The 71717-nt window shown below is 39.5% G+C and overlaps 5 protein-coding genes and 1 pseudogene across 11 annotated transcripts in view; 5 read left to right on the top strand and 1 right to left on the bottom strand.

Annotated features, from left to right (window-relative positions):
• The window catches only part of LOC144535508 (transforming growth factor-beta receptor-associated protein 1), an 8809-nt gene extending 6512 nt beyond the window's left edge, over positions 1-2297 (top strand). For both annotated transcript variants that reach the window (XM_078278031.1, XM_078278030.1), the window contains exon 11: positions 1-2297. This exon is cut by the window's left edge. The gene's annotated coding sequence lies outside the window, so the exon portion shown is untranslated.
• Positions 2298-21998: 19701 nt separating this feature from the next.
• Positions 21999-27051, top strand: col10a1a (collagen, type X, alpha 1a). The gene is made up of 3 exons (XM_078277827.1): positions 21999-22087; positions 22400-22545; positions 24553-27051. The coding sequence occupies exons 2-3, from the start codon at positions 22416-22418 to the stop codon at positions 26385-26387; spliced, it is 1965 nt and encodes a 654-aa protein (XP_078133953.1). The 5' UTR covers positions 21999-22087; positions 22400-22415; the 3' UTR covers positions 26388-27051.
• Positions 27052-30405: 3354 nt separating this feature from the next.
• On the bottom strand, positions 30406-33155 carry marcksb (myristoylated alanine-rich protein kinase C substrate b). The gene is made up of 2 exons (XM_078278127.1): positions 32785-33155; positions 30406-31741 (listed from the first exon to the last, which is right to left on the bottom strand). Exons 1-2 carry the CDS (start codon positions 32878-32880, stop codon positions 31151-31153), a joined length of 687 nt encoding a protein of 228 aa, XP_078134253.1. The 5' UTR covers positions 32881-33155; the 3' UTR covers positions 30406-31150.
• Positions 33156-36407: 3252 nt separating this feature from the next.
• Positions 36408-60838, top strand: fyna (FYN proto-oncogene, Src family tyrosine kinase a). Of its 2 annotated transcripts, XM_078277108.1 has the most exons (14): positions 36408-36586; positions 40155-40296; positions 42703-42810; positions 48763-49019; positions 51359-51455; positions 52406-52504; positions 52698-52801; positions 53159-53308; positions 53457-53621; positions 54586-54765; positions 55160-55236; positions 55838-55991; positions 57949-58080; positions 59252-60838. In XM_078277108.1, the coding sequence occupies exons 4-14, from the start codon at positions 48773-48775 to the stop codon at positions 59458-59460; spliced, it is 1614 nt and encodes a 537-aa protein (XP_078133234.1). In that variant the 5' UTR covers positions 36408-36586; positions 40155-40296; positions 42703-42810; positions 48763-48772; the 3' UTR covers positions 59461-60838. The 2 variants fall into 2 exon arrangements, with proteins under 2 accessions (XP_078133234.1, XP_078133235.1); XM_078277109.1 differs by lacking the exons at positions 40155-40296; positions 42703-42810.
• On the top strand, positions 43918-44818 carry LOC144534952 (cold-inducible RNA-binding protein B pseudogene; annotated as a pseudogene).
• Positions 60839-61253: 415 nt separating the features above from the next.
• Positions 61254-66081, top strand: LOC144535657 (E3 ubiquitin ligase TRAF3IP2-like). 5 transcript variants are annotated; one of them, XM_078278205.1, is made up of 10 exons: positions 61254-61304; positions 61524-61974; positions 62075-62202; positions 63262-63367; positions 63571-63767; positions 64823-64911; positions 65006-65074; positions 65336-65440; positions 65527-65601; positions 65726-66081. In XM_078278205.1, exons 2-10 carry the CDS (start codon positions 61550-61552, stop codon positions 65894-65896), a joined length of 1365 nt encoding a protein of 454 aa, XP_078134331.1. In that variant the 5' UTR covers positions 61254-61304; positions 61524-61549; the 3' UTR covers positions 65897-66081. The 5 variants fall into 5 exon arrangements, with proteins under 5 accessions (XP_078134331.1, XP_078134329.1, XP_078134330.1 ...); XM_078278203.1 differs by having other exon boundaries at positions 63220-63367; XM_078278204.1 differs by having other exon boundaries at positions 61270-61344; positions 63220-63367.
• Positions 66082-71717: the final 5636 nt, after the last annotated feature.

Raw genomic sequence — 71717 nt, 5'->3', positions numbered from 1 at the left:
ATTGCAGTGTAGATAAATAGTGAATTATGAGCATGTTGGAAGGGGTTATGTCTTTGTGATGCCCTTGCCAAGATTTCTGCAGTTTTTCTCGCCGAATGAGGTTTTTGTGGGACTTTTTCATTCTTCTCACTGGGGGTCTGAGAGTTGTGTTCATTTAATGTTTCATAGTGTGGGTGTTAGGCAGCTCTCTGAGAGTGTAACTGGGATTAAGGCTCACAAGAATACACTTGATTTATGCTTTGACTTCAAATTTCTCACTTTGAGTGTATAAATTTAACCTCTGACTCATATAAATAAACTGAATTATATCCCAGAAAACCCAAGAATACCACATTCCTAACATTTCTCTTTTATGTGTTTTCAGGAAAAATTGCCATGTACACTCCTCCATATCGTCTCCTTGTAATTTTGATAATCTATGCATTTAATTGTAATCTACTGTTCAGTCCATTGTAAGCACTCCTGGATAATCAGCAGAAAAGTATCAGTGCAGAGAGAAACACAAAGCATCAACTTCTCTCTGATTGCTTTTGAGATGAGACGGAGCCTCTCACGGTTTATATGGACTGACTGTAGGGGCTGCTGCTCTGTGACTGGCTGATCGTTGGGCCGTGCCTGATGACCAGTGACCACTGGGTGGACCCGAGGCCTCTCCTTCTCTCTCACGGACATCCTTAGGGAGCATTAATGTTGTTTTGAACACTTGCGGTTATGCTGTGCCTTTCTCATCTTTGATGTTGACCAACAGCCAAAGGCAACCAAAAGGTAAAAATATACAGACACAAGTACAAGTACACCTTCTTCTACCTAAATTAAGACCCCAGGTAACATATTTGGTGCATTTAAATTATTTTTCTTTTTACTTTTCTTACCTGATGCACTTACAGCAGATCCCCCCCCCCCCCACCCTCATTTATATGAGAAGTTGATATCAGTAGCTCCTGTTGATGTGAATGTAACACTCTTGCAATCTGGAGTTCAGTGCGTGACTAGGCGGGGCTTTGGGTCACTGCAGGGTGCTCTGGGGTGCTTCCAGCCAGATGGACATTTTACACATGAGGGGGAATGGATTGGATGCAAAAATGGACAGTTATGGAGGAAAGTATGGTAGGCTATACATATATTGGTCTCCCATTATAAATATCCATTCCGCCACAGAAGGAAAACAAGAACATTTTCTTCTTGTGCTTTTCTAAATTTAAGAGAAAAAAAGGCATCTGTCTGAACTGTAGGATGTAACTGTTTACATGTTAACATAGTTTCATTTTGTATGGACTAGGAGGAAAGTAATTTTGAGATGCACAAGACGTTTTTGCCTTATAGAAAATGTTTAACGCTAATGCTCTGTTGAGGGTCCTGGAGAAACATACCCAGAAACACACATTTAACATTGTTTTGTAACTCATGGCTGGCTTTTCCTAATTTTATGAGAGTGAACATGATTTTGAACTACTACAGAAAATTATGCATTATTTGTATTGGGTTCTTAGAGACTCCAACTGTAAAGCATGGTATATACAGTATGTACATATGCTCTATAGCTGTGATTGGTACTGACAGTATTTTTAAGCAGAACTAGCCCTCCTTAATCCCAAATAAGTCTATTTGCACTTCTGTTATTGGAGTTTTATAATAGTTTGTTTATTAAAGGTCTTAAAGGGAAGACCTCTTTGGGGTCTAATTTACCTTAAATAATGTCAAGGTGAAGAATAGCATACTGTACATGTCTTTGTCAATAAATATACTCTTTGGCAAACAAAAAGAATATATATTTGTATATAAATTTCCCACATAATATGAAAAAAAATGATTTCCTTATTTGGAGTAATAATTGTGTTTTATGTTAATTTACGTATGTTATCACCTTCATCAAATGTACAATCTCAGTTTGTGGCAAAGGGGAAAGTATTACTTTAACACTTTACTGGCACGATGTTAGTTTGTTTTCATCTGCTTTTACTTTATCACTAACTCACCTGTCGTTTCAGGTCCTGCCACTTTCACATTCTCTTTCATGCAATCAACTCATCACCTCACCTGGTCTTCCTTGCCCATCTCCTCACCTGTAGCTCATTCCCTCATTAGGCCCTCAGTATATAAACCAGTCCACTTTCACTTCTTCCCAGCCAGATTGTCTTGTGTGTTTCTGCCCAGTGTGCCAGTGTTTCCTGGTCTGTGTTTGCCTGTTTATTTGGTCCTTTAATGTTTTGCCTGCCCTTCTTTGGCTTTATTAGCTTGTGTGACTGATTTCCCAGTGTTGAAGTTTCCTGAACATTGATAAGTAAACTTTACTTTCCTTGCAACTGTTTCATTGTTGTGCTTTTGGGTTCAAGTCTGCCAGTACAAGTAGACATAAAACAACTACACTTGGGTTTTAATAAGATCAGCAGAAAAGAAGATATTCAAAAAAGCTAATGTTTGATTTTGCAATTATGTAGGAGTGGAGTCTGTGGGTTCCTAAAAATGAAGAAAAGCATATGTTTATTAGAAATTGACTTTTTATATATATATATATATAAAAAGTCAATTTCTTTACCAACATAATTTATGAAGATATATATTCTACACTTTGGCACTACATGTCAAAAAAGACTATAAAGCAAATGCTGCCTCAGGATTATGAAAATGTCATCAGGTACCTCACTAAATAAAGCCTATGGGAAAAATGAATACACAATGCTTCTGTGTATCATGCATCATATTTATAGTCAAAGCCACAAATTACTGTATCATGTCCCTCATGACGCATTTTTTAGTCTCAGTGGTTGCTGAGAGACAAGGAGAATCTCAATTTGCAACCCTTTTGGTAGCAATAATGGTAAGGTAGCAGAAAACCTAGAAGATTGAACTTTAATTTCCACTTTCCCCAGCAAAACTAATCCTATAGATATAGCAGAAGTATGGGAATAAATAGCTGGAGAGGATGTTCAAAACATATCTTTTTTTTTTTTTTTAACTCCAAAGGCAACACTCATTTTCATGGCTTGCTACCTTGGGGTTTGGCCACTGGGAGAAATGTGTATGGCCCGCTGGAGACAGAGAGGGCAGAGACGGTGACCACGGACACCCACCCTGCCCTGCTGCATGGAGGTATGGGTTATATACATCATACTGTATTATGGTATAAAGAGTCGTGTCACCATGTCCACAGGGCTGATATTGTTCACTGTTTCTCTTTCAGTGCTCAAAACTGAAAGGGACAAACCAATTGACTGGGCATTTTGAGGAAGATATAATTGTATTAAATGTAATACTATATATATATATATATATATATATATATATATATAGTATTACATTTAATAGCTACGGTGGCCTTCACGCTTCAAAAAGCCAGTCTCTTGCTCTTTTCAATATCCTTTTTCTTTTTCTGGGCGAAGAAGAAGACTCCTGTTCCTGAAATTTGGATTTTGAATACGTGTGGTCCTCCATGTTTCCTTCTTCAAACTTGCCGGGGCCGGGAAGCTACGATACCCATTAGGAGCATTAGCAGCACCTGTGAGTTTATCATGTGACAGCGAAAACGCGAAAGGCGGAGCAGTATGTCCTGTATGTCCCTTACCGGCTAACGTATTTCAAGATGGCGCATGAATATGGAGCGTCAACCCCAGTTCATGCGATTGTAAAATGTCAAGCCAAAAGGAATACGTTTTCAGACCCCCCCCTGACCTCCCCAATACAGTAAAACTGCACATTTTAGAGTGGCCTGCCAATATCCAGCAACTTCTTTTTTTTGTTACTGACTGGTTTTCGGACCCCCCCTGGACTCCTCCAATACAGTAAAACTGCACATTTTAGAGTGGCCTTTTATTGTGGCCAGCCTAAGGCACACCTGTGCAATTATCATGTTGTCTAATCAGCATCTTGATATGCCCCACATGTGAGGTGGATGGATTTTCTCGGCAAAGGAGAAGTGCTCACTAACACAGATTTAGACAATAACAACAATATTTGAGAGAAATTGTTATTTTGTTTTCATAGAAAAAGTCTTAGATCTTTGAGTTCAGCTCGTAAAAAAATGGGGGCAAAAACAAAAGTGTTGGGTTTATAATTTTGTTGAGTGTATATACATATAGCTGGCTATCTTGGCTTAGCATAAAGTCTGGATCACAACTAGCTCTGTCCAAATGTAACAAAATCCACCTCCCTGCACCTCCTAAAGCCAACTAATTAAATAAGAAAAGAAAAGGTGAAACACAAGGTTCACCCCCCTTTCCTACCTCAATAATGTTCATGCAATCCCTTAGGTGATTCCAAACTTTTCCATTTTGCAATGAACTTGCCAGAAATATCACAGATATTTCAAACACAGCTTCAGATGTGCATGGAAACCCTTCTCTCTCCAACCTGAAGTCAACCATAAATAGATATATTCCTAAACAAATTAAAGGGCATTAGTTTAATGATCTGTACTGCGTACAACTAATGACTCAATTTTGGATGAAAGTTTAAGGCTTTCTGGCAGCCTCGTATGTTTACACTGCTCTTTTCTAATGAGTGAATTTCAGGGGGGGATAAGTGCTTGGCCCAAGGGGTCTAGTTGTGGTCGTCCACCTGGGTCTTTTGAATCTGGAAGCTTGTGTCTCATTTCCAGCACCTTTCATCTCTGGACCATTTTGATTTCTGGGAACAGAAATAAACAGACGGGCTGAGTAATCTAAAAGTTGGGCCGGAAACTGCAATCTGGCAGTGTTATTGCTTCATTGTTCTGCACCCATTCATACAAAAATTAACTTCATCATCCATATGGTGAACAGTTTTTAGCAGCACAAAATGCGAGAAAACAAATAAGATTGTATCACCTTTCATTAAGAATGAATTCTTACCACTCAGTGAAAACAAGTAAATGAATCTTACTTACAAGTGGACGTAATTTAGATTTGTACTCTTGTACATCTAAATTCAGAGCACACTGTTGTTGACATTGAAAGAGGGTTATTTAGCAAGCTGCAGGTGATGAATAGCTGGTAGTTCGTCAGGGTTTACCCAGGCTAGGTGATGAATATAGTAGCATAAAATGGTCCCATGTGAAACGAACATAATTAAAGCTCTGACAACAGAGGGGACTGTGCTTTGCACCGCAGGGTCCCCGATAGTTTCTGAGCTTCATTTGCGAGACTCTGCCTCATGTGATGTTTGACATCACTGATTACAGAGCATGTGCCACATTAACTGTTACTGTACCCTGGGAAAGTTAAGAACGTGGGATCACGCATAATTAGACATTTAGCGCCAATCCTCCCCACAGATGAACACACCCTTCACCACAACAGATGGGAGTTAAAAATGTCCCAGCGCCCCCTCAACTGCAGGAGTCAAAACCGCCCTCCCTCTGCTATCTAGGACTGAATTTACTGTAACCTACACAATAAAGGCATTAATTCCAATACTAACCCCAAAAGTACGGTGGCCGAGAATGTTCAACACAAACGCAAAAGCTACAACACAAATACATAAGCGACAACGGAAGTGAGTGTGTTGTTGACAAACGGAGCCGGAGGAGGAAAGTTCTTGTATGTTTGAGAAGTAAGTGAAACATGGTTCCTGGCTAATTATGATTACTGTTGCTACGTGATTGTCAAAAATAAGCAATGTTGTTCAATATCTTTTTTTTTTCATATGTATGTACTCTGCCATTTAGGCTACGAAGCTAGAGCTATAACGTTATCTAAATGGCGCCCAGCGTCTTTTAATGCGAGAGTGCTACGTTTAAAGTCTATAGTTTGTCACGTTTAGTGAAGCTGTTTAAATCACCCAAATATTATATATCACTGTTACGTGCTTGTAACATGTTAACCGTATCTATCTGGTTATTGATCAGCTCCCAGCGGCAAATTCCCTCAATACGGTTGGTTTGAAAAGTGTGTGTGGTATGGTTATGGTAAACAGATGTTTAAAGTGAATGCTAATTGTTTTACCTTCAATATGCTGCCTATTACAGTGTTAGGGGCGTAATATGTCATACATACACACATGGTCTGAATGAAATAAACCCATAATTTTAACCATGACCTTGCTTCATGCTTACTACTGGAAAATAAAATAAGTAAATAAATAGAATTCAGACTGTGGACTCTTGTGTTTACACTGTATTTAAAGCCATGTAAAAGGGTTTATTCATAGACTGTATATTACCATTTGTACAGTTTATGGTTTTGTTGCATGTCCTCAGTCTTACTCTACACACACACACACACACACACACACACACACACACACACACACACACACACACACACACACGCTTTCCTTCGTAGCCTAAATGGCAGAGTACATACATATGAAAATACTAAGATATTGAACAACATTGCTTATTTGTGACAATCACGTAGCGACAGTAATCATAATTAGCAAGAAAGCATGTTTCACTTACTTCTCAAACATACAAGAACTTAACTCCGCTCATCCGCTGGCTCTTTGTCAACAATATGCTCACTTCCGTTGTCACTCACTTCCGTTGTTGCTTATGTATTTGTGTTGTGGCTTTTGTATTTGTGTTGTAGCTTTTGCGTTTGTGTTGTAGCTTTTGCGTTTGTGTTGTAGCTTTTGCGTTTGTGTTGTAGCTTTTGCATTTGTGTTGAACCGTCTCGCCACCGTACAAAAGGCTGCATTCATGCAGTCTTTGAATGGAAGCAACTGCAGCAGGATTCTCAAACAATCGGTATTGTAGGGCAGAAAAAGTCCCTTGAGCTATCATGAACTTATATATAGCAATCAAAGCTCCAATCACAGCTCAGACAAATTAAAGGTATAGTGTTTTAGCATAAAATTACAATTCTATTTCTGCAGATCGAATATCTCTGGAAGCATTGAACGGAGGATATTTCAAGGCTTTCATTAAGTCTTTCATGAGCCCTAACTACATTTTGGAGCGCCGAAGAATAGAACAATTCTCAGCTGACGTGAAGCTGCACGACATACCCATACTTTGTGGTTTAATGCACCAACACATACCCATACTTGAGGGTATTTCAGAAGTGGCCTGAGCATCACTTTGCATCTAAAAATGCAGGGAACAATTCCAAGAGTACAAGATGTTCTCTGACCAAAAGGTACACAAGAAAAGCAAATATTTGTTCATAAATCAAATGAATTTGTCATATCTTCCTTCATTTCTATTTATTTTAGCTATTAAGTTGTTGATGTTTACAGGTCTTAGGGAGTGCTACTATTGCATATGTGAAACAGTTGTATAAAACCTCTTGTGGCTCCGCAGGGAGCTGCGTAACGTTTGATAAATTGCCTCAAGTGATGTCACTTGAGTCAGTGCTGGTTGGGGCTGAAGACTACAAGTTTGCAAATGAAAAGAACTTGGGGCATCGAGATAGAAATAATTACTAGACATCTGTAGCCCGCTCCTCATCTCTGCTTGAGGCTAGCGGCTTGAACTTGCATTGTGAGTAATGTAGGCACCAGGGGTCTCATTTATAAATGCGGCGTATGCACAAAATGGAGCTGAAAATGTGCATACGCCACTTCCCACGCAAAGGTTGTGATTTACAAAAAAACTAACTTGACAGGAGAATGCGCGGTCCTCCGCGCAAACTCTGACCCATGCGTACGCACATTTTGGAGACAATGGGAATTGCTGACGCAGATGGTGAGGTGGTGAACTGCAGAAAGTAAATGTGGGAATAACAATTACTTGTAATGTTTTCAAGTATTGATGCCTCACGCACATTTCTTCACTCCATATGATCCATGTTATCATGAAGATTAAATCCAGCAGTAGAGAAGTTTTTTGCTTTTTCCCCACCAGTTGTCATGACTCGGTGTAACGAAAGAACTGCCAGGGTCATTAACATACTGATCAGCATTCATGAGGTGCTTTGCATTGACTTTTTATGGTTAAAAATGGGCGTGTACAGGGCGAGATAAGAGGCTGATTCACGTACGAACACTTGTGGGTAATCTGTGAATTATAAAGTGAACATTGCTTACAGATGTGCGTACGTACGGTTTTATAAATCTGAATTCTTTTTGGTGCCATTTTTGGCTTTTGGGCGTACGTACACTTTTAGTAAGGATCCTACGCACAGTTTTATAAATGAGACCTTCAGGTCTTGATCAGGACAAAAAGTGCATGGAATAAAAGATTTCTTGTTTTACTGCATAAATGTTGATCTGTTTTAGAAACTGTCCAACTTCTTCAACAATTGACTAAACTACCTCACTGGACACAAAGTATTTAAAACAAGCTTCAGCTCAACAGTAAAATGCTTATGCACTGATGCATCAATATCACCTACTGGATAATGTTATATATAACGATATATCAGTCACAGGTAGTTTTACTGCAGAACAAGCACTTTTACTTTTTATACTAAAGTATATTTTGCAAATAATACTTACGTACAAGGAGTATTTTTCCGATGTACTGGTATTTTTGCTTAAGAAAAAGATCAGAATACTGCTGTTTGGTCCTGCCTGCCTCTGACACACACACTTTCTATGATGGAGGATTTGCTGAATGATGTATTTAGTCAGCTTTCAGCACATGTTCAAACCCTGTAAGTCCAGATACAGCAGTACATCAAAGAGTAGTCATCATTGTGGTGACAGTGAATCACATCATCCTAAATAAAGCTTTCTAGCTTTCCATTGTCTAAACACCAAAACCAACTCCAAGGTCTATAACATAACATTGTGTATGGTTAACATGTTGCTTAATGAAGCAACAAAACCATGGCAACAGCCGCTATTATATGTATGAGTAAACCAGAGTAAGTATGTCCTTTTAAGCCCATAAAAACCAAGGGAAGTACATCTGCACGCTGTGTTCCCATCCTGAGGCAAAAAGTGCTTTGAATGTTTTTTGAATCTTTCTCTTTATGCACAATGAAACTTTAATGAATGTTGTGGTAACAGATACATTATTGAACAGGGATAAATATCTTTATCTCGCTATATTCTGGCATCTAAAATTCCCTATTATAGCAGGATCACTGTCTTTATCATTGTGAGGCTTGTCATTGCAAAGACAATATACCATGCATTCAGAAGGTATTCAGGCCTCATCACTTTTTTCACTTTTTGTTATTCTGCAGCCTTATCCTAAAATAATTTAAATTTATTTGGCCCTCATCAATCTACACTCCATTCCCTATGATGACAAAGTGAAAACAGGAATTTTTGCAAATGTATTAAAGAAAAAACTGTAGTAAAGTATTCAGACCCTTTGCTATGACTTAATTGGACATTATTTGGAATATGTATATATAAGGTCTCAGTGCAAAAACCTCTCCTGCTCAACTCAGAGACAGGATTGTGTGGAGGCATAGATCTTGAAACCCTACATTAAAGATTCCCATGAGCACAGTGTTTATATAAAAACAAAAAAAATCACCTTTTTTATTAAAATCATGAATAAAAGAAAAGCTTAATTATCTGTGATAATTGTGGTTTGAAAAGGCTGAATACAGTACCTTTGGTTATTTTTTATCTTGCTGAGGATGCTAAAACACATTATACAGATGATCAAAGTGTGTGTGTGTGTGTGTGTGTGTGTGTGTGTGTGTGTGTGTGTGTGTGTGTGTGTGTGTGTGTGTGTGTGTGTGTGTGTGTTGCCCAGGTGATTGCTGACATTTACAGTTTATAGCTGCGTTTCATCACAGAGCAGAAATCTTAAATCATCTGAAGGTGCTCACTTCAGCTCTCCTGCTCTCTGTACAGACTGGAGAAGAAGGCTCATTTCCACTCGCTGAAGCTTATGTTAAGCTCTCAGTAGTTGACAAACTGGGACAGACTGACAGACTCGAGAGACTGGGCATCTTTTCACTCCCAAAAAAAAGCTCAATAATGTCAGGTTTTGGCACATTTCCGACCTTTAATTTGAAGAGGGTGTTTCAGAGTCACGAAACCTAAGGGAGATAATAGCGGGGTGAAAGTATAGCTTACAGTAGCTGCATGAGTACAGGCGTGGAATATAATTAGCTTAATTTCAATGAAGAAAACCACTTGTCTGTGAGGTATGGGATCAAACTCTGCAATCAACAGGGGGGCTTCACACTGTGTATAAAGAGAAAGTGAAGGGCTTTGAAATAAGAATACAAACATGAAACTAATCTCATTTAGGTTTTAAATCTCTTATTTCGCATCTGTTAGTAAATGTGTGCAATTTCCACTGACTTAACAACAGAGCAACAGGGTGGGATAACACTCTGTCATCAGAAATGCAATGTAATTTCAGTTCAGCTTTTGTTCAAAATATAGTAAATGTTGATTAAATCAGCATTAGTTCAAAGAAAAGCCTTCATAGGTACAGTATATTATCAGGAAGATTCCTCACTCTTTTAGGAGTACTCCAGCTCGCTGTGACCTTGGGCCTTCATTGTAACAGAATAGTGGAACCAAAAAATAATGTGATATTCACTGGGAGGCACTCACAATCTGAATGATATTTGTTGTAACTCAAATGACAAATGTGTGTTAAAAATAATTACAACTGCTATAATCGATATACTTAGCCATGCTGGTAGCATTGCTGTTGGGATGGCAATGTCAGTCGGCCGGTTGGTTGGTCCAGACTGAAATATCAATAGCTATCATCTTTTCATTTTGTGCTATCATCAGGTCAAAGTTGTAATTTGTCCAATACTTTGGTTAATGAAAAACTGGTGAAAATCCCATCAGCCTAATAAGTGGTAATTAGCAAATGTTAGCATGCTAACACGTTAAACTAAAATAGTGAACATGGTATTATACCTGCTTAACATTAGCATGTTAGCATTGTCAATGTGAGCGTGTTATGACACTAGCTAGCTTAGTCTTATTTTTATAATGTGAAAGTGGGTTTTATTCTCTGTGGTTTCATTGTGACACAACCCACACCTGACTCACCATGGCTCTGCAGTTCAACTCAGCTGTACAACACATTTTAGCTTCTTCTAGCTCATTATTTTGGTTTTATAGACGCCTACTTTACTGTTTTGGGTCACTCTCACAGCTGTCATTAGCATTGTTGCAGATGTAGATGGCAGCTCTGATAACCCCACAGAAAGACAAAGTTAGCAACTGGTAAATGTAGTGGGTCATTTAGCAGTTAAAGAGCCAGATATTTCAGTCAGGAGTTGAAGATCAAAAACAAAGCTAAAAGGAGAGTGGATATTGGACTTCTATTCACCATAGTTCATCGTCAGGGAACACTACATAAATGCTAATGTCACAGATCTTGTGGGTGGGTAAACGGCATCACATATCAATATAAGGTATGTTTTTGGCTTTTTGCACAGCTCTCAGGTGGCAAAAAAATGTATCAATTAATGCAGATTTAAAGCTACCATGTATACAATTAAAAAGAAATCCCACTTTAGCACTCTGAAACAATGCACACTGCCTCCCTCCTACTCCCATTAATTGTACCCGGGGACACTGAAATGAAAAGCTACTGTAAACTGTAGACTGCACCTATTTCCACAAGGTTTGTCTCATTTTATGAAAAGCAAAGACTATTTAAATTATTTGAAACATGCTACAGTCATATAAAATCCACGTATTTGCTTAAAGAAAAAGGAATGGGTGCATCTCTGTATTGTAAAACTAATCATTGGTGGAAATAGAAAGAGATGGCTTTGAATAAAAAATACAATTTTATTCACTCTGACAACCAAAGTGGTTACAGCCTCCTGGAAATAGCTGGTTTGGTTTGTCGGATGAGATGCACACAGCAGCACAGTCTATGAGTGAAGCCTGTTTCCATTTTGGAAAACATGTTTGATCAAATATTCTGTCCCTTCTGTAGACAGCCACTTCAGAAAGCTGCTGGCAGTTAAATGCTACTGCAGGAGTTTCCAGACACAGTCTGAGTCCACCTGTCTGTCTGGCAAAAGATGGCATTCAAGCAGCAACTACAACCACAGTTTTATTCAACCACGAGATGTTGCAATCTGACCAGAATGTGACTAGACCAATGTAAACACTAAAAAAAAAAAAAAAAAAAAAAAAAAACCAGTATTAGGACTGTAATGCTCTCTTCTTTTACCGCAGGACCTCAAACTTCCACATTTGGAGATTTTGTTTGAAATACAGAACTGCAAATAGCTGAAAAAAAGACCAATTGGAAACTCTTCAAAGTCTTATGTACCATTCAGCAGAACTAACAGTTCACCTTGTGCCATCCAGACTCGACTGTCCACCTCCAACTCTGTCACCAGAGAGAGAGACATATACTTACAGGTTTTAGATGTGCCTTAAAAGCAAATCCTATACCCTTGGAAAAATGGTATTTACAGTAGTTGAATTATCCAGGAAAAAAAGATTTGGTACAGGAATTATAGAAGAGATTAACAGAAGCTCTTTGTCGGGAAAGAAGGTCAGAAACCCAAAATAGTCATCAGGCCTGTCCTAGAAAGAGCTTATAACAAGCTGTCATTGTAGTTAAACCTATACATGCTGCAATTTAGGGAGAGAGCTCTGGGAAGTGACATTATAATTATTATGTTAGGAGGAAGGGAAAGTTTTACATGTGGATCACTCGGGTTAACAGGTCTACAGCCGTGGTCACTTAAGACATCTGCAGTGTGTCGTAATTACAGAGCACAATGACTCACACTCTCTGTGTTTAAGACCACTTGGCTCTGCTCGGGATGGGACAGTAAAACAAGCTCTCCCCAGAGAAACTGTTGGCTCATCAAAATAATTAAACTTTTTGTTGTGCTTTGCAACATTGGCCCTGCAGACCACCTCGAAGGATTTATTATTTTTGTCATTAAATGTTGATCAAATTTTAAAAGAATGTGTCCCTTGAATTTTACACAGGAAGAAAAAAAGCCATGCTGGTATATTTATGAAGCCATTAAAAAAAAAAACATCCAGACCCCCCAAGAAGCTACTCTGATTTTCATTTATAAAATTATATTTCTATAGCTTTCACCTATATATTTACAGCTGCTTGCATACATCACTCAACAAAACCCAGCCAGGATTCAGCCCATTAGACACCTCAGCCTTATTCACAAATGCATGTAAATGTTAAAAGCTGGAGGTTTACAAATGTGCATGTTTCCTGTAGCTACATCATTCTAAACACTGGAGTTACCTGCTAAAAAAGAAAGAAAGGGTTTAACAGCTCATTTCATATAAACACAGGTCTAATAGCTCCTCTTAAAGATGTGCTCAATCATGACTTTTCTTTCTGAAAAAGGTTTAAATCATTTGTAATTTCACAGCATCCTGCAGAACTGCGAACACAGAAGTTCATTCACTGTGTTTCTGCTACATTTCTGAGTAAATGTCCACTACACACGACACAGCCAAATTTAGCCTGTGAGCTTTTTTAGCCATTGACTTCAGATTTGTTTTGTCTAAAAGTCAGGGACAGTCTCAGATGACCTGTGGTTAGACTTGTTTAATGCTCTATGGTTTCCCTTATGGTGGGTGTTCAAAAGATACACTGAAGGCAAGAAATACCTGGGACCCATGCTGCGTCAGACGGCTCTCCATGGTCCACAATCACTGGCCACGTGAGGCTCTAGACAAACTCGAAACGCGAGTGTTTTTGCATTCAGGATCCACCCTTGGCATGTCTCTTCAAAATATCCTGCAAATATGAAGTCTGGTCCCCTAAACCCTTTAAACAAACACAACGAGAAGGCAGCTACCAACATGCAAAACACATGGAATAAAACTTCACTTTGTGCATTCTCATCCCAATTTATTCTGGGATGTTCTTGTGTGGATTACCAATAACAAACTCCAAAACATCAGCAGCAAGCCACCCGCCGTTGTTTTTTTAATCTTATTTTCAGATAGAAAGCCAAACTCACTATGTAACATTCTTGGTCGCATCTGATTTCAATTGACAAACCAACTGCATATTTGCCATTTTTATAATACTTTAATTTTGTAGAGATGAGTGAATGTGTGACTTTTATTGGTTTTATTGATGTTTCAAGTACAGTTTAAAAAAGTGGTTTCTATCTTTCTCCAATTTCAAACATAAAAACTAGACATCCACGCATGTGTGCCAGGGCCCAAGCACTCGCCACAACTCGGAACTAGTGTGTGCAGTGTACAGTGGGTTTTTAGATCTTTTTAGCTGAAAACAGCTGCCTGCTGAAAGCGATGAGAGTGAACCAAAACAGTAAAGTTGTGGGCCGGACTGCTAAACAATGAGCTGAAACTTGCTCCAAAAAGACATTTTAAGCTGTTCATTGGTTTGTCTTTTCACTGCTGAACTACCCACAGCAAAATGTAAATTTCAAACTTAAAACAAATGTGAAAAAGAACTTGTTATGCATTATTACTATTGCTGTCAGCTTGGATTGGCTGGCCCCCCGCGACCCTCCAAAAGGATAAGCGGATATAATGGATGGATGAATGGATGAATGGATGGATGTTAGTAGAGAGTAGACACAGGATGATATTGTTTGTGTGTATTATATAATGTGGAATGATTCCCATTTAGACTCAGTAAGGGCCACTGTTTCTGGCTCCAGCCAGAGTATCAGCCCACACAGCGTCCATCAGCCAGCAAAACAAACCTCAAAACCACACCGGATCGAGACTCGACCCCGGCATTGTTATGGACATACTGTACGTCAAACTCCAGTTAACTTCCTGTGGTCTTTATATGCAAACATCATGAGCAAAGATATGTGAATTCTGTGGTCACTAACTAACATTTTAGCTCCAACCCTTTTTTTGAGACAGACATAGCTGGAAGCAAATATAGTGTACAGAAACAACACTTGTCTTGTCTCTCCGCAAGTCATTATGGTGCAGTGCTAACTATCTGCTCCAGAAGGTGAGGTGACATTGTGTTGTATAAACATTGTTCTTTCTTGGTTGACACTCTGCATTTCAGGAACAGAAAGTGCCATTTCCCTCCCACACATTCTTACTGCAGTGTGTGCTTAAGTCAAATGTAATTATGAACTGACAAGTCAAATATAAATCCACCTCTGCTCTGATGCAGTTTACTCAGGGCGTTTTCATCCTCCTGTCTTTCACAAAGACTTCTCCAAACAATACTGACAGGTTTTTTTTTGGCATTTGTTGTGAAATGGCTGATGCTGCCTGATACAGACATGAAACCTGAAATTTTCGCAAGCTTGATGTAGTGGATTATTCATTATCCTTAAGTACAGGACTCCACCACCTACACTTAAGCACTGAAAATCCCATTTAGGTGGTTTAATTTAACTTTAATTTCTTTAAATGATCCCACAATAAGCAGATACTTTGAGCAGTCTGTCTTCTGTTTGACTTCTGATTTTTTTTTTTTTTACTTTTATCAAGATGCAAAATGATCCAGAGAATAGTTGAAAGATATAGTGTCATGAATTACAAGCAAAGGCTGTGTCCTTGCTGGAAAACAAAAGAAGAAGAATGAAAAGAATATTTAGATATGTTGTTCTGACCTTTTTACCTTTGTAGTACATTGGCCCTCATTTATCAACCTAACATAGAAACCAGCGCAGATATGAGCGCAGAAATCCTCTTACGACAGGCTTCACGTGTGATTCATTAAACGTTCGTATCACACCAATCAGAGCGTAACAATGGTCGTACATTGATAAATGCAGCGGCTGGAAACGATTGTAATTTAAGGCCTTGCCCCTACAATTTACGACATGGCGAGATGTAATCCGGCTGAGAAGTGGCACTTTTCAGAGGTGGAGATTTAAACCCTGATATCTCCAAGGGGGTAAGCTTCTCCTCGGACCGCAAACCTCCTATGGCGCCATTTTGATGCTAATAAGCCATCACCTCCCGTCAGCATTCCATTGACTGCCATTCATTTTGGCGCCACTTTGACAGTGAATAACTTTACATCTGAAAGGTTTAAAGACTCTATTTGTCCATTGTTTATTTCTAAAGAAACACGACAATATATAAAAGGCTCCATTACCCTTTACCTCACGTTATGGCTCCGTAGTATACGTTTTTGTAAAAATAGGCTAACGATTGTGTCATAACCACGCGACTTACTGTCACATAGTAGAGGAATTACCGTATAGTACAGGAGAAGCACGCAGGCAGTTTCGTCTCACATTAGCTGTTTAAGTGTAATTACTAATGTTAACTAGCATTTTAGTTAGCAATAATTAGCCTGTGCCTATGTTATCTCCTTACATATACCTACGCTCTTCGTCTCTGCAATATTCGGAATGATTGAGATTTCTCTTGGCACAGCTACCAGAAGACTCAGACACGTTGCTCACGTCACATTTACGTCGTCTCTCTCAGTTGGAGGCTGCGCAGTAACGCTCAGCGCTCACCGGAAAAGTGCTTCTAAAGGCCTTCACTAGTCTCCGTCCAGAGCAACGGGATCTATTGGTCCATTCTTATATACTGTCAATGGATATCTCAGGTTCATTTGCACTTACGTTTGTAGATTTGGCAGCCTGAAAGCTGTTATTAAAGGCTGTAGAAAGAATGCGGAATGGAAAGAGATCACTGATGCAGTGAACAGTACTGCCGTGGTAAATCGGACTCCAGCTGAAGTTTATATATACATCCTTGACATATGTATGCTAGTCCCCATAGTAATATACAGGCTTATATTGCAATATCTTAGGCCTACATGGTTTACGTATATTTAAATAAACACACAGTAGCGGAGTTTATGCAGTGTCTTTTAATTTACTCATGTTTTTTTCATGAGTCAGAACTGTGAGGGAGAGCGAGTGTCCGCCCCCCCCGTGCTGGACCACCACCCCGACCCTGTCTCCTGACAGCAGAGGTGCTGGAAAAACGAGCCGAAATAACTCGGTCAATGGCAGAAATAAATTGTTCACTTGTGGCCATTAACGACACTTTAAAAGAGAAACGAAAACCTGAAGAATAAATAAAAATGTTGTGCATCGTCATGTTTCCTGTATTGAGTATCATTGCCAAACAATATACCTTTTAAAAGCGAGGAATAATATCCTGTCTCATTCGTATAGCCCCAGTTGGGGCTGACACTGCTCTCTGGGCATCGGGTCATCTGCCTCCAGAACCCCACAGGCTAAAAGAATGTTGCAGAATTTTTCTGCCGTGTATAGTAGGGTCCCCCCGCTGATGCAAGACCATGAGCCATCGCTCCACCGTGGCCCGTGCGCGTACGTGTGCACTGTTGTACCGGCGAATAGAGGTCTTTTAAAAGAGGCAGATCTGCCATTGCTGATAAGCGATCAACTGATGACTTCTCCTTCTCCTGTTAAACTTTTTAAATGCTGCACCGCAAGTCCACACTTACTTGAAAACTTGCGTACACGAGTTCAGACCAAACGTGAGATTTTATCGCATCCTACGCTCACGTTGAAATTGATAAATCCCTTGCTTTGCGCAAGAATCAGTGTACGCCCGTCCTAGGCCTGTTTTTGGTTGTACGCATGTTTCATAAATGAGGGCCATCATGTGCACAAGTGCTGTTATGCCGCACCTCATAAACTGTCGGAGTAGTAATATTACTTCTTGGCTACTGCAACTCCGAAACTCTGATTTCCTCAGCTAAAGAAAGACTAAGAACGCTGCTTCAAACCAGCAGCTGAGTCGGACCTTTTCCAGAAATAAAGCAAATGAACTATGGAAACAAAAACAATCAAATCTCACAGTCGAGATAAAGCAGCACTTGACTTGGTTGACTGGCAAAAAGCAAGTTCTTGCTTTCAGATGTGAGTGTGACAAATATTTCAAACTCATGAACCTAATTCCATAGTACATTTCAAATGTTTACACAATAAAACACTCTGAAGTAAGATTTTGAACATTTTAGTGGTTTTTAGCTGTTTGTTGAACCTTGCATGCATGGCAACGCACTGCTTCACATTCGTACAGCTATGCACTCACACCTGGGAGTTGTTGAAGGACATCCAGCTGTTGCTTTCTCATCCATACCCCCGTTTTCCTGCCATTCTGGGGTTTCAAACTGGTGACCTACTAGACATCAGCCCTCATCTTTTATGTTACCACCACTGCCATTTTTCAGTTACTTTTACACTTCCGGCTCCTTTTGGGTCCATGTTTGTTTTCAGGACCCTGTAATTTCCCCACCAATCACTCACAAGGGCCCCCGTCAAGTCTGCCATTCATATAGTTTAAAGTAGCTCTTAGTGGTCCGTGGAGTTTATTGAAACATTAAATTTGTATCCCAGCCGTGATGGTGTATCTTTAGCCTTTGCTTGACTCACGTGCTCAACTGGTTCCTCTTACATCAACCGCCAATTATGTTCTCCTCTTGGGTGTGGGTTGGGCCTCGGTCAGCATGGCGTAGAAACCAGAAACTTCAATTCTTGGGCAGTGGAGCGAACAAAAACAGACAAAATGGGAAAACCTTTCTTTCGAACACTGTTATCATTGTAGAGTACAAGCACAAACATCACTAACATTGCCAGTAACACTTTCCAGCAGTACTCTCTGGGAAATGTACTGAAATCTACAGGCTTTTATTATATGTGGATGAAGGCCTGAACACAAGCAGGTCCTCAGAATGCCAGCTTATGTCCTCTGCAGAAAGGTCAGACAAAGAAAATTTGCCCTGTCAGAACTTCCCAGGCTTGTTTTGAACTTTCAATCTATTTCTGTTAAGGATGATACAATTTGCATTGAGTTATCCTTCTAAACCGGTACAAGTGGTGGAAGTAGTACTCAGATATTTTACAAACAATACCACAGTGTAGAAATACTCTATCACAGAAAGAAAGTACGTAAGTATAGGTGTCAAAATATACCTAAAGTAAAAGTACTCATTGTACAGAATGACCCATTTCAGAATAAACCATTATGTTATTGGATTATAACTATGATGCATCACTCTAATGTGGCAGCTGGTAAAGGTGGGGCTAGTTTTAAGTAGTAATTACTTTATACTGCTGGATAACTTAATCTATATTAAAACAGCATTAATTTGTCAGTTGATTATATTTTGTATTAACAATATGAATCGGCAAATTAACTAAATTACTAACTGAGGCTGTTAGTTAAACGCAGTGGAGTGACAAGTACAACATATTTCCTTCTGAGATGTAGTGGAAATAAGGATAAAGTATTTAAATAATACTCAAGGAAGGTACATGTACCTAAAAATTTTACTTCTACAGTACTTCATTTTGTTACTTTCCACCAAAAGAAAAAAAAACAAATTAATTCAATTTGATCCTGAAACAAGAGACTGTGCAGCTTTGCTGCGCTCTCAGTGACTTTGGGTGTGTCACATTCATAATTAGCCATGTTCTTATTTCTCTAAATGCAGTAAAAGCATTTTATGTCATATAATATATAAGTGTATGAAGTGACATGAAACTGAAAGCATATTTTACAGTGATGGTTCTCCACAATATAAGAGCAAAGCGACGTCACCGCCTCCAGCCTGAATGTTGTTAACCTAATTCCTAATGGTTATTACAATGAAGCCTGCCGACCACATCAAGCTGCTGCGGTACTGTAATGAGCTGAGCAGAGAGAGAGAGAGAGAGAGAGAGAGAGAGAGAGAGAGAGAGAGAGAGAGAGAGAGAAAGAGAGAGAGCGATCTGCCATGCACTTTCACAGCCTTCAATTTTGCCACTATAAGCACAAGGACACCGTGTCCTTTGCAAATGAATGCAGTGGCGTGTTTAAAAAATAAAAAAGATGCTGCCAGGTTATAAACAACATCCAAATTACACTGTTAAATCAAGTCTTCCTCAAGCCAAAGTATACTCTGGTTCGGCAATGTTTCTGTCTCTTCGTAGGCTAACATGCAGGTTATTGTTACATTGTATGCATAAAGAGTTGACTCATTATTTTCAGAAGGTCAGACTAAAACCTCTTCTGCAGTGGTCTAGCCATTTTTGAAAAACATAAACAAACAGAAATTATCTGAACCTATAAAATCCTAACTCCACCCTTTCTTGCTCTGTCATTTCAGCTAAATTTGACTACAACTGGCACAACTAGGCCTCCTCTAGGAGCACAAGCATAATGAGAATTTAAAATAATATAGTATAAATAAAAGATATCAAAACTGGGAGCACGTGGCAACCACAAGCAATTCAGTCAAAATATGAAACTGCTGAATACTTCAAAAGTTTAAAAATGATTTTGCTCAGCTGGTAAACGTGCAATCAAAGTTAAAAAAGATGACTCGCATTCACAATATTGGCACAAAAGTGATTTTTCTTGAGTTGCATGTGTCGCGTGCCCATGTAATTTCACATTCCTCTATCATCACACAGCCTCAAGTAGTTAGTCTGCACCTTTGCTGTGAGCCGTCGCTCCTGTCTCGGTTACGAACAGAATTTCAAATATTTGGAAATAAAGATCACAAATTACATTATGTTTTATTTGACAGGAAGAGCAAACTTAAACAATGATTGCCAGACATGATTAAGTGCTATAAGCCAGTGAAGGTAGCACTTTGGAAAATTGCAGATAATTCGGTCTAATTTACAAAAACAAAAAAAAGAGTTCAAACAAGCTCCATGTGTTACAATCTTTAATTATACCCCTGGTGAAAGACGCCTGTCACAATCACTTGTTGTATAGACGCCACATATAGAAACTTGGTGAAGGCCTCAATCAGGCATCATCCTTTCTGAAAATATATACATGTTGTCAACAATATGTATATACATTATAAGAACACAGAAAGAGCATGTGCCATAAATGGTCCTATGTTGTGTAAGATTCTAGGATGGGATACAGAGTACCCTACACATCGTGTATAGCGACTTGTGTGTTTGAGAACATGTGATTATTTGGGTGTATGCATTTCCTATGTGGCCAGGCTGAAATTGAGAAATTATAGTTGGAGAATCTCAAAGTAAGCAAGGCAAGGTGGAGGGTGAGGGAGGATAATACTGGAGGATCGCGCTGATTAAGGAAATACAACATCATGACAGAAACTAGCTGTAATTGTAGGAATAGGCCTGAAACCTCTGATGATGTACTCAGGGAACCAAAAATAACAAGTGACCACGGGGGCATGGCCCCTTCTATGCAGCAGCAGCTCGCTCCTGGAGCGGTGCTGTACAACAGTAAAACCTGCCCTCTGGTGTCTAAACATCCATACTGCATATGAGGGCACACTGGGTTGCATTCACAAGACTGCACAGAAACAAGCCTAAATGTATTTTCCAGCGGCTCCTTATATAGTTTTATTAGCTGTTTTGAGGGTGACACACTTAAAAAAATACACAAATTAAGAAAAAGTGTTCATCCTGAAATAGAGAATGAAATCAAGGCCACTTTGTCCTCCATTAGCCACAATGATAAGCTGACCAAATAATACCCAGGAAGTGTACAAAACTAAATATATAAATGAAAAACAAAATATCTGAATACCTTATGATACATCAGGAATAAACATTCATATTTGCTTTACATCTAAGGTAACTAAAATCTCCATTACCTTCCATGGCAATCTGGACAACCTTTCCCCACCATTCCCCTTGTTTATCTTATCATGGCAGGCGTGGAGGTGCCCAGACAGTCAGGAAAGGTAAAGGCGAGTCTCTGCCAGCCGGCTGGACAAAATGTATATTTGCAGATGTGTCTGGTACTGTACATCCTCAATGCAAGCTTTGTGAAACAACACAAGTGCCACTGCAAATCTGATGGTTTTTTTTATAGATGTGTTTTTCACTATTTTCAGACGTTGTCATATTTATACAGGGGGTCTTATAAACATTCAGAAACACAAACATGTTCTGAGCATTAAAAAAAAAAAAATGTTTCTGAAAAACTGGTAATATAAGTGTATCAAGAAAATGAAAATGCAAAGGTGTTATAGATTAAGGTTGTTCCTCCCGCAAAGCTTGTTTGTGTTCTTTGTATTTGTTTATCTTTGCTTTGTACATGATTATTTTCTAGTTCAGAAGAAGACTGAAATAAGTGATAATCATGTGTCTGGATATTCAAGACATGGAGGCACCCTGATGTGACATGCCCGCTTTGGGCAGATCTGTCTGCTAATTACAGCCTAGCTCTGAGGAGGGAGGTACTTGCATGGTGGGGGCTTTTTTTTTTTTTTTTTAAATGATGCGAGGGGTAGATATGGTATAAATACCCACATCATTGTACTGTGAGGCAGCATATCCTCAGTTGTGCTCCTACCCTAAGGATATACAGCAGTACCAGGAGCTCACTGGTGCTGAGGAGATTGTTTTTACCCCCTCTGGACCTGGTATGTGTGTTTTCTCTTCCTTTCTAAACAGCTCTATCTCTGGATGAGTGTAGTGATCATTTAGGCTTAGTCTAGGCCTTGAGTTGTTCATATGGCAGGCTGGGAAAGGGTGGCAGCTTTTGGCTGTCTTGGAGCATCCCTTGTGTTATTCAAAGAGTCCTGAAGGATGGCTAAATCAAAAACTGAAATTTGCACATGTATACTTAATCTGAGAAAGTTTTTTAGCTAGAGAGTCTTAGAGAAAAAAAAGCCTGCTGACACTGTGTACCTTAAGAGTGTTTGTCCTGACTGTCTCATTTGTTCCCTTTGCAGATTTAACTTTGACAAGATGGACCTACGAGTAGCATGCATCTTCCTCCTCATGGTGGCCCTGGCAGCAGCCCATGGGAAGGGGTATGTGGTGAAGAAAGTGGTGAAGGCCGCCCCTCAGTACGAGCCCTACTCTGTGAAGAGCCATGGTAAGAAAACACAGCCTCCTACTCTCTATACAATCTGTTTTTACAATAGAACACGCTAGCACTTCTCCGGTTTTTGTTTAGTCTGTCTCACAAAAGTTGTCAGATTTTCTTTAAAGAAGGATCTCTACCTGAGCAGCATTTTGTGACAATATTGCCTTACCTTTGAATCTTCAGCTAGCTAACTAGCATATTTGTTGTGGCAAATTGGAGCAGCATAAGCAGCCAGACGGATGCTGGCCACAGCCAGCTGCACTTTACTCTGAAAACTAAACTCCACCTTGCTCTGGAACTGCCTTGTGCTCTGATTGGCTGCAGCAGAGTGCATGCTTCTCCAATCACATTTAAATCTGTGATTGGCAAAACAAAGCTTATTTACTCAGTGCAGAGCTTTGCAGTTTTCGTTTTCTCAAATTTATAGGATTTAAAACATGTACCTAACTGAAGTGTTTTTTCCTAGTTGTTTGTAGTTTAATTTATTGGTTCTTTTATTCAGCCAAGGCAATCACATTAGCAACATTTTTTATTTTTCATTAAAATGATTTTGGGACTTTCTGATTTTGTGATCATGATGGTTGACATGATAGACACAATATAAATATTTTTTTTAAACTGCCTTTGATAACTATCTGGTACAAAATGTCCATTGCATGAGCAGAAATTCAGAGGAATCACTTGTGTTTTGTTTTCTGGAGCATAAAGTTGTGAGAATGTTGTTTTTAATACTTTTAGTGTATCTCATTTTAGTCCTTTTAGCTGTAAATGTTGCGCGTTCATTCGCTTTCAGTCACTCATGCTAGTCAATTCACATTTCAGTTAATTTCAAACATAAGTTAACTTTGCTTTTTCTAAAGATTCCCCATTCCCCAAAACACGAAAAAGATCATAATTTCTAGTATATTCAGAGATACTGTATACTGCACTTTAAAAATGTTAATTATGGTGTGGTCTTGAGTGTTTGCTAAAATGCAATATACAATATGAAATGTTGCTTTTTGTGTGAATCAACATACTATTTTTATTTGAGAAAGTAGCTATTAGTGAATTATTTTTAGTTTGACACTGACAATTACAGTCCAGTCACCCAGCAATGCGGTTTCTTTGGGTGTGCCTGCTTCACACAGAAGTAGAAACATCTGTTTGGCTTTATCCAAATTGGGCTATACAGTTAGCCAAGGAGCGAGCCTTTTATACTCAAACACATGTGACCACATTAAGGCAGCAAATAAAAAATTGCTCCCTCTCATATAGATCTACTGTTTGACAAACAAGTCACAAACTGTCTCTTAAAGCTATTTGATCTGCACAGTATAAAAAATGCTATTAAACATATTATTTAAAACAAATTATAAAAAAGAAAAAGAAAGCAGAGACAAATGTCTATATTTATTTTAAAGGATTTGCAAGTTCTTTTTTAAACTGTGCCAGTGAATCAGCACAATGCACTCAAACTTCAAAACTACAACATTGGTTCCTGGGGATAAAACTTGCTCTACCTCCAGGAATCAAATATCATTGAATTTGGACCAATCAGTAAATTATTTTATAATGCATCCACCATTTTTATCTTTATGATGAAAGACACAAGAACAATGAATGAGAGCAACATTCATGTGAGCATTTTCCTTAAAATGTGTTCCTCTCACATTTGACTGATGAACAACCATGTTTCTCGTCAACAAGATACTACCATTTGTAGTAGTACTACTCACATCTGACAGCTGTGCAGTTCATCAATGTTCTTGTACTTTTTGTCACTTGAATGGGATGTAATTAGAGGTACAAGAGATACTAGACCCTGTATTTTAAGATTTTGTTGTACTGTATGAATATGATGCACAGACTATAGGTAACATTTCAATTACAATGTCATACAAAAACTAAATAAGAGGTTTTGAAATGTACTATGTATTAGTCCACACTGTAACTCTGAGTAGTTATAATGATTTTAGTACTTTTTAGTTCTTGTTGTGGTGGTACTGATGATGGACTCTGTTTCACTCGTCACAGTGGTGTCAGTGGCAGGTGAGCCTGGTGCTCCAGGTGAGCCTGGCCCTGAGGGACCTGCTGGCCCTCCTGGCCCCCCAGGTGCGGACGGCGTAGGTCTGCCTGGAGCCCAAGGACCTCCTGGAGCTCCTGGAGCTCCTGGACGCTCCATTGCTGGCAAACCTGGATCCCCAGGTGGACCTGGCAAACCTGGCAGCGATGGAGAACCTGGTGCCAAGGGAGACACCGGAGCCACTGGCCCTCAGGGACCAAGGGGAGTCCCTGGATCCGCTGGAAGCCCTGGACCCGCTGGCCTCTCTGCTACTGGCAAGCCTGGACCTTCAGGTCTTCCTGGAGCAATGGGACCTAGAGGAGAGCCTGGTCTGAAAGGACATCCAGGTGTACCTGGTCTGCCAGGTGCTAAGGGTGATAGAGGGGTGGGAGTTCAAGGACCTCAGGGTGAGACAGGACCTGAAGGACCTGTGGGCGCACCTGGACAACCAGGTGAGGCTGGAGTTGGAAAGCCAGGAAAACCAGGTTTGGACGGTGAGCCAGGAGAGTCAGGTAGCCCAGGTAAGGATGGTGCCCAAGGTCCTATGGGACCACAGGGACCTAAGGGACACACTGGTGCCCCAGGTGTAGGTATGCCAGGTAAACCAGGTGAGAATGGTGCCCCAGGTCTGCCTGGTGCAGTTGGCCCTAAAGGCCATCAGGGACCTGCTGGAGCCACTGGTGCCCCTGGAGTCCCCGGATATGGAAAGCCAGGTGCAAATGGAGAGAAGGGAGAGAGGGGAGCTACAGGTAGCACAGGTGCTACAGGCGCAAAGGGTGAGCAAGGTCCAACAGGATATACCGGTGCTACTGGCCCAACTGGCCCCACTGGTCCTGCTGGACCTCAGGGTGCAACAGGATTCCCTGGTGAGCCCGGTGCTGCTGGCTCTAAAGGTGACACAGGTGCAACTGGAGCTCAAGGACCTAAGGGAAACAAGGGAGATCAGGGAGCACAGGGTTTCACAGGCAAGCAGGGTTATCCAGGCGCAGCTGGTCCTCCTGGGCCCAGAGGAGCAACTGGGCCGACAGGTGACAAAGGTAATACAGGTGCCCCAGGTACCCCAGGTGCCCCAGGTATTCCAGGCCCTGCTGGACCCAAAGGTCATCCCGGCCGTGCAGGTGAGCAAGGTGCTTCTGGTTCTGATGGCGCTCCAGGTCCCAGAGGACCTGCTGGGCCTCAAGGTCCCGCAGGTGCTCCCGGCCTTAAGGGACACCCAGGTCTTCCTGGTCCTTCTGGCCCTGCTGGTTTGGCTGCAAAGGGTATCCCTGGACCTCAGGGTCCCCCTGGTGCGCCCGGTCAGGATGGTGCTGATGGACCGATGGGCCCAGCTGGCCCTGCTGGTCCCCCTGGTCCTCCTGGTGAGGTTGTGTTTGAGAAAGGCATGGGAATGGGTGAGGTTATGGTCAAGTCCCCCATGTCTGCTTTCACTGCATCTCTGATCACCCCCTACCCTGCTGCTGGCAGCCCCATTAAGTTTGACCAGATCGTGTATAATGCTGAGAATCACTATGACCCTGAATCTGGCATTTTCACTTGCCAGGTTCCTGGAGTTTACTATTTCTCCTACAGCATCCATGTTAATGGAGCTCATGCCCTGGTGGCTCTGTACAAGAACGGCCAGCCTGTTATGTTCAGTTATGATGAGTATAGCAAGGGCTTCCTGGACCAGATGTCCGGTAGTGCTGTCCTCTTGCTCGATGAGCAGGACACAGTCTACGTCCAGATCCCCGACGATGAGGCCAATGGTGTCTTTGCTGCTGAGAATGTCCACTGCTCTTTCTCTGGGTTCCTCATTGCTTCAACGTGATCAATGATACAGTAGTTCCCAAAAGCCAACCAACTAAATTTGCAATCTATTTCTCAAACTAAAGTAAACTCCCTGTTCATTTTTTCCTCAACCAAGCAGACAGGTAGTTCACCCTTTTTTTTGAAGAATAGTAGCATCTCGACTTGAAAACTACAAGAAATAGGTGCTAAGAAGAAGGAAAACTAATTTATGAAAACAGGTGATCAGGGATGGGGGAAGCAATCCACCAGTGAGCTTTTGTAATGGAGACAGACAGCATGTGAAATTGAGATGTTGTAACTGTGTTGTGTCCTGACTTTTTCTTTTTCCACTCTATTCCTTTAATACTGAGTTCAACTGGTGATTCTTAATTTAGTGTTTGTTTGTTTTTTTGGTTTTTTTTGTACCTGCTTGTTTTTGTCTGGGTGACCAATAATCTTATTAATTAAAAGTACACAAATACTTTCTGTGCAACATGTTGTAACTGTTATCCTTGTATGTGACTTGAATATTGTGAAATGGTAATGGTCAAATTGACCATTATGATGAAATAAGTCACTAGAATACTGACATGCAAACACAAACTACCAGCAACATCATTATATCCCTGAACATGCATTATGTCATGTAAAGCATTATGACCAAAATAAAAGATGTCTAAACAAATGTTTTGTCTCAGAAGAACTTCTTTTTTAAATGAACACAAATAGTTGTGAACATTTTATTAAATATCCTATAGACAAATTACAGTTTGTACTTGAAGGTGCATATAAAATAATACAAAGAGTATTGGATCTTAATTAATCAATTACACGCTAAATATTCTGTCAGAAAAGTCACTCCACTTTCATCTAGTATGACTGTGTATTTCATGTAAGTATTTGGGGTTGCCTGGTTTCCTTGTGTAATAATGATTGTACAACCTCAACCCTGTGATGCCCAATCAAGTTCTAAGTATTGAAATTACACTGGGGACAATACTTTTGACTTTTGAAATTGTTGGCAATCGGGAGAAACAAAAACAATCACTGTAACTAACACAAATAAAAAACGTTTTTTTCCAAGAAAACTCAATACGCCTCTATCCAAAAAGTTAGTTGTGCCATCTCCAATGCATTTCCTGTCTGTTATGAGACATCAGGAGGCCAAATCACACTCATTTACACATCGGGCTGCCTGAATGACCGGCAGGTCTGCCTACATACACCATGGATGTATTATAAGAACATACAAGGCCCTCCTGCTTGTATCAGGTTTTTGTTATCTATTTGCTGATCAAGCTGCCTTTATCCTAACATCACTTCCTGTCAATAATTACATAAAATGTGTCTAAATGCAATCAAAACTATACATTCATGCTCAATGTGCCCTGGGCGCACGCCTTACAATACTATCAAAATGTGCAAATGAGAATATACACGATTTGTTTTACATTTACGCTGTTACATCATTATTTCAACTTCTTCCACGTGTAGTATATGTTACAGCGAAGTAACACATTTCGGGTGGCTATAGATCTGACAGGATATGGATGTACATCAGCAATGGCGCTGGGTTACATCCATGGATGTATTATACTATAATAATACTTATAGGACCCATATGTTATAGATCCCATAGACTATTACTGCTAGTGCATTTGGAGATCTATAGAAATTCTCACTCACTCTACTGCATTCTGGGAGTCAAAATGGCAATGAACAACATCCAATTTCATTCCGAAAAATGTATATATAACCGTTTAAGTTTTGATTTATCATTTTTAATTTATTGTACAAAGGTTCCAAGAAGATGAAGAAGAAGATGCAGCCATTCAAGGCAGTATTAATGAGCTTCTGTAAGGCCTTAGGATCTTAAGGGAGCACTTGTTGGAAAGAGGAAGCTTTCAACTTCCAGGCAAAAAAAAGTAAGCTGCTATGAAGCAAGTTGTTGTGGTTGTTGTTGTGTATGTTGTTTTGCGTAAGGCCTACAATTGCAAGAGAGGCCTCCTTGAAATGCTGCAGATGTTTGGCTCCCGTATGGAAAAAAGATAAGTCTCTACACTGTCTCTACACTGTATATATATATATATATATATATATATATATATATATATATATATATATATATATATATATATGACAAATATAATAATGCCCCTCCTGTAGGCACCCATAAGTGGATGTCGGTATAGTGAAATACAGTTGTAACAATATAATATCTTCACAGAAGCTATAATTCTGAAAAATACTGTCCAGTAATTAACACTAAAACTACATAATACTGTAGTGTGCTATAAACCACCTATTAAATGTGTGTATTCTGCTAATATGAGTAGTATGCATGAATTTATCCCCACATGATGGCCACTGGTTGCCTGCTTAGGAGCCAAAGTTTACAAATGCTACTCTACCGTGCAAGTCTGAATATGGGTGTGCTGAAAATAGTTAGCATGTGGGATAGTGGACAGGGATGGTACTGTGGCAGGGCAGCAGCTGTTTGATCTTCCCTGGGAGAGAGAGCGAGGCGGTGGTTAGGTGAGGGGCCCCAAGGGACAGAAGAGAGAGGAAGCTAGTTGAAGGAAACCGCCGGGGATTGCCATCTGACGGGACCGCCATTCACAGAGGGGGTTGCGGTTGGTGCATGAGGTGGGACAGACAGGAACACAGATGGAGCACTGCCTCTGGTTGACCCCACAAGCCACACTCCAAAATTATCTGTTGCACTCAAAGATATATTTTAGTTTTTTAGCAGGCTCACCTGTCTGTATTTATTTGTAGCCTATGTATCTAAACTCATGTGTATCCATTTGTCTAGGAAGAAGCTAACAAAGGAAAGAAGAACCTGAAGACACTTTGAGGAAGATGGAGAGTGGTGTGTGGCACTATGGGATACTGCATGTGAGGCACACTGGGGGCCAAAATGGGCAGCAAATCCAGACCACTATGGACACACAGACCAGGAAGCAGAAATAGAAATATTATTTGTAAAACACACCCTTCTTGCGGTTGCCAAAGCTGCAGTACTCTGGGTTAAACTGGGTGCTAAGGAAATAGAGGGTTTGAAAATGAGCATGGGTGCAGATGTGGGTGACTAAAAACACCCTGGAGAAGCTTTCAGCAATCGTCTACTCTTAAAAAGATTCTGGTGTTTTTATGGGCTTTGGTAGAAGGAATCCCAACATGTCGATGGTTAGCGCAGGCATCAGTTAGGTATGTGCTACAGTTGTTTGCTGTAGATACTTCAAATCTAGACGCTGAATTTTTTGGGGTTTTAAACACTATGATTTATGGTGCAAAGCCAGCGGCTAAAAACTTCACCCGAATCTCATCACATAATTATGTTGTTGCTGTTAAAGTAAATCAGTAATTTCTTAAAAATACTGCAGGGCAGTGAGCACATCTCAATTTCTCTCTTTGCCAATTAGGCTGGATTAGAGAAAGAAAGATGCTTGTGATGCTCACATGCCGACTGCGGTATCATTGCTTCTGCTTCGATTCAATGACTTAACTTGATTGGAATGAGATTTGTTTTTGTCTGAATGTATTTACTCTACAAAAAGTTGCCTTTTCCATGTTAGAGGATGTGTAGAACGTTATCTTCTGCTGTGATTAATAGGACAACCTGCTGAAGAATTTAACTGTGCTCCAATTGATTGGTTTTCTTCCAAATGTGAGATGCCATCTTAATTGTAAGTATTATGAGATTCCCAATAGATTTAAAAATGCTATACAGTGATAAAACTTCCTCTAATTTTTCCTATAGTGCACCACACGAGGGTGCTGTAAAGCAAAGACTCAATGTGTGCATTCTTTCCTCCAGTAGCTGATCGAAGTCACACAACCTGGGTTAACAGATTGGTATTAAATGCTAAACAATTATAAATAAATGAGCTCAGTGTGCCACTTCATTCCTTTAGTCTTCATCGGTGAAGTTTGTAGGCAATGTTACATTCCACATTGAATAAGGTGAAGCCTCATTTTAAGGATTGCACCCAAAACCCTGAATGTGTGTGCTTTCTTGTGTAGATTTCAAGTAGTCACCACAGCTTGATGCAAAATTTGCTTAAAACATCTCCCAATTTTATTCAATCTTACAAATGGTGAAAAACAAGAAAAACTTCATTTACAATGGGTAATCTGTTAAAAACTTCAGTCATTTAGGTACATCTCAGTCATAAAACCAGTAATATCAAAGTCTATACAACGTGCATTACTACAGAGTTTTGAAATGGTGGAATCTAATGGAAGTGATGAGCACCTAGCATTTTGACAGTTAACTAAATCTACTTCATTCAGGAATGGTTGTGTCCACAGGAGCGTCAAGTTTAAGAGTTGTAAACAACTGTGCACTGCAAAGACAACATTTAAGACTTGGTTCAGGACTTTCCCTTTAAATATCACAATGTGTCAAATCTTGCAGACACAGCTTTAGCTGCTACATCCAATTGCCCAGCACCAAATACTTTGATAAAATATGTCAAATTCAGCAACGTGTCAACACAGTCATGGTTTCATGTAGAGAAAAAACAAAAAACATTCACACTCACATTCGCACTTTCACACTCACCCAACGTCACACATGCAAGCACCAATGAGCAGTGAGGAAGCGGCACACTCTCCAGTACACCACCTGCCCATCACTGCCAAGGACCTTGCAGTCATTATGGATGAGATGGTTGCAGAATAGTAAACAAACACCAAAAAAAAAAATGAACAAAACAAATCCCTGGTTTTAGACAAGTCCTCGCATTCCTTCAGACGGGCTCCGTCGCCTCCTTCATTCCGGTGTCTGGTTCAGCAGGATTACTCAGCCGTTGCCTCTGGACTGGCTGCCGTCTCTGGTTCAGTAGGTGAAGCTTCAGCGGGTTTCTCCTCTGCTCCTTCTGCCGCCGCTGCTGCTGCTGCTGGTTCTTCTGCATTCACCTCTTCCTCAGCCTTTGGCTCCTCAGCTTCAGCCTCCTTGGCTCCCTCTTCAGCAGCCTCAGCTGGTTTGGCCTCCTCAGCGGCTGCTTCCTCTGATGCCGCCTTCTCTCCCTCGGCCGGTTCTGCAGCTGCTCCTTCTTCCTCCTCTACTGCCTCCTCAGACTCTTTCTTGGTCTTCTTAAACGAGAAGCCGCTGAGCTTAAAGGAGGGTTTCTTGAAGGAGAAACGCTTCTTCTTCTGCTGCTTGCCGTCCTCGCTGCTGGATGGAGTGCCTTCCTCCGGCTTGGCAGAAGCCTCTCCGTTTGTGGCAGCGGGGTCCTTCTCGCCAGTGGCCTCAACAACCTCTACTTTCTCGCCTTCTTCTTTTGGCGCCTCCTCAGTGGGAGTGCTGCCATTGGCCTGAACATCAGCTTTGTTGGCCTCCTCTGCAGCTGGAGAGGCATCCCCGTTGGTCTTGGCGTGGCCATTCTCCTGAAAAGAAAAAATGTAATTCTTGAACATGAAAATCCCCATGGTGTTTAAGTGAAAAGCAGTTAAGACTTTGATGATCTGTAATCATGCATCTGCGGCTGACACTAAACATATGAACCTGTTTGCAAAGACTACCTCCTGCAAAATCTGGCGTGCTGTGGAATTTAATCAAATGCAATGACTAGTAGTAACCAGTAGGAAAATTGCCCTAAAACTGCAGCAACATCTGTTACTAGGAGAGTGACGACAGATATGTGGCTTTCAGAGGTAGGCTAGTAGGCTACGTTAGACCGCAGTACCGCTGGGATCCGCTAGGTGTCATTCAGTGTGGAGCCAATGGATACAACATAGGAATTTTGGGATTTTTCCCCCTTCTTTTGATTACCTGTGTAGTCAAACAATGTGTTTTATTTTTAAATTAATACACTGCCCTCATCACACACTGTGCTTTTTTTAAATAATTGGTTGATTTTGTGGGTTGCGTTTGAACAAAAACGTGGCTCCTTTCTTGAAATCTGGCAACAAAGGCGTGGTATCTTTTTTTTTTTTTTTTTTAAAATGGCCATGCCACAGTGAGAGCGGCCACAAAACCCCCGCTACACACATTTCAACCAAATGAATTCAAAACAGCCGCAATTTTAAAAGGAAGCTGAAGCCTCAAAGTAATGCATAGCCTATAATAAATCAAAAATGCCAAATGTTGAATTAATTGTTAATTATTTAACAAACTAAATATGAAGCCGATTAGTTGTGCAGCCTGATATTCATATTCAAAAAAAGATTAAAATACGCCTGTATCAAATTAAAAGCATTTTAAAATAAAATGCATCAATTATGAACAATGTTGCGTTGTAAAAAAGATACAATTGTAACAATGCACTCGCCGGTGAAAATGGATACATGTGGCCACTTTCCCTGAATGCCGGTGAGCGTGGGGATGCGCTACAGGGAACATGGAGCACGCCATTGACGCAACACATTGCTAAAACGAGACAAATACCGCTTGAGCAATTAAGACTTACAATAACTAAAATGGAATTTACCTGTCCGTTTGCCTTTGCTGCAACAGCTGCACCTTCTGCTGGCGTTTCTACCGCAGCTTCCTCTTTTCCAGCGGTTTTGGAAATTTGTGCTCCCATGCTTTTGGTGCAACAAAGGAACCCAACCGATCAAATGAATGAACAAAGACCGCAAGCTTCCTTCCCAAAAATTCAAGTCAAGCGCCGACACCTCCTTTTCCAACCGAAGCCGATGAATTAGGCCGAAACCGAAATGACCGCAAAGGGACGTGTGATACCTTGCAAAACTGTTGCAAAGATGCAAAAGAAAAGCGAATTCTTTCAATTTTTTTTCTCGAGCAGAGTTTGTAAACGGAGAAATTGGCCCAGCCGCAAATGAGATGCGGAGTACAACGCCCAAGTCCACCGATGAATGGGCAATGAGGCTATGACGACAAAGCCAACCCATCTCCACCAATCACAAGTCCGAAATCCAACGAATGGAGGGGGGGATGGGGGGGTGGGATCATGGAGAGGGGGCCATGGACAATAGCAGAGAGACAACAACATGGCCAATAACTTGTTTTATATCCATTTTAGAGTGAAAAAACGTGATTTTATTTGACTGAAACAACGATTGAGATTGTATAGAGCTTTACAGTGTCTAGCAGATTTAACTAGACGCTGATTCCAAGGAGGGAATGTCCCAGAAACATTTGATAATCCCATACTAAAATAAACAAAAAGGGCCAAGATTAGTTTTAACAGGTAGGTCGACATTCAATTTAGAAATATGAATTGTCTCCACTGGCAAATATTTTCAAATATCTTTCATTTCTTAATATGGCATCATCTACAAGAGCTTTTTTTTTTTTTTTAAAGGCCTACTTATACAATAATGTACAGTATAATATGCAATAATATAGCCTACAACATTATTTTATATGTTTTGTGTTGTAAAACATCGCTCATATTTTTAACGTAATTTAGAGTTATTTCTGGATATACAAAGCTGCAACAAATATGGCCTTGTATGGACTTTTAAATTGATATGCAAGTGCCAAAACAACAGCATGTTTTGGACAGCTGAGCTGAGAAAGCACTGCCCAGCTGGTCTCGTGTTATATCACCCTCCTGACATATGCCTCACTCAGTAAACAGACGTCTCCTGTAACTATAAGCTCACAACGGTATCCACAACTTCCCTCATCCCTCTTCTTGCATAACAGGGTCTTGTCTGCTTGCTGCAGCTGGAGCATCCCAGTGACCCAGATATAATGAGAGTTTATGGCCCTCTCTGCTCCAGCAGCCTGCAGTGCTCTGACTCCACCACCAGCCACAAGTCTCCTCTCTCTCTGCCATCCCTGCATGACCCACATCTCCATGGTTACCAGTCCAAAATGGCTCCAAGGAAAAGGCTGCACGTCGATGGCTTTAGCGATCATGACTCCTGGTTATGGAGAAGTAGGGTGAGAGTGAGTTCAAAACAGAGCAGACACCAGTTTGAGGATTAATGTGACTTCTTTCACCCACCCTCCCTTCATCAGGCTAACTGGGCCACGCTCATTGTTGTGATATTCTGATTACATGCAAAGCTGTAATTATTATGGTGAGTTGCCATGAATATGTAAACCAGGCGACAAAGCCAGAAGGGCATGAAGTGGTCTTAACACCACCATGCAGCCCAGACATTCAGACATAATAATTTCACCTGTCAGGAAGAAACTGTGTCGCGTCTGTGTGTGTGTGTGTGTGTGTGTGTGTGTGTGTGTGTGTGTGTGTGTGTGTGTGTGTGTGTGTGTGTTTGTGTGTCTCAGCAAGATGAAAAAGGCACAAATCAACACAAAATCTTAAATAAAGGTTCCATTAAACTGTATATCATGTCAAATTTAACCATTTTAATAGTCCCATCCAGAAAAAAAAACATTGAAACAATGGAAAAGAAATCTGCATTTTTTAGTTTCTTTGGGTACTAACAACAAAAATCAATTATTGATTTTTTTTAATTTACCACACCTTTTTAATTGTGAGCCTCTACCAAACAGTTGTGATATCCACTGACATAATAGCCTAACTTTGTTATAAAATGGTTAACATGTCCATTTACAGTATAGTATAGTACATTTTTAACAACAGATATTTTTAATTACACATCTCTTTTCATGGACAAGAGCCATGTCTAAAACCCATAAATAAAAGATTTGACATTTGACATGAACATAAAAACAAATTCTGATCATTTACAGTGAGATTTTTAATAAAGACTTTGGAACTGTATTAGAAGCACCACCCAAGATACAGAATAATAACATCTCACTCATATATTTCACGTTACACAAAAAAAGACCAAACTGTTGATAAAAAGCTTTTGTCTTGAGCTGGAACAGTCAAATGGTCGATTGACAGAAAGTGAATAACCAACAAGTTTAAGTCGTCAAGTAAAAGTGAGAATGTACTTTTGTCGTTTTTTTCTCCATGTTTTATATCAATGAATATTGTGTTTTGGTAATTGACTGTTGGTCGGACATGACATGACCTTATACTCTAGGAAACTGTGACGGACATGTTTTAACTATTTTCTGACATTTTATTTTAAATGAATGAGGTTCAGGGGTCAGCATTGTGATTCATAATTGCATTCCTGAGCAGGTTTAATTCGCTGTTCATCCTTGTAAAGTATTCAAAAGTGACATATTTTAATCTGGGTGAGGGTTGTTTGCCATAATTGTTGCAATACATGTTGCATTTTGCACCCAACATGTTCTCTCAGTGGCTGAATGTTGCTGATGTTTTCATTAATACACAAAGATACACTGTTTTCCAGTTTAAGTTGCTTGGGAAGATTCCAGTGTGAAACGTGTATCACCTGAATATTACCTGAAATAAGAAGCTACCAAGTGATGTTTTTGCCTATTGATTGTTAGGGTGGGACTTTTAGCCTACTCTGCTGTGCTATTATTCATGTGCCATGGAGGGCCAGTTGTGTATTTGGGATTTTAGTTGGAGTAAAAACAAATCCACACAGACTTGTTGAATACAACAGGATAAACCAAAACATTAGACCCATAGATTCATGAATTTCTTTTGATAAAACAATAAAAAATAAAATAATAATAATAATATATATATATATATATATATAATGGGTTTCTATAAGATCTTTGATATTCTGTGTGCACTCTGTTTTTACTCACATGAAATGAAATACTTAAAATGAGAGTGTAAAGAGAGCTCTCTTCACTCGAACAAAAACAGAATATTTGCCAATCATGCTCTGTTTTTACTTTTCTCATAAACGAGGAGGTGTCCCACTATGCATTGTAATTGGAGGAAAGTGGTGTCAATCACAGCTCAGCATCAGCTGCACGCAATCACAGCTGCGTCAAGACGTCAAGAGATAAACCGGGGCAGGAAAAACGTATTTGCAGGTCAAAATAAAAGCACGAAGGTTAGTAATTTGGAATTCGGGTATTGGGCGTGCTCAGTAAAATCCTACTGATACAGTATTAGTATAATTACTATCTAATGCATTCAGTTTTGCTTAATTTTTTAAAAGAAAACTCTTTATTCCTGTTTTCACCTTGAAATGACATGAGAAAAACGGTTTTACTGTGACGGGATTAACAGGGAGCTGTATATGTTATTGTTGTGAACTTGACTCTGGTCGCCATCGTCATCATCTGTACGTACGGCGGCCACAGCAGCAGCTCCTGAACGGCAGGGTATCCCAGCGCTGTTCTCTCTCTCACTGCGAAGAGAAAACACTCACAGAGCGTAGAACAACATCGGCGATTTCCCGCACGAAAGTCCCTCTGGAAACTCCGATGGATTAATCTGATTTTCTGCGGTAAGCACGCTTTTTTTTTTCTTCTCTTTCCGTGTTGCATTTCAATCGCTGCACCCGCCTGGTCCCTTATTTTGCGCTGTGGACTGCGAGATGAATTCATCTCGGGGAAGAGAGAGCAGAGGAGATGAATAACACATTGTGGCTCGCTGCAATCAAGCCAGTATTCCCTCCAGTCTTTCTGCAGATGTGGGTGCGTGTAGGCAATTTGACGGGTTACTTTGCCCTTAGAGGGGGTAAAACCGGAGAGGGTGGTAGTGGTCTCGTATTGTGGATGATGGTTTGCAGTGCTGTGATTGTGGAGAGGGGGCTCTTGTGTTGTTGCAGCAGCAGCAGCAGCAGCAGCAGCAGCAGCAACAGCAGGGATGGATGCGCTGCAGAGCAGAGCTGACCACTGAGGCAATTCACACACAAACGCCACAATGGCCTGCAGACAGCCTCGTATTGAGTCACCCCAAAATAATTGTCATATGATTTCAGCTAATTGCATTACCACGCTGTTAAATATCCAATTAGAGCTGTCCTAATCGGGTTATCTGATGTCTCTGGAGGTGCAGCCATCCATCTTGCTGGCAAACACCGGGGATGATATGGGCTACAGTGTGTGTAGCTGGCAGCTAGAGCCTCGGTTTTATCCATGTACAATAAGTTAGGCAGCAGTTGTGTGTTGGTTTGCACCCTGGAGCTCTGAGTATTCAGCCCTTCCCTGGTCCATGAATGACTATATCTGGCGTGCGTGATGTGTATGAATTTTGAATGAAAGGAGTTGCATATTATGGTTCATGGATCATGTAGATCCCCCTCAGGCCCTCTCTGCCCATACAGTTTAGCTTATTAAACACACTGGCACATAAGCTGATACTTGTGACTTTAGGATTTTAGTGTGTCATCACAAAGTTGAAATATTTAGTCCGGTACGGGGTTAATTGATTACTTTGGTGAAAGCTAAATGTGTTTATTTACAACATATCTATAGTTGTTTGACTGTTTTTCTTTCCGTCAACAAATGTCACACACGCAGCCACAGTAGGGCTGCATTGAATGATTTTTTTTCATTTAGAGCTGCAACGATTAGTTGATTAATCAATAAGTTGATCAACACGAAATAAATGGACAGCTGTTTTGATAATTGAGAAATCATTTAAGTCATTTTGAAACAAAATTGCTAAAATTCTATTGTTTGTGAATGTCTTTAGGTCATGGACTGTTGATCAGACAAAACAACTCATTTGAAGAGAAGAGAAGACATCACCTTGGGCTCTAGAAAGTTTTGATGTGCATGTTTTATTTTATGACATTTTACAGATGAATCGATAATCACATAATCGTTTGGTTCCAAATATCCATCCTGGTGTCCCAGAGTCCTAGCTGACATAATTAAATGTCTTGTTTTGTGTGAGCGACAATCCAAAACCCAAATATATTACGTTTCTAATGCTATAAAACAGAGACAAGCAACAAGTCCTCACATTGGAGAGACTGACCCCAGAAAATTGTTGGCATTTTTTACTAAAAATAACTTTTTTTAATAGTTGCCAGTTAACTTTTTGTTGATACTAATTATCAACTAATCATTGCTTCTCTACATACAGCAGTTCTACACCTTAAGCTTGTGCCCAAGTATTATCAACTCAAGTGTTATTCAGTTCCACCAGAAAACCTGCAACCTCCATTGGTGTAGACCCACCATATCATTATTTCCAGTTGATTCTTACATCGACCACTGCCCTCCACTGGCACGAGATCTGGAAAGAACCGTTTAAACTGACAGGCAGAAGCAGCGAGAATCTGCTCCTGTTTGTGGAAGAAGAAAAAAAGAGAGAAAAAGTTCCTGTTTTTTTTAATTTGCCCTTTTCTCCAATTTGGAAAATATTCATCTACTAGGCACAAATGTCACTGACTGAATTGGCATTTACAATGGGCTCAGTGATTTAACAATGTGACTCAACATACTCAACTGTGAACATTGTGACACCAAAACATAGTTAAGGTTTAAACCCACACGTACTGTACATAGTGTATGAAGCTCAGCTGTGGGTTTTTATAACCAGCTCTTTTCATTCAGTACGAGAAGAATGCTTTGAAAGCCTTAACACTGCATTTTATTGTGCTGTTAATCTTGTTGCAGAGTAAAATGTGTCCATTGTCTTGTTGTTGATACACTGAATGAACTCAGTTGTTCAACACAAGCAAATGTTGTAACTATTCAGAGAATGGCAGCCATAAGGGGGAGATTGTCAGTGTTGTACCAAATCCAGCAAACGCAGGAGTGAGTTTCATACGTATTCAAATGGCACACAACAGAAAATGATCCTCTTTTACATAATTTCTTTGTTGAATGAACAGAAAGTTGTGTTTCGGAGTTGAATAAGCCAGTATGGAGTGTGGCTTCAGTAGGCGGGTATGTGAGCTTTGACCTTGTTGTGCCATGTCAATGATCTGAATGTAAAGGGACCAAACACTTCAAATGAAACAGATTTTCTTGTTCAAGGCTGTGTTGAATTGGTTGTATTCAGCCTGGAGAGATTTGAAAGTTCATCAGGGTTAAATTAATGAAGGCTTTCTCTGATGTAAGGCCCAGTTGAGCAGCGTTTGTAAGTCAAATATCAAAGGTTTAAAGAATGACTAATCTAGAAAAGAGCCGTTATCTTGAACCATTTTTCAAGAAAACTAAACAAACTACTATTTTTCTATATTTTATGGGCAAAAAGATTAATTGATTAATCTTGACACCGGGTGATTTGATTCCTAAAGACTTTATTGATCATCAGAGGGATAACTATTTGAAATAATAAATCGGTTATCAAATTGTTACTCAGTTCTCTGTAGATTAGCTAATTGATTAATCAAGTGACTACTTCAGTTCCATAATGAATCAACACCAGTGCTCTTTATTATTTCAGTCCACATGTATCGGTTTTTCAGGCAGCACATGTCTGTTTCTCAGACCTGACCGTCTCTGTGTAATCCATCAATCCCGCTGTGTGACCCTGACATGCCTGTCCTTAATTTAGTGTATTGATCTTGCAGCTTGTTATGTTCTTTGCATGATCAACATTTTTTTCTTTGTCAGTTTGCCTTCATGGAGCACATTAAACAGATTGTGAAAGAAAAAGAAGAGAACACGATGCAATAATGTAGTCTCCTGAGAAGTCTACTTTAAACCTCAACAATTGAATCAACCAACCTTTTAGAAGTGTTATTGCTACCTTTTTCTGTCTCTCTTGACAACCACATTACTATGTAAAACATAGTTAGCTTAGGGTCAAAAGTGGTGAAACAGAATTCCATTATAGGCCTATATAATTTCATAATGTGTGGCCCTGATTTTGGATTCTGGCCAAACTCACTTACCTTGCTCAGCAGCTGGATTCTTATAATATAACACGAGAATCACATTCTGTGTTAAACAATCCAGCGCATCAAGTTCCAATTTTCCTGCAGTTTGCTTGGAACAACTTATTAAGATCAATCAAAGGAGAAAGGATGGTGTGTGTAGCCTATTTTTAATGTTCAACAACCTTCTGTCACATATTAAAACCATGGTCAAACCCATGGAAATGTTTTTCAGGTGACGTTTCACATGAAAATTGCAGAGCTGGGGTAGGAGTATCTACTGCTTCCCTCACTGACACTGAGCAAGCTCCAGCAGACATGACTGTCCTGGACTGAGGTTCAACTTGTTGAATATGTTACCGTGCTGACATTTTCAGGTGACCTTTTCATATTCTTTGGTGTCCAGGTGCAAATTCATGTTTTGAAAACTCCCAAGTTATGAAGTTGATGTGAACCCTCAAACACAGCCCGGTATTCACTCATTACCTCAATAATATTTCAAGTCTTTACTCCCTACTTTGACAGACATCTCATTGTCTTTGCAGACAGACCGCCTCAAGATATGTCAAATAGTATTCAATATACAATGCATTTGAAAGTCTTTACAGATTGGATAGATACATTATTTGTGGAGACAAACTTGATCTATTTTTTTGAAAGCATTCATTAATTGTAATGTCATGTTTTTTTGCCATGCAGCAAAGGGAATCATTTGTATCTTATAGTGTTTCATACAAAATAAGTAAATGTAAGAAATAAAACAGCAGCACTACCAAAACCAACATATAGGAAAGTCTCTTAATAGTTTGTTGGTCCACCACAAGCCTCGAGAACAGCTTAAGTCTCTGAAACTCTATTGAAAGGGTGAACACCTTTTATTCCGAAACGTATTCCCTCATTTGGTGTTTTGATGATCGTGGTGGGTCAGTAGTACAAGTAGTAAAGTCACAGTTTAATCGACATCCAACAGGGCACATGTTTGATCAGTTCCTGTTAGTATAAAATGGTACAATTAAAAAAAGCAGCATACAGATAATAATGGATACATTAATGTAAAAGTAATGTATACAATTAGTGTGGAGCATATAATAGTGACACAACAGATGAGTTTAAAATGACACATTCCTTTGAAACCGGCTCTCTGGGGTCCTGGCGCGGTCCAGCATATTTTTGCGGTGGCTAACATAACAGCAGGACCAACAGTAATGGACAACAGTACTGGAACAGCAGAGTCCTAAAGACAAACACAGAGAATATTACGAGACTATTCATCTAGAAAACGCCTCAGTTATTTACATTGAAATTATTTTTTTTAAACTTCTTTTTAGAATATGACATCCAGAAATAAGCATTTGCCTCCAGAAAACTAGGAAGAGTAAATCAGTTTTCCCTGAAAGAATGATTCTGTTGCAAACACATACATGACCCAGGGATTACAGACAAATGTACAAACCTCCACCGTAGTGGAAGTTCAGATGCCATTAGAAATTTTTGTTTTCAGGTCATAATAATGACGATAAAAGGAAAATTATTATTAATATACATTTTCTAGCCTTATTTAAGCCTCTGTGAACATTGTTGGTTGTACTGATGTAGATAGTTCTTCTGTTTCACTGCATCACCTGTACTTGGACTGGTGCTTGTAAATAGCTAGGTGCTTTGTTTTTCTTTTTAGCCACAAGTGTAACATTGGCACTTGGACTCTCCAATGCAGGCAAAGATTCTTAAACATCCTGTTGTGGATGACCTTGAGGCTCAATAGTTCACCATTTGTGAAGCTGAAAGACATCTTTCAATTTATGTATAAAGACAATTTCTGTGTTTTTTATTTTTTATTTATTTTTTTTTTTTAAAAGTGCTGAAATATATTTAAGATGATGGGCAACCATCATTATGTTCCAGTAAATTCAATTTATCAAACATTTATCAGTAACACTAGCTTCTTTTAGGGCAAAATATTAAGGAAATTAGGTTGTGTGATAAATCTAAACATTTCATTTTGCAGAGGTTCTAGTTCTAGGAATTGTGTGGATTTTTCTATAAAAAGATGTGGAATAGAATAAAGGTTCAAGCATTAGCTCTCGAATCATGTATTAAAGGACAATTCCGGCGCAAATTGAACATAGGGGTTAATAACATATGTGTACCGAGTTGAACGTTCTCTGGGATCTGTTTTCATGTTAATCGAATGTGTCTCTAGCTTGAAACAAGCTACTGCAAACTGGGGGTTAGCTGCTAACGCTAGCTTTCGTGGCACAGGGTAAATCACTATTTGATACCACTAACAAGGCTCAAAATAGCACCACACTTAAACTGTAGCATAATGATGGTCCCTACATGCAAACCGAAGCATTGAGAAATTTGTAAGTGTACAGACAGTTTATTACAAACATAGATTATAAAGACAGTAGCGTTAATGTTTACATGCGGCCGCCATCTTGGATAACAGTCATGACCAGTCGAACGACAAACGCCGTGCAACCAGTAACATAGCTCAAACACAGCATTTGCGGTAGCTTGTTTCAAGCTAGAGACACATTTGATTAGCATGAAAACAGATCCCAGAGAACGTTTGACTCAGTACACATATGTTATTAACCCCTAGGTTCATTTTGCACCGGAATTGTCCTTTTAAGAAAAGACCTTGGTCAGTGAGCCAAAATCAGCACAATGTATGGATTGACAAAGAGTGGTCCAACACTGATTTACAATGACAGTTTAAACTGTGACACCAACATTTCATGTAATTTTGCCTCTACTCACTTTCTTGTTCTTCAACACAGGGTTGCTTTCATCATTAAAGGCTGGATACAACTCCCCATCCCAATGCACGCCATCGTCGTAACATCTGGACGTCATTTCACCAAAAATAAGCCACATAAAGAGATCAAGTAATGATTAACAACATCATCTTTATAACAATACAATCAAAAAATATATAATTGTTGAAGTTAAAGAAGTACACAACTGTGTTATTCTTACCTGCATACCAAGATCACAGAGACGAGCCTCGCATCACTTTTCTTCGCTTTCCTCCATGTAGCCGGGTGACCGTTATCGAAGACTACGTGTGTGACTTGTTTATTGAATGTTAAGAGAAAAGGCATTTAGGTTTTTGCAAAGTATACATATATTTATTGTCTGTGAATACAGTCAATGGTATACAATATAGTGCAAATGTGTATATGTGCGCTGCAGTCTCATATGAGCTCCCATTGGCTGCAGCTGCTGAACGAATGGTTTCAAATAGTTTGCTGTTTTGTCTGATGATCACACATCAACATAGGCAACAACATCTGCAGACACAGTGAACAGAGTCATGAATGTACTAACTTAGCAAACTAACTTGGTAATTCTTAGCATAGGCTGGTTAATACCCAAATACTTCTGAAATATGCTGACTTATTACACATATTTTCGACTATTAGCAGTACAACATCATGATTACAGATAACCAGTATTTTAACAATTGTCGTTTACTTACTTTATACTGCAGTGAGGTTTAAATTATGCAGTTTCCTGACTACAGTCAAGGGAAATAGATCAGCCTAGAAATGGCATGATTTGTTGCAAAAAGCTGAACTTTTGAGTGTGACACTTGGTTTTTGTAAGCACTCACCCCACAAGAAAATATCCCACCAAACCTGTGCAATTATAAATAACACATATTGATATGTTTGAGCCTCAGTGAGATCACTGACATAACCTTTATGTGGATATGATGCTGTTGAAATATTATTTAAACTCAACCTTGTCTGTTGGTTTTATGCTGTAATGCTGACACCCACAATGCTTGCCAGTCTGAGGCTGTGATAGGATTTAGAGCAAGAGAAAGCTCTGGTATTAAATCTATTTTCCTTGGCTACAAAGTTACTAATAGCTTGAGTCTTATAATACATCCACGGCGTGCAGTGTGTGATGCAATGCATTCTGGGACAAGCGCAGTCATTGGCTGATTTGTAACAGACGTCACTTCCGACCCAGAAGCGATGGCAAAGGGAACACGATGCGGAAGGAAACACAATGCGGAAGCTAAGCGCTACTGTGTGCACCTAAATTTGGTATTGCAGCCCGCCAAAAAAACACAAAGAAGAAGCGAAGCGCTCCTTTTCCTTTCTCTCATTCGACCTGCAGCTCCTCTCATCAGCTTCTCGACTCCTGCTTGTGAAAAGCTACACTAAAAATGTCGGAAGATGGTAAATTGTTCATCGGTGGACTGAGCTACGACACCAACGAGGACTCTCTGGCTGAGGCCTTCGGCAAATATGGCAACATCGAGAAAGTAGATGTGATCCTAGACCGAGAGACGGGGAGATCCCGCGGTTTTGGCTTTGTGACATTCGATAATTCAGAAGATGCCAAAGATGCGATGGAGGGCATGAACGGCAAGACTCTAGATGGTCGGACTATTCGCGTCGATGAAGCAGGAAAGGGCGGCGGGCGCTCCAGAGGAGGAGGCTTCGGATCGGGCCGAGGAGGACGAGGCGGTGGTGGATTCGGCGGCCGTGACCGAGGAGGCGGAGGATACGGTGGCGGAGGAGGATATGGAGACAGGAGCGACAGAAGCTACGGCGACAGAAGCTCCAGTAACGAGGGGAGATATGGCGGCGGCGGCGGCGGCCGTGGTGGCGGAGGCGGCTACAGGAGTCGCGGATCATACTCAAGCGGAGGATATGGCGAGCGCTCTGGAGGATACCGCGATCAACACGACTAGTAAACCTTCTCTGATTCAACATCATCCATTGACTGGCTGATTTCAAAGATGCGCTCCTGAAGAAAAATGTCCGTGTTATTGCTGACCAATACGTTTTTGTAGTTCTGTTGTAAGTCAAGAATCTTCTCATCGAAAAATGTACTCATGAGTTTGTCATTTCTTAATAAACCATGTTACAAATTGCAGTTAAAGTCTCTACCTTGCTTGATTGGGCATCATATTTATTCATCAAAGGTCGGTTTTAACTAAAAGGCATCTATGTAATCTGATTACTAGCTAGGCTAATAAGACCAGAACAACGGCTCCTCTCCACGTGGCTTTTCATTGAACAGCCACCATCGCTGTAGACCTTTTGTCCAGCAGGTTTAAGGGTTTCCTTCATAACCTTATTTATATAACGTTATATACATGTGTGGTATTTTTGCTAAATTTCTTTACTATTAAAAACGTGGTCTAGCTGAAGCTCCTTTCTTACAATTTCCCAAAAGAGTGAATCCCTTACATACTGCTGGATCTACACATCCGAAATGGCCGGCTGTTCATGAAGTTGCAAATTGCAGCATAAAGGTATCTTCTGTGTTCTGCTTAGCTGCATTTTTTTTAAAGTGCTGTAAACCTAGACTGATATGGTTTAGGTGCTCGAAATCTCAACCGGGAAAAGTTTTGTAATTTACTATATTGTATAAATGGCCGAGTAGGCTCTCATCATGGCTTAGCTCTCTTGTTATATAATTAACACGTGCGCCCGTAACGTTACCGCTTCAAAATAAAAGCAGCCGTATGGGGAAATTAATTTCCAGTTGAGCCCAGCAGCTGTGACTAGTGTAGTATAACTAACCCTTTCACGTTGTGTTTAGACAATGTTGGCGGTTTCATTTCAGCAATCTCGCAGCAGATTTAACGACTAGGCCTACTATAATTCAACAGATTTGGCCAGACACCAAAGTCTGATTTCAGACTGCATCTTGATCTAATCAAGATGACGAGTTTTAATATGATGGCTCTGTCTGGTTCGTGTGAAAGGCCAGTCCTCCCACTTTTCCACGTCTCTGCCTTTTTATTTTTATAATCATTTCTGTAATAGCGTGATGAGTTTACGCAGGCTGAGGTGGTCATGCGATTCGCAGGCCGTGCCACTGAAAGGAACAACCCCCCCACACCCACGGCTGCGATGCCATCATCTGCTTTTTGGGGGGGAGGGGAATTTGTGCCGCAAGCCAGCCGTGCAGCAGTCTAGTATGTGTGTGTCCCTTAAACGCAACTAAAATCAGTGCGTTGCACAGCTTTTTATTGACATTTTGATATGATCCATATATGCATGTCATTTAAAACAGAGTAGTCGTCCTTCGGATCTGAAAAACAACTCTTGCTCTTTATTATATAATTGAGAAAATGTGATATAGCCTACATCTGCTGTCGAATGCGCTCATACACTTGATGAATATAAAAAATATATATATTTCTTATGTCAAAAGATGGGGGATTTTTATCATCCGGCATCTTAAATCACACCACAGTGCACACAGATATGATTCATGTGTGAATGTTTACTAACAAACGCTGCAACATTTCAAAGGGAACATATAGGCCTATGTGAACAATATAAGATGGCTATGGATAGTTTCTGTGCAGCAGAATGGTTACATATATGTTAAAGCTATGGTAGATCCCTGGTCTTTTTTACTTTAAGGGCAGGAAGAATTTCATAATCTTAAGCTGTAATGCTACTGCTGGCTTGTTTCTTCTTCTGGGTATTTTTATGGGTTTTTATTGGCAGTAATGAATCAGAGTGTTCTCCTCTTGGGAGTGCTTTTGTTCTTCTGTTCTTTAAAGTAGTGTGGAGAAAATATAGGACTGGAGACACTGAAAATGATGTGCACAATAGGTGCATTCTGCATTTGGTAGGCATGTGTATTTTATACTTCCATGTACCTGTGAGCAGCAGGTAAAAAAGAGATATAGCTACTGTATACTTGTCTGCATCACAAAGTAGTTATTTCTTATTGCTGCAGCCACAAGCATCAAGTCCACAGATAATAACAAAGCATCACAGACTTTCTGACATGTTACATTTTTATGAAAACAATTTTAATTTTCCACTCTTTAAATATTAGATGGTTTTAAAAAAGTGAAATAGTGATGCAAGATTTAAGTCTTTAACTACATACTGTATGTTGGCTGTACCCTGTTGCAGTGCACAGTTTTTTTTTTTTTAGATTAGATTCAACTTTGTCATTGTGCAGTGTACAAGTACAAAGACAACGAAATGCAGTTTGCGTCCAACCAGAAGTGCAAAAAAAGCAGAAAAGTGCAGATGGTACATAGGCAGGACAAGAAATATATTGCAGTGTTATAAGAGCAGAATAAATATGGCTATGAACAGTGACATGAAAGTGTGCAGCAAGAGACACATCTCTTTGCACTGCACAGCTTTCCTTGTAACCATTAAACTCTGGTGTCATCAGGACATGCTTCCGATTCCAGCTTATTCATGGCTGCAAACTAGTTTCCCAAGAAAAGATCATTTTTAGATTATTTTCTTGGTTTGCTACACTGTCACAGTCTATAAAATATCAGCAAATAGCAAACAATGCCCATCACAAGTTCCCAGAGCCCATGGTGACTGTTATTTACACACTTGTTATATGAACTAAGGTAACTTTAATAACATCATGTGACAAGAGCTGTATGACAGGATCAACAACTATCTGCAAGGACCTCATATATGGGCAGTAGGTGCCCATACAGATGCCTGATGTAAACACCTTGTGTACCTATAAATAGCTGATGTAATATCTAGAAATGTCTTGTTTTGTCCGACCAATAGTCCAAAACCGATAAATATTTAGGTCACTATCATAGAAGACTAAGAAAACCAGCAAATGTTCACATTTAAGAAGCAAAAAAAAAATGTTGATCAAAACAATTGTGTTCTTCTATCAATTGACTGACTAATTGTTTAACCTCTAAATAAAGTGATGAGACTTCAAAAATATCTTCCGGTTGAAACGGTTACCTCCAAAATCATCTTAACTCTCTGTGTGATGTTATTTTTATATTAGGCCTACATATGGGGTATTTTCTCTTACCATGACCTAATGATTTGTCTATATCAATGGCAAAAACATTTTTCACAAGATTATGATCATTTTTCTTGGTTTATAAATTACTCCTGACCGAAAAGAACCTGTGAGTGAACCAACTGTAGGCCTACTGTTAATGTGGATCGGAATCTTTTAGCCGAGGTGAAGAGTGGTGCAATGGTTTCCCCTCCTCCTCCGTCTCCTGCAGCACTGGCTTTTGCTCTTAGCACCCACTCTCTCCATCCACAGTGACTGTAAACAAGTGTGTTTCCAATTAGCCGTCTCCGAAGTCAGCTGGACACCAGTGCTGATGAAAGACAACAGTGCTGTCAGCGGGCTCTTCCTAGCCTTCATGAGCTTGCAGGGCTTAAAGGGGTGCACGGTGAGCCCAAATGTGCATTAGTAAACTGGGTCTTTAAAGACGTTAAGGCTCGTTTTAATTGGCAAAGAAGATTGCCTCACTCATTACAGAATCTGGTATAGCTTTACTTTAGTGAGGTCAGTCCCCCTCATGAGACTCAGAGTACTCTGCGTGTACAGCCAGGGAGTGGTTTGCTGTTAAGGGCCTCTGTGCATTTTAACTGAATCTATAGATGGGTGTGCGGCTCCTTGTAAAGAAAACAAAAATAAAGTGCATACCAACTTGTAAATGCAGTGGCTGGGTGTAAATTCTTCTTACAAGTGTGGTCGTGCAATAAGGTGGAAAAGTAAACCATGATGAGTAGTGCTGTTAAATTCTTTTATAGTGTAGCATTAATTAAGATGGATATCCTCAGCATAAAGCATCTGTATTTGTACACATACAGAACAGTGAAATTGTTCATACACTGCAGCTCTTTCACATTATGTTCCTATAATTAGTAATGGAGTTTAGAGTACCGTGTTTCATTTCAGCCTAATTGAAATATTTTTCACAAGGCTCTCTGTAACTCTCAGAGGAAGCTCTGAAATAATGAAATATTGAATCGTAATTTCCCCAACGGAGACGGCTATTATTTCACTCGCGTACTCATTTTCTCTCTGTCTCTTTCTCCCTCCACCCACAGAAAGTAGAGAATGGGCTGTGTCCAATGTAAGGATAAAGAAGCAGCAAAACTCACTGATGACCGGGAGACCAGCCTCTCACACAACTCGGGGTACCGCTATGGGTCCGACCCCACGCCACAGCACTACCCTAGCTTTGGGGTCACCACTATCCCCAACTACAACAACTTCCACAGCGGCGCCACACAGGGGGTGACCGTGTTCGGAGGAGTCCACTCGTCCTCGCAGTCTGGGACACTTCGGTCTCGGGGCGGAACAGGTGAGGTTGAAGGAACTCTTTTAAATAAGTCTGTGTGTAAGGCAGCAGTTTATTAACTATAAGATTTGGCTGGTTCAGGTTTTTTTTTATTTTTTTTATATATTTTGGGATACTTTTTTCCCATGTCAAACTATACCTATACGTGTTTAGCATTATGGCCACAATTTAAAATAGTCTGTCAATGTGTTTAGACCACAATGTAGTTTAACACTAAAACTCTCCACTTATAATACAAATTAATTTGCTAGCTGTAGCTGCATATTTATCTTACACACATTAGACGGGTATTGAACTTCTACTCTGAATCTCTGCAAGAAAGCAAATAAGCGTTACTCCCAAAATGTTGAACTGTTCCTTTAAGACAGGGTGACCGTGTAATTCTGAAATATGTTGCTGTGATTAAATGGGGGTCAAATTTCAAACAGAGCAATTAAAAGGGAAATAAAATGTCAGTCTAAGTAGTAAAGCTGTAAACTTCTCCGAAGACCACTCACTGTCTGGCCCTCCTCCAATATTCAATAACAAAGGCTAATGTCTGCGATGTTAACTGACCAGCATTACATACATGACTAGTAGGAAGTTTTCACTCTCAAATAAGGTTCAACAAGGTTGGAATTTCAGATCTAAGATTATTTTTAAACTTTTTTCCTCCTGTATTCCAAGTAAATATGTGTGCTGATACTGTGGGCTTGTGATAAATGAATGTGTCTGCAGAAGATGAATGTCCATTGGCTGAGAGTTAACAGAAATTGACCTAAATTATCGCTGTTGTTCTGTGAAGCACATTTCACAACCAGAAAGATCAGAAATTGTGCTGATTAGTGGCGAAATGGACTTTACGGTCTCTCACTCAGGATTTTAAAGATACATATGATGTGCAATGCATAAATTAACAGCATGTTTTGCTTTGATGTTCACTACTTAGAGCTTTTTTTTCTCCCTAGCACAGATAAACACTATGCATCTGTGGAATTAGCACCACCAGCTTGTATGAATAAGAAATTACTCAAGGAGGGCAGCACTACACAACATTCACATCTGAGATTCTGAAGAGAAGGAAAACAACACATCCTCCAAACAACTGTCAACTAGGACAGAGTAGAACAGAAACCTCATTCGACCCATCCTGTGAAGACAGTGAGCCGTTTTGGTCAGTGTAAGGTGTGTTTCGGAGGCCACTACATTGACTGGGAAACACGCAGGGCTTTATTGCAACAGTGTAGCTCTGACTGTCCAGGAATGATTCAGATCAAATCAGAAAATGAAATCATTTTACAATTCCAGGCTTATTAAGAGATACAGGGACTCCAGGGCCGTTCCAAATCACATCAGATAAATTTGATTGGCCTTCCTAATCTAGACCTTGGCAGCATTAACTGTTCCTAGAGGATGCTCTGTCTGATGAGGCTTAAAGTCAGACTTCTGTTTTTTTTTTCTCTGCAAAACAAGGAGTTCTTTATTTATTTGCATGTCTGTAATAATTACATTTTTTTGTTTGATGTTTACCATTGGCATTTTATTAGCTTATTAACTTGTTACGGTGAACGTCTTAGCTAACAGTTGCTAATTTACACATCCAGCAGATAAAGGCCACATGACAACATTTAACATTTGCTCTTCTTTTACCTAAAAGAAGAGTGATATCAGTCTCTTTAGATGCTAAATGCTCCAGTATGTTAACCAGCTAGTCGCTAACTGTGTTTGTCTGCAATTTGGTGTTGAGCAGGTAGCGTACAGAGGGTTTATCAGAGCTTTTTCGTTGAAAACAGTTGCTTGCTGCAACTGAAAACAATGCTTGCAAGAGTGGTGAGAGTAAAGCTAAAACATAAGTTTCAGGCTCTATGCATTGTTGATATAAAAATATTGATGAGTGCCGCTTTAAAATCGAACAAATAGCATAAAAAATAACAATAAGCATGTCATGTAATGCACAGGAGGGGGGAAAAAAGCCCCAAAATGCCTTACTCACCAACTAAATAATGTGAAATAATAATGTACAATGTCACAGATATAAGTCATGAAATATATGTTATTAAGCCTTTTTTAGGCATGTTCTGTAGGACGTTAAGTGAATTAGTTTGAAAATAAGACTGGAAGATTTCTCTTTCTGAATTGTATCTTGTATATAATGTACATGTTTAGAAACTAAAATAAATTCAAGTTAAAAAGAGGAGGGGCAGTGCTTCTTATTGATATTACATAACAAGCAGCCCATGTGTGAGACAGATGAACAAACCCAACAATAAAACCACAGTGGAAATCCCAACATAATACTTCCATCCATACAATTCACCTCTACTAACTCTAACCACCACTCGTCCCTTTTTGTTTCCCTGCAGGGGTGACTCTGTTTGTGGCTCTTTACGATTACGAAGCCAGGACCGAGGATGACCTCAGCTTCAGAAAGGGGGAGAGGTTCCAGATCCTCAACAGCACGTAAGTGTGGAAACATCTGCATGACAGCATGAAGGGTGGTGGGTGTGTTTTCCCCACTTTCTTTTTCTTTTTTTGTCTGTCAGGAATGTCTGAATGCTGCATTTTGACTGAAATGTTGTTTCACAGGCACAGACAGAGGAAACGGGTCTCTCCTCTCTCTCTGTTGTAGACCTGACCCGGCTTATGAGGGTTATGTTGCATGGAAAGCCCGACAGATTTTTCATGTTTTAATGATAGCTTTCTGACAGTTGTCATCGTAAGAAATAACATGTCATTGTTAGAATTGTGATGTAGAAATAGTAACAGGATTGCTCTGCTTTTACACCATACATACAGTATGTGGTGTGTCATGAATGAAGTGCATGTTTTAGACCATTGGTATTGATCCTATCCTAAGTCAAACTGAAATTGGAATTCTCTGCACTTTTTTTGTAAGTATAAACTGCAATGGTTCTGCAGCTATTGTAAAGTAAATTGTATATTTTTAAAAGAGGATAAAACAGGTTGGAGGCATATTTGTGGAAACTGCTTTTAAGCTTCAGGTTCCTAGATGGGCATCTGTTGTGTTGTGTTAAAGATATTCATGCTGATGTGTGTTTCCCCTTACATCCATCTGAACCAAACTATATCCCATTCTTAACCCGAGCAACCGTTTTCCTTCCCTTTTTTAACAATAAAAAACAACTAACAATACATTTTTGACTAACATAAGGGATGACTACATGTGATTTCAGTTGGAGAAGCTTCAGGGGACCACACACTAGAAAAGCAATTTGTTTTGTATCTTGTTTTTATGTGCTCTCTACCCAGCTTTCAGATACAAGACAGTCAGTAAATCTGATCCACTACTGAGTGTTTATTTGTGCCTGTCTGCATAATGTGTAAATGGTTGATCTGTTTATTCCAACCTGCCTCCATCCTCCCATCTCTCTCTATCCTTCTCTCCTCAGCGAGGGCGACTGGTGGGAGGCTCGTTCTCTCACTACAGGTGGAACTGGTTACATTCCCAGCAATTACGTTGCTCCGGTGGACTCAATCCAAGCTGAGGAGTGAGTAAAACTTTTTATATGAGCACACACAGCAGCTGCATCAGCAGAGAGCATATCATAAATATTTGAGAGCTCATCTCATCACCTTTTGTTAACTGAGGCATAGCGGCACGTACAGATACAACAATATTTAAAAAAATGTTTAAACCAAATATTACCCCCCATAGTTTGATTCCTTCTTTTTTTTCTGCAGCTGGTATTTTGGTAAATTAGGCCGAAAGGACGCCGAGAGGCAACTGCTCTCCAACGGCAACGCCAGAGGCACTTTCCTCATCCGTGAGAGTGAAACAACCAAAGGTACTCTGACAGAGCTGCAACTAACATGCTGACATGTTGAATGCTTTTAAAGTTTAGGAAACAGACAGAAGTGTTTGTGAATAAATAAAGATTTAGGACAGCTTTACTTAACTGTGCAAGATAGCAGTAGAAGCAGTTTATTTATAGACAAACACAGGAAAATTAGACCAACATCGCAGCTTAAATTCAGTTTTATATCATGTCATTAGCTGTGCAGTTGCTCCATATTCATTGCCCGAAATCTTTTGCACAATGTGCTTCATATACACCCATTTAAACTTACCAGAGACTTTGCTCTGGTAAGTCTACTTTAATCCATCAGTTTCTTTCTTAATCGTTGTGTTGTCTCTGTTCCAGGGGCCTACTCTCTCTCCATCCAGGACTGGGATGATGTCAAGGGAGACCACGTCAAACACTATAAGATTCGTAAGCTGGACAGTGGGGGCTACTACATCACCACCAGGGCCCAGTTTGAGACACTCCAGCAGCTAGTGCAGCACTACTCGGGTGAGATTCTGATACAGTTATGGGGGAAGTACAAAAGCTTCCTGTCATGATGTATCTGTGTCTGCTTTCCCTCCCTTAAACTTACAATGTCATGTGGTTTTCTACTGCATTAACATCATTTAAAATTCAAACTGCATGGTTGATCCAGCCAGGGCTGCAGGGCTGTGCTGCCGACTGATCATACCATGCCACAAAGGCATGCCTCGTCTGACTGACCTGTCCGTCAAAACCAAAGACGTGTGGGAGATCCCGCGGGAGTCGCTGCAGCTAATCAAACGCCTCGGCAACGGCCAGTTTGGAGAGGTCTGGATGGGTGTGTATCTTTTTGGCATCCTTTTTAGGCAGAAATTAAGATTTGGACAGCTGTAAGCAGTTTTGGGAAACGTACTACTTGTGTTGGATCATTTAAAACTAACACCCAGCTAATGTTACCCACAGGGAGGAGTGATTGCTTTCAGTGATATCATTCAGGAATTATGATCTCTGTTGAATCTCAGTGTCCATTTGGACTGGAATAGGATTTTTGAACTGTCCAAGATTTCTGCTTGGATTCATGATCTGTATAGGTCTTTAGACCAGTTAAAACTTGGTGTATATGATTATTTATGACATTACTTTTGTCTCATTGGGTTTCTGTGACATGGCTTATCTAAACTCAATCCAGTCACGTGCTGTTTTTGTTCAGATGGGTTCAGTAAAGCTTAATTTGTCCCACATTGCGTAGTAAAATGCTCCATGTGTGTCTGAACATGTTAGTACCACAAACATGGATTAAGTAAATCCTAGTCTTGCTTAAAGATACATTTAAGTCAAGAAAACTAGTCCAGCACGTTAGATGTACATCTATTTATCTATTTTCATTACTACTCATGTAGATTTTTTTTGGCATATGACTGTAAAATGTTGTTAAAAAAAGTTGGATAAACTGGAATCATAGCCAGTCTTCATTTCTATGTTATTATGTTATTTTTATAGATTTTAATTGTATTTTTTTTTATCCTCCTGCTGTTGCACAACACTTTGCCTTACAAAGTTGTGTACTTGCTCTACACTTTTTTAAACTTGGGGGAATACAATCTCAAGGTAAATCTTAATGGTAATTTCAGTAGGTTTCAGTCACACATTACTTTCGTGTACTTTTATGTCCTTCCATACCATTTTGTCAGAATATGTGTCACATTTTTTAAATGGTGAATAACTCCCATTGAAAATAAAATCCTTTTGAAGTACCAGTCCGAGCAGTAGCCTTGAACAGCCCCCTTATTTTGTATTGTCAGGCACGTGGAATGGCACCACCAAGGTGGCAGTCAAGACTCTGAAGCCCGGCACCATGTCCCCCGAGTCCTTCCTGGAGGAGGCTCAGATCATGAAGAAGCTCCGACACGACAAGCTGGTGCAGCTCTATGCCGTGGTGTCCGAAGAACCCATCTATATCGTCACTGAGTACATGTGCAAAGGTAGATACTATTTTAAACTGACACTTAAAAAGACACTATGAATATTACATGCATGCATTTGTGCACACACCTACATAGTGTGTACATAATTTATGCATCTGCATGGACCGTACAGTATATGTCCTAGTTCATAGCATATCCCCATTACGATACGGTAACAAATACTCGTGGTTGTACGGGAGTAATTTTGTTAAAAAAAAAAGACAGAGCTCATCAGTTACCACAGCAATAACAGACAGTCTGAACCAAGTGTAACGTGTGGCGGGAATCCCGGAGTTGATGTCACATTAGATGCAATGTCTTACTTCAGTTTTGATCCAAATCTGAGTTAAGATCTGGCAGCTGAAGACAATACGAGACAACAGATCCTAACTCCTTTTTGTCTGTTTTTTAGGTAGTTTGCTTGACTTCCTTAAAGATGGAGAAGGACGAGGCCTCAAGCTGCCAAATCTAGTGGACATGGCAGCTCAGGTACGCTGCTGAAAATTATTTGAAATCTTGATGCTGGACACTGTGGATTTGTTACCAGAGCTTTATTCACTTAAATCATCTCCAGCTGTTACCAATGTATTCATTTACGCTCTGTGTTGCACATTTACGGCCATTTCCATGGTGATGTTATGCCAGTGTTTACAGTTTCATTAGGCAGCCTCTCATTTTAGCAGGCCTAAATGGCAGTATTTCAAAAGTTTGAACTTAGCACAGTGTTACCTACCAGTCTGGCTGGTGTGTGATAACTTTATATATACATATCTAAAGTTAGTAATTCAGCATTACTGTTACTGTTACGGAGCACTCAGTTGCTGCAGTTATTCTATTCTGAAGCTATAATTCATCACTTCCTGTGAGTCGATAAGTAATCATACCTGACACTGGAGTTTATTTAGCAAATAAGGCAAATCTATAGGTTTTCAGTTAAAAGATTATCCTCTATTGCAGCCCCATTTTTTTAAGACTCAGAAATTGGCTATAAATCTACAGTACGTACAAATCGTGCTTAGCACAGATTCAATCACCCTGAAATTGTTCAGTGATATGATGTTCACTGGAAAAAAATAACTCCATTTCCCAGGTGGCAGCAGGCATGGCATATATTGAGAGGATGAACTACATCCACAGAGACCTGCGCTCTGCCAACATCCTAGTCGGAGAAAGTCTGGTGTGTAAGATCGCTGACTTTGGTCTGGCCAGACTCATTGAGGACAATGAATACACAGCAAGACAAGGTAGGACTACTGGGATGCGTTGCACCAGCTTTTTAATAAAGCCTTCCTAAGTTCTTCCTAAACAGCTACTTGCCAGTTTCAGACTAGTCTTTTAATAAATTGGGTTGCACCATTAAAACGTAAGGAATGTTTTAGCTTGTAAAGACTTAAATACTGTGTAAATCAGTTGCTAGGAAACATCTGAGCACGGCCCAATCAAATGCAATCAACTATGTAAACAGGAAGTCATTGTAGCATCATAAGCGGTAACATAGCTTCCAACAATAAAAGTTTTAGAAGGCCAAACAATATATTGTAGTTAACTGCCAACTCTTTGTAAATGTAGGTTTGACTTTTTTTGTTATTTATACATGCATTCATGTATAAATATGTGTCTCAGGGAGAGCAGTATTCATACTGGACCGTTCAGACCACAGGCAGTGGTAAACAGCTCATGGAGGCAATTAATATACGCAATTTGCATCAAATTCCAACTCCTTCTTACAGTCTAAGTCTGAAAACACAGACATAACGCACATGTTTTTAGATTCAGTGTGACTTAAACTTCCTGAAGATATCATTATCCCTGATGTCCATTGTGAATAAAAGTCCTTAAATTAGCTTAGAAATCATAGGATAAAGATGCTCCATATAACTCCAGAACTTTGGAGTTTTCTTCAGTATTAAAGTAATCCAGTGATAGTTGTCTGTACAACCATGGGTACATTTCAAACAAGAACAGCTAATAGCTATTTCGGCTTTTATTGGTGCCGAAATGTAAACAAATGTAGGCTGATGCCAGTGCACATAACTGATGTTATTTGGACATTTAGTCTGATTCTGTTAAACTAATCAAGTGTTCAGTCAAATGTGTTGACCATATTACGTATAACATCTTTTACTTATATATTAGCAAGTTAACAGCAAACATTAGTCCTGCCAGTAGCTTAATTTAGAACCTGGTGTTAAATTAAAGTTCAATATTTAGTAACAACTAATCTCTACTTAAGAGCTAGTAGTGTAGCGTTTCAAATTTGTATTTTAATTCTGTGATGTGTAAATGTTCCCTCAGTAAGCACTTGTTTCTATAACTAGGCTAAGTTTGAACTTCCAAACAGCTGCAGCCACCATTTTAAGGAGAACACATTTAATCTATTGGTCGCCGTCTGGAAATGTATGTTGTACAAGGAATTAGTTGTAATAGAGATCAATTTGTGACTTGTTTATCTGTTCTGTAGCATTCTATTCGTCCCCAACCACAGCATCTTCTGAAAACCTAAACGTCAGAGGAAAAAGTTGGCGCGCTGGCAGATTACTTATTCCATTTAGTTGATTCCAAGATGCATTTTACACGCAGACACACACACACTACTTTTCCAGGAATTTGTCTTGGTGATACGAGTGGAAAACAGACGCACATGTGGTTGTAGCAAAGCAACAGCATATCACACTTATACAAGGGCACAGTGCAGGATTTAAGACAGACTGCTATACCCATATAACCCATCTGTTACTGTGTATCTCATTGGAATGATGAGGAATAAGTGGCACTACCCCTGAACACTCAAACGTTTTCCCCTGATTATTTTGGCAGAATTGAACTACACCCGGAGGACTTGCTGACTCCATTAGTCACTCTGTCAACATGTTCCGTCACTCATTTGTTTGCAATTTTAAATATTTACTTGTTTATCTTGGGCCATGTGTAAACTGAGACAGAGAGAGATAATGGAATTGTTCCATTTTTTTCCCTGGTGGGATGTTATCACGTCCTCATGTCCCTGCACTAATGACATCACAGATGAAGGAAAATATTCTCACAGGAGACTGACCTACTTACTCCTTAGGTTTTGGTAAAAGTTGTTGCTTTATTTCTCTCTGTATTTCTGCTGGAATTGCAACAGTGAAATAACAAAAATGTTGCAGGAGTTTGAGAAGGTCTTGAAAATTAAAAAACACAAATCTGAATTTCTTTTAGGTGCAAAGTTTCCAATAAAGTGGACTGCTCCTGAGGCTGCTCTCTACGGGAAATTCACCATCAAGTCGGACGTGTGGTCGTTTGGCATCCTGCTGACAGAGCTGGTGACTAAGGGCAGAGTGCCCTATCCAGGTGGGAGTGTGCCGCTCTGTGGATTATGTAATCTCTTTTCAACTCCATATGATTGCTTATGCGTATTTGATTAATGCAGTGTGTGAGAGCGTTTGAGTCTGCTGAGATACAAGCCATGGTTCTGTATGCTAAAAAAGAGCAGCATGTTGCATAATGTACATTACATTATGCATTATGCAGAGCAACGTTCACAGAAGATTGTGTGAATATGTGAAATGAATTTGTTGTTGTTTATCTGCTATACACATTTTTGACATTATATCTTAGGCATTTTAATGAGTTATAGAATAACCGAAAAGAAAAATAAGCTAAATTTCTTAATCTAATTAAATTATTAGAAACCTAATAACATGGGTGGAAAATAACTATTAGTACAGTTGTTGCTGTATGTGAGTAGTTTTTTCATATACTTCTACTGTTTCAAGCACCTAACATCTGGCCCTGCACACCCACGCGCTTTTCAAATTCTCTGGATGATTAAACCTCTCGTTAGGTGGACGTCGGGTGGAGCGAGGCTGGGAAATTTTACCAAACTCTAACTCTTAAACAAGCTCTGACAAAAGAAACAACACAAAACTCAAATCAAATCCTGTTTTTTTTTTGTCACATACACAGTCATACACAGTACAACGTGCAGTTAAATGCTCTAGAAAACAACTGACAATAAAAAAAAAAATACTATATATATATATATATATATATATATATATATATATATATGCACTGATGGCAGGTGGAGTCAGGGGAGTCACTGAGAATTTTTTGTTTACAGTATGTGCTTATGTAAAAAACACTTATATCACCATATTGCCAGCAGGGCTTTTAAACTCTGAAATATTAATATTGATATCTTTCTCCCAGTGTTAGTCAGCTCTACTTAATTCTAATTAGTGTAATTTTTGAGTCCATTCTAGTATACACAGTATACTACTAGAATAATCTCAGCTCAAAGGTCCACTTACTAGCTTTTAGAGATTTCAACAGCATTTTTTAGTCTACATTCTGCATTTACTCTATATTTGAGCTGGAATTGTTTTGGTTACATGCATTCAGTCATTCTTTCCGCTGTTGAATGTTTTGACATTGTTTCTGTGAATGCAGAAACATAATACAACTTGAGTGTGAGTTTTCAGCAACATTTGCTTTCATTTCTCTGTTTTCCTCTCTCCAGGCATGAACAACCGCGAGGTGCTGGAGCAGGTGGAGCGGGGCTACCGGATGCCGTGCCCGCAGGACTGCCCCTCTTCCCTGCACGAGCTGATGGTGCAATGCTGGAAGAAAGACCCAGAGGAGAGGCCCACCTTCGAGTACCTGCAGGCCTTTTTGGAGGACTACTTCACTGCCACTGAGCCTCAGTACCAGCCGGGGGATAATCTCTGAGCGCCGCTGCCCTCATCTGATGTCATTTCACCGGTTTTCCTACAGAGGGAGCCAGACTTCACCTATTCTCTCTCTCATGCTGTGGCTGTAACAATACAAAGCTCATCGACTGACTTCTTGACTTCCAATCTTCATACCAACGGGGACGGCTGCTTCTCTGACAGCTTACTGACTATCAAATCCAAGGATGTTTTTGGAGGTGGGAGGGGGCGCTGAGATGACGGAGGAGTTAAAAATGACATGGATGAACGAGATGAGTCGTGTTGTGTAACTTGTATGTAGTGTAAATATAAATTGCTTGTTTACTTATCTCTTTTTTGTTTCATTTTATATTACTTTTGATATTTTGGAAATGTGTGTATTTTATTTTTTTTTTTATCCGGGGTCAAAGTTATTTCAGATTTATGGCTTGTAGAAAAAATGTGTGAGGCTCACAGTTGGTAACAAATAGTGACATAATAATTGTAAGAATGATAATAGTTAGACATCGTGGACAGAAGCATCTCAGAATTTTTTCTGGGAGTCCACTGACCTTTTTTACAAGGTGAATATAACGATACTGCTCTCCTCTTCTCAAGGAAACTTAGATGTACTATAACACCTGTTCTTGCCTTTTCATGTTTAGTAATATTCTTATAATGTAAGGGAATGTCTTCATGCTTTCTACACACTAACTTAGTGCATCATGGACTCTTCCACCCAAACTTGTATGGCATCTGCACTAATATTAAGTGCATTCATCGCATTTCAGCTTCAGCCAATGATTTCTAGATCGGCTTAAAGTGACTTTTAGTTCAGCTTCTTGTAGTTGAAAGGAGGCTGACTTCCTCTCCAACTGCAGTCTTTGTTCCGCTGACTGCTTATTATACTGGCAAGATTTTAAAATATATGTTGCATTATTGTATGGCAGCAGGCTGTGTAGGAATTCTTGTCTTTTCGCTTCAGCAGCCAAACAAACTTCCCCTTACATGACGCGAATGAAGGAAGTGTTTTGTGTTTGTCCCCCACATAATGTGTATGTGGGAATAACCTGTTGTTTACGAGACCAAACGTGTTAATTTCACTGTATTATTTTTGCTTAACATTTCAGCCAGTCTTATGTGTCCTTAAGATTATATAATTCTATGATTCTTTCCAGTGAAATCTGCAGCTCTGGTGTCAAACTTCTCTCTGTGTGCATTCCAGAACAATACACAATTTCTGTGTGTATTTAAATTGCTTTTCACAGGTGGAAAAGTGAGCAAAAACTCGTTTTTGCATCACTTTGTTTGCCCTAATTCAGTAGATATACAGAACATGTTTTTGGTCTCTGCATTATTTATTGTCTCTGTCTGTTACTTGTACACCTCTGGTTTTGAAATAAATAATCTTGCCACCATTGTATTGTGGACTCTGCACTTTAAAACAATAAGCACTGTGTCAGTGACTGCCAAATTTCGTTAAAGAACATGCAGCAACAGGGGCAAATTGACAGCAGAAATCCATCACTGCTGTGTAACTAAACAGCTGTTTTTGTGGAATTTTGTTTGACTATAGCCTTGTTATTCATTTGACACAGCAAAGTAAATCTTTAAAATATCATAGTTCCTGTTTCAATGCTACCTCTATAACTGAAAACAAATCGTTTTGACAAAAACTTTTTGAATAGTAAATTCAAAGAATAAGACTTTTGAATGTTGTCCTCCTCGACCAACCTTTTATGGCAAATCTGGCTGAGCAACCCATACACTTCATTCTCGTCTCTGATTGGACGCGGCTAAAGCATGAAGAATTTGCATATAGCAGGCTGAAGCACACACAAGCCTTTGTGCCCACAGCAGTGAAAAGAATCCAGCAAAAAACAGGTATGTCATTGTTCCTTCTTTTCAGAGTCCTTGTGGCCTGGTATGTAGAAAAGACATTTTATCTGAGAATATGTTTTTACGTGGTATGTACTGTATATGTTAATAACTGCATGTAAAAAAAAAATACTCTATTTAACTATACTGCCAACTTCCATGTAATTCTGTGTTTTTTATTCTCACTGTATGGAGATAACTAACTGTTCTGCTTCTGTCTTGCAGGAATATGCTGAAGTAACCTGTTTAAGATGGAGACATCTCAAAATGTACCAGAGGTAAAAGTTTTGCCCACTACAAATAAGTCAGAAAATTCCCTTCAACCGTTAAGGCCTGAAGTTACAGTATACCAAATCTTTCATGCTAATCCACACCATGATAGATTCTTACCATCCTGTTGCACGGCTGCAGAATATTTCTGCCAAAAAACGTCACGTAAAGTTGGACAAGTGAACCAAGAGTTTAGGAGTCAGCCAGCTCGTGATGGGCAGCATTTTGAGCTGACAGAACACAGAGAGCCAGAAGATAGAGGAGCGTCTCCCGCCAGGATGACTCTCCATCATATACCTCATCCTGCAGAGACCAGGGAGGGTGACACCAGTGGAGAGTGCTTCTGTTGGGTCTGTGGACCTAACCGATGTGGAACAACAGAGCCTGCAAAGAGAGACACAACTAGGTGCCTGAGTGTTAGGAAATCAGTCAAAGAATGGAATATAATTTGTATTCGCCTCGAGGTTCATTTGGGATTATATATTATATCTATTTTTTATTTTCAGGGGTGAAAACGATTCTGAGCTTCAGAGTGATGAGGAGGATCTTGAACCTCCCTTGCCGCTAAGATCTGATGATGAGTGGCCACACTACAGACCCCTTCCACCTCCTTACCACTACATGCACAACTACGGTAATAAATGCTCTATTAAGTTTATTTAATTCATTTTTCAATGAGGGACAAAAATAGTAAATATGCAGTGTGCTTGAAGAAGATGATGCCATTAGCAAGTATTCCAAACTTTTACTTAAATAAAGTAGCAATACAACAATATACAAATACAAAGTACTTCATTACATATAAAAGTCCTGAATTCAAAATCCTACAAGTAAAAGAAGTATTATCTGCAAAACTGCACTTGTAGTAGCCTATTAAAAGTAAAAGTAGTCATTACGCATCAGAATTCTCCCTCTCAGAACTGCACTGGATTATTATTATAAGAGGAAAAAATGTACGTGTATGCAGCACTTTAATTTTGTAGATGGTCGAGGTAAAATGTATTCTAACTACTTGATATAGTGTTGGCTACTTTAATCTATAACTATTTTGGTTTAGATTTACTATTGTGGGCTGGATCCTTGATTTCATAACTAACAGAACTCTGAGAGTGAGGTTGAATGGATGCATGTCAGGAGAATTGTGTTCATCCACAGGGTCCCCTCAGGGCTGTCCTTTCTCCGCTCCTCTATATTCTGTATACTAATGAGTGCCGCAGCCGTTGCGACAACAGATTCATTTTAAAGTTTGCTCACGACTCTGTTATGTCTCCTCCGTGCCTATTGAAACAGCCATGGTCCTGTTGTTGATGTGTTTGTACAGTGGTGTGACAGTACATTCCTTCAACTTAATGTAACAAAAACTAAGGACGTGAGTATTGGTTTTAGTCATAACAAGCCTTCTACCCCTCGGAGTACTATCATCAAGGGACAGGTGGTCAGTCTTGTATAAAGTACTTGGAAGTATGTTACCAGAAAATGACTTTGGTAGAAGTTAAAGTCCCCTTTTAGAATATTACTTGAATCAGCAGGTGTATTTTTATTAATATGTAGTCTATATGTACAGTATTTGAGTTCAAGCTGTCAACCTCTTTCTCTATAGCCTTATTCAGTAATTTTCTGCCTTTATCGTGTACTTAAACTATATCCACAGACCTTTATCATACAATTGATGTCAGGCATTATCACTCTGCAGGGCAAGGGCATTGTAATCTCAATCCCATCAACACACTCCCTCCTCAGTCATGTCACCACTCTGCTCCCTGCCAGTACAGAGGACCCTGGGATGACTCCCAAAACTGGTAAAAATATTTTGAAATACAGACTACTCCCTTACTAACCAGTAAATAAATCCACAAAGTTCTTTCAAGCTCATTGTTAATGTTTGTGAAAAAATGCAGTGAACATGGTGGTGCAACTACTTTGCATATTACACGGACCTGACACATGTCAGCACTATTCAACTGAAGAGCCTTTTGTGTATTTTTCTTTCTCCCTGCTTCAGGCTCCGGTGCCACAGTAACTTTATGAATGACAGCATGGCTCAGGGAAGTGTCTCAGTTAACATGCCTCAGTTCTCCGTGCCCCCTGTGGAGGGCGTGTCGCAGGTCAGTGTGATGAACCTGAGCTCTGCAAGAGCAGAGGAGTCTGTCTCACATCCACGTGAGAAAAGAAGAACAATCAGTCTGCCTGATGAGTGCCGTGAGTCACTTTCATTCTCTTATTTGAAAAGGAATGTGCTCATGTTTAAAGGACTGGGAAGAAATAATTTCTGAAGTTACAACGGGAAGCAGGGTGTGTGATCTATTGCATGCTGTCTTTATAAACCTGCCAGGTCTGTTTAGGGGAAATAAAAATACATTTTAAATAAAGGATACACTAAATTCTTACCTCTGTTGTTTATGCAGGAGGTGAGTTTGTCCACTAAAGACTAACGTTTATTTTCTATATTTTGATTTATAGTGTGCTTCACTCATCATGAGGACAGAACTTTTGCATTATTTCCACAAGACAGAACACAATAGAAGTAGAGTAAAATAAAAAAGAATGCCTTTTGATATTAATCAAAGTTATTAATAATAATAGATCATAATAATGTTGGGTAAGATAACCAGTGAGACAAACACCAGTCAATGCAATGCTTTAAAGTGCTCATATTATGCTTTTTGGCTTTTCCCCTTTTTTGTGTTATATATCTTTTTGTGCACGTTATAGGTTTACAAACTGAAAAAGCCCAAAGTCCACCCCAAAGGGACTTACCATCTTCCAGAGAAAACACTGTTCACAAACTGCTCCAAACAGCTCTATTGTAGTCCAGCCTTTACTTCTGTGACGAACGTGTGTCACTTTGTAAAACACATTATAATGCTCGCCTAGCTGCTAGCGTGGCACTCCCTCATGCTCTGCAACTGACTAGCTAGCAGTACTTACTGCGCATGTGCGAGTCCCAACAAAGATGGAACAGAAGTGAGATGTCTCACTCTGTAGCTAAAACAGAGAGCTCAACACACAGGGTGAAAAGAGGAGCTGCAGCAATGTGCAGTACAACAAAAATATGGTGTTTTCTGAAAATTAAACTACATAAACCTATTCTGGTACAACCTGTAAATACAATTATAAACCTGAAAATGAGCATAATATGAGCACTTTAAACATCCATTGCATGGCTTTACATACATGTCTTTCTATTTGACTAACTACAATATGATACATTTTGAGATTAATATGAATGTTATTATCTTTTTTCTTCTTCTCAGGAAACGTTTTTATAACTTATTCTTCAGACATTTCTTCAGAGATAGGTACCTTTGTAGACTTTCTCACAAAGCAAGGTTTTCGACCAGCTGTAAGCTATACAACCTCTTCACTCAAAAGTCAGATTTAAAACAAAAAACAAAGAACGTGACCGTTCACTTACAGCACTGAATTCAATTTTACAGATTGACGTATTTGATAACCCCATCAGACGCCGGGATATCAACAAGTGGAAGGACGGTTGCCTGAAAGATGTAACAACCAGATTTTGTCAGATTCATTCATTCATGTACATTTTTGTATTTCTTCTGTTATATTGTCACATAAAATCTGTGTTAGCAGTAGTACCAGATAATCAGTAATGACGTAGAAGACAAAATTAGACTAAATGTGACTTTATACTTAAATATTTCATGTTTTATGTCCATTTTAACTTTTAAAAAATTCAAACATTTGTGTTAAATTTGTGTTTTCAGGCAGTGAATGTGTCTAAAATGTCTGTTTTTTTTATACAGCAATCAGCCCTGATTGTCATCGCCATCAGTCCAAAGTACAAGGCAGACATTGAAGGATGTGTAGTGGATAGCCATGATCTACACACTAAATATATTCACTCCATGGTGAGAACATATTTGTTTAAATGAGACATCATTCTGAGAAGAATTGTTAATAGTAGGTACTTAAATGTTAAATCTAATTTTGCCAGATGCAGAATGAATTCATCCAGCAAGGCAGCTTGAATTTTAGATTCATACCGCTTCTCTTCTTTAATGCATCCCAGGTCAGAAAGAATTTTTGTTTAATAACTTAATGTTTTGCAGATACTCAAATGCTTCCATCATGTCTCTCCTTAAGCCATTCTCTACTACAAAACAAAAAAACATGTCTATGAACTCTCCTTACAGAAACACGTCCCAAGTTGGCTTCAGAACACACCTGTTTACCGCTGGCCGCAGGACGCTGAGGATGTGTTACTGCGGCTTCTCAGGGAGGAGAGATACGTTCCTCCTCCTGTTTCTCGGGAGCTCTCTCTCATCATCAGGCCTGTGGCCCTCAGTGCTGCAGCTACACTGTAAAGACACACAGTGTTTATGCATTTCTTTAAACCTTTGTTTTTGGCTTTTTGGCGTTTATTAGGAGTATTGTGCAGCTTGTGTGTTTTAAAATATCTGAATTGATCCAGTGATGAAGTGAATAAGAGCATGTATGATATAAATGTTGTTTTTCAGAGATTTCAATAAAGTTTAACACAACATGTTCACCACTTTATTCCAAAATGAAATATCTTAACAACTATTGGATGAATTTCCGTGGAATTTTGACATTCATGTTCCCAAGAAGAAGGAAACCCAATGACTTGTGATCCTCTGACATGTCTCTAGCTAATGTATGGATTGTCATACAATTTGGTTTTGACATTAATGTCCTCCTCAGGATTCATTGCAATAACTTTGGGAATCCCTTAACTTTCCACTTGGCACCATCATCAGGTAAAAAAAAAAGTAGCTGTCCAATAGATACTTTGATCTCTGCAAAACTAATAGCATTGCCATTTGCCTTACCTGTACTTTTTGTTTAGTGCTAATTAGCTAATGTTAGCATGCTAATACGCTAAACTAAGATGGACAGCATTGTAAACATTATGTTTACATAATTGATAATGTTATTATTGTTGTTGAACGCTTTCGAAGCAAAATACGATTATTTCCTTTATTAACTTTGTACATATTTACCTTGTAAACCGTTTCCAGAGCTTATTGTACTCAAAGTATACACACCGCACTAATGAAGCTGTTGCTAAGGATCACAAGATGGATGCACATGCTAGACCTTTCTTTTTAGTTCATTGGTAAATTAGTTCATAATTTTGGAAACATGCTTATTTAGAAGCTGCCACATACACACACACACACACACACAGTGAGGAGTAATGAAAAAACAAAACCTAAACAAAGTAAAATAATTTGTAGTTGCCCACATTAATGGCAGCAGGAGGAAGAGGCCACAAATGTTGCTACCACGGAGTTTGCTGCTGCTTTAAGGTTTTCACCGGTGTTGTTGTCCATTCCTCATCTTGAGCACCTGATTTTTTTTCCAGTTCAGTGGGCAGATTAAAGTACCCCACCGGTAGGGGACGGGGTGCCCAATTCAGCCAGTTGATCTTCACACACCCCTTCAACCGCCAAAAAAGGCCTGCTAGAGCGGCTGGTGTGCAGAGCTCCAGCTAAGAATAACCCAGACCTTCTGGGGGATAAAGTTACCTTGAAGCCTCTCTGTGCTCTACTCTGACCTATACCCATGTGAGGCACCAATAACACTGGGTGGTATATTCTGTCAGCTCCCCCTCAGCCTACCCAGCCCTCTGCTTAGCTTGGCTCTTTCCTTCCCCTGCGTTGCTTTCCTTTACCCCACCGTCCCAATGCTGCCATACTGGCAGGTCCAAATTCTGCAACACCTGTAAATCTTTCAATTTATGCTTGATTTTATTTTTTTCTTGAAGAAATTTCACCTGTGGATTACACGAGTAAGGAAACAAGACTGTGATCACCGAGTGGAAATGGAATAATTTAATAACTTGGACACTTTTTATAGATAAGTGGATGCTGATTGGATTCCTACTGAAGCTGTGATATTTCCATTCACTTCTACATGAGGAGGCTTTGCCCCCAACTCAAAGGATTATAGCTAAAGTTGTCTCCATATCACCATGGCTGAAGGTAGGACTATTAACACCTGCATCAGCACTGAAAATGACAACATTTACTATTTGCCAAAGCACATAAAGCCTAAGAGATATATGCTATGTAAAAAATTAATGGCAGTGTTTTGATAGGGTACTTTCTCATAGGAAAGTGTTGAAAGTTGGTTGCTATAAATACTGGATATCATGTAGCCAAAGTATTAGCGTTGCTCTCCTGTGACAGACACGACTGCTGCTGGGGCTGACCTCTGAACCTCTGAACTTTCTTTTTGCCATTTAAAATAAAAAGCCTGCTTCTTATGTAATCTGCTCAAACAAGTTTCCCAAGCAAATCTTTTGTTTGATTAAGCTTCTGACCTTTGATGAATTGAGCAATAACAGGCAGATTTCCTTGTACAGTTCTGTGTACATTTGTGGTGAAATACTGACACCATCTGTCCAACCTAATTCTGAAGGGACTGTTTTGAGTTTTGGCATAACTCAGCATTTGTAGTATAATGAGGAAGGGAATCATAAGTCAGGCATGCTCAGAGTTCATAAACACCTTGGCACCAGGTCCAAGTGGGAAAGTACGTCAGTGTTGATGATGGCGAGGATGTCATTAAAATCCATCACAATAATTTTCCACTGGACTAAACAGGTTGGAATCATGTATTTAGATAACCTAATGAAATGAGAATGACAGATGATTCCTGTGTTGTCTGATATTTAATGTGACAAGATCAATCAGTTTAATCAAATTCACATAATCCCCTCAACATCAGGAAATGATCTTACATGTTGATGCAACGCACAGGCAGAGGTTGTCAGATCAGACATACTGTCTCCACTGTGTTAAGGTTAAATCTTTTGACCACAAAGGAAATATCCTTCACCTGTCATGGTTTAGCTGCAGTGTGTAGATGGTGAGACTGGAAGGGTGGCTATTGAAGGACATTGTTATCCCAAACATGCCACAGGAACTTCCTAGTCAGAGATTTAACTAAACCCTGTTAATGTGTTTGTGGGCTAAAGTTAAACTTGTAGGATATTTGGTTATTTAGTCATGCATATTTAATTTAATTTTAGAGAAAGAGAAAAGCAAAGAGAATTGTTTGTCAGAGTGTCTTTTAACCCTTGTGTGGTGTTCGGGTCTATGGGACCCATTTTCAATGTTTACCAAAAGAAAAATTATGCTATTTATTATTTATTCTAACTCAAACTCATTGGCCTTGGCTCATTTTCTGTGAACAACATAAAAAATAACTCATTTTCAATGACTGCACATGGTACACCCCCTACACATAACTATTACATATGAGGTGTTCGGGTCCACTGGACCCGAGTGTATTTAAATGTAGGTGCTATGAAACTATGTTGTATTTCTGCACCTGCTATTCCCACACAAAGTTACAAAATTCTTACATTTCAAGCACTTTCACCTTAAGTTCTAAGAAATAAGCACCAATAATGATCAAAAATCTTGTTTCTATTTTTTTTTACCTTTTTTATAATTGAATTTCCTTATTTTCTCACAAAAAAAACCGGCAAATATGAACCATAAATTATGTATATATCATTGGTAAGTAAACATCTATTAAGTATTTTTACATAAATTGTTATGGCTGTATTGATTTAAAAGTCTAATAATGTGGTGGGTCCACTAGACCCAGGAACATTGGCTGTGTAATAAAAATATGAACACCACACAAGGGTTAAGGAGTCTGACTAATAATAATCTTTAGACTTTAGATATTTAAGGTCAATAATGGTATCAATTTTTTTTTTTTTTTTTATATTTTATATTATAGTTCTTTTATTTTTAGGTACACATAACAAACAAACATTTCTCATAAGGAGCCCTTTAATATAATTGTGACCAAGATATGTACTGAGTGGGACATTTTACAGTAAAAAAAATAACTATGTCAGCACTCTCTGACAAAGGCCATTTTGACACGTATCTTTGGCATTTCTGTGCCGCCATACGTGCAGATGCTGATATATTTGCAATATGGCCGATATATCAGGCCTGCTGATATATTGATCTGGGTATAGCATTTTCAAAAAGGTATACATCCATACATGCAATGAAGGAGCAAAAAATACCTGCATACAACACTTTCCCAATGCTATTATGAATGTAGCCTCCATGAAATTGTGATTATTGTTAACCTGCATGCAACTCTTAGTTTGTTTGTTTGTTGGTTAATAATTGGGTCTGACTGTAAAAGGACAAACCAAATATGTAAGGATACTTCAAAGACTAAAAAAACAAACAACCTGTTTACAGTCAGACCAAGCAGCGAAAGTTGAACCATAACAGGGCCGTCTTGATGATGTGGGAGTTCTCAGAGTGACTTTAGTATCTTTTTGTGGGGGGTTTTCCACATAAAGGAGTCAAATTCACCTCTTCCTCTGCAGCCAGTGGATCCAATAGAGCAGCTGCACCACAGACGAGCTCCCTTAAGTCCACCAAAGGTCTGGGGCTCCTCGGGAAGCTGAAAATGTCTGCGGAGCTGCTGATTGCCCTGGCTGCTCTCCTGTCCTGGGTGGTGGTGGGAGTGGTGATGTTTGACTTTGTGGAGTACAAGGCAGTCCCTGGTAAGTCACAAATACCCCAAAATGTATCTTATTAGAATTTCAATCATCAAACATGCATAATTATCAATAAATCCATTATTATTCCCAGACATTCAGCAAATAGTTTCAGACCCTGTGCAAGCTGTAAACGACGCTGTTGATGAAGTATCCAGTCTGTTCAATAAGTTTCAAGGTACATAGGAGTGACAGCATGCATGCCACACCTTTTTAGTAGTGCTGAAGCAAGTATATGACTCTTATCTCTGGGCCCCTAGAATGTGCTCCTGATTTAAGTGACCCCATGTCCGCTGCCACTTATGCAGCTGAGGAAATAGCGGAAGCAAAAGATGGATTTGTTCGCTATTTTTCAGATGACGAAGGTATAAAAACACACTCATGCTCAACCAGAAAAAAAAAACACTTCAACATTTTTATAATACATGTGATGTAACCATGACTCTAATAATCTACCTCCAAACCCACAGGGAACTTCTACCTCAGCTATGTTGACCCTGTGGTCATCGGGAGACAAGCTTTCCATTCAACCAATGATTTCATGTGTGGATGTGCGAGCACCTTCAGGGACACACTGTGTGCTATTGTGGACACTGTATATGACGTATTATTGGATATAAATAAAGGTATGTATTCCATTATTAATGCTTTTTTCTGACTAAGGAATTTGTCAGCCTTCCCTTTTTCATTCACAAGCAAATAACATGATAATGATCCTAATCCTAATTAACTGAGTAAAAAAAGACTAGTTCCAGTTAAACTGTAATCATTTTTGGCGTGTTTGTTTGGTCATTAATAAATTAATTTTTCATCACTTGTTTTTCACAGGAAAAATTGACCTTAGCTACACTGACCCTGTGGTTTTAGGCAGAGGTGTCTTCAGTGTTACTAATGACTTTGTGTGTGGAGTGGGGGGCTACATCCAGGGTGTGCTCTGTGCCATTTTGGACACAATTCTGGATGTAGTGAAAGGTATTTACTCTCTTCGTTTAACGTCTCTCTAATCTGTAAACTTACAATATTAAAATGACAATGTAACACAGCATAGAGTATTTTTTTTCGCATTTACATATTTGTTCTTCTCAGGAACCATGGATATAAGCTTTATGGACCCTGTGGTAGTTGGCAGAAATGTCTTCAGTGCTACTGATGACACCATGAGTGGAATAGTGGGCTACATCCAGGATGTGCTCTGTGCCATCGTAGACAGTATACTGGATATAACAAAAGGTACCTGCGTCATATTTTAAGCTTTGTATTGTTTGTGGTGCAATATTTACATTAAATATTTTTGTTTCTGTATTGTTGAATCTTATTTTAGTGTTACTCATTACTAAATCAACATTATTACTCAATAACTTAGATTGTGTTTGTCGTGGGTGTATAATAGTACTTTAGTTTTTTATTGAAAATGATTGATTCCATAATACATAATATCTTTTCAAATGTTTGTATAACAGAAAAATGTTTTAGAATTTTTTTGAATGAAGTAACTCACTGGAGCTTTGGCTTGAATGTGTTTGTTCTTCTCAGGAACCACTGACGTTAGCTTCATTGACCCTGTGGTTGTTGGCAGAAATGTCTTCAGTGTTACTAACGACTTTCTGGGTCGAATAACA

This window comes from Sander vitreus, chromosome 20, assembly GCF_031162955.1.
Source record: "Sander vitreus isolate 19-12246 chromosome 20, sanVit1, whole genome shotgun sequence".
NCBI lineage: Eukaryota > Metazoa > Chordata > Actinopteri > Perciformes > Percidae > Sander > Sander vitreus.
The sequence above is the reverse complement of the archived record's forward strand: the minus strand, read 5'-3'. Positions and strand labels throughout refer to the sequence as shown.

Bases quoted from the DNA above. Each gene is read 5' to 3' on its own strand.
- col10a1a (XM_078277827.1), top strand. From the start codon at position 22,416: ATGGACCTACGAGTAGCATGCATCTTCCTCCTCATGGTGGCCCTGGCA. The intron at 22,546-24,552 runs GTAAGAAAACAC...CACTCGTCACAG, and splicing joins CTACTCTGTGAAGAGCCATG to TGGTGTCAGTGGCAGGTGAG.
- LOC144535657 (XM_078278203.1), top strand. From the start codon at position 61,550: ATGGAGACATCTCAAAATGTACCAGAGGTAAAAGTTTTGCCCACTACA. The intron at 62,203-63,219 runs GTAATAAATGCT...CTATATCCACAG, and splicing joins CCACTACATGCACAACTACG to ACCTTTATCATACAATTGAT. The intron at 64,912-65,005 runs GTAAGCTATACA...TCAATTTTACAG, and splicing joins AGCAAGGTTTTCGACCAGCT to ATTGACGTATTTGATAACCC.
- marcksb (XM_078278127.1), bottom strand. From the start codon at position 32,880: ATGGGAGCACAAATTTCCAAAACCGCTGGAAAAGAGGAAGCTGCGGTA. The intron at 31,742-32,784 runs GTAAATTCCATT...TTTTCTTTTCAG, and splicing joins CAGCAAAGGCAAACGGACAG to GAGAATGGCCACGCCAAGAC.
- fyna (XM_078277109.1), top strand. From the start codon at position 48,773: ATGGGCTGTGTCCAATGTAAGGATAAAGAAGCAGCAAAACTCACTGAT. The intron at 51,456-52,405 runs GTAAGTGTGGAA...TTCTCTCCTCAG, and splicing joins TTCCAGATCCTCAACAGCAC to CGAGGGCGACTGGTGGGAGG. The intron at 54,766-55,159 runs GTAGATACTATT...TCTGTTTTTTAG, and splicing joins CACTGAGTACATGTGCAAAG to GTAGTTTGCTTGACTTCCTT.